The sequence below is a fragment of the Amphibalanus amphitrite genome, unplaced genomic scaffold (assembly GCF_019059575.1).
Source record: "Amphibalanus amphitrite isolate SeventyFive unplaced genomic scaffold, NRLGWU_Aamphi_draft 000676F_arrow, whole genome shotgun sequence".
Classification (NCBI taxonomy): Eukaryota; Metazoa; Arthropoda; class Thecostraca; order Balanomorpha; family Balanidae; genus Amphibalanus; species Amphibalanus amphitrite.
In genome coordinates this window covers 256,252-328,340 of record NW_024882170.1, presented here as the reverse complement: position 1 = coordinate 328,340, position 72,089 = coordinate 256,252, and the positions used below count along the sequence as shown (strand labels likewise).

Genomic DNA, 72,089 nt, shown 5'->3' with positions numbered 1-72,089 from the left:
ATTGGTTGGTGATGATGTGAGATGTGTGTCTGCGAGCTGTGGATGTGCCAGGAGGGGGATTGTGAGTTTAGTTGGCTGGAAGATGTAGAGGAGAGCAGAATAGATCTTCTTCTTGTGCTGGACGGTGACTTTTAAGTCAGTACGACAGAGGTGCAGGTGGGGATAGAATGAGACGTGTCACCTGTTTGAGGCATGCGATGGATGAACATAGCCTGATTTTAGGTCAACTGGAGATAGACTTCTTGTAACACAACACCTTGAAGGCGTCGCCATTGTCACTTTGATGTGAACATATTTTGCTTTTATGCTATTTGTACGAGTATTATTGGTTTACACGGATAATAAGCATATAATTGGAAGGGTAGATGTACAATTTGTATCCATCCCACCTGCTCATATGACACAACTTATCGGATCGATATCTTTGTGAAATGTGCATTGTGCAATATGCATACCTATAACCACAGCTTTTTTTTCTTGTGCACAGATAAAGGTTTTTCCTATTCTCTTGGCGATGCGCTGTCATATTTACCACACCAAAGAACATGTTATGACAGATCCAGCTCGGAACGGGTCAACTGGCAGCCCCGTCCCGTCTCCACTGCTCCCTCTCTCCTCCAGTGTTACATCTGTTTGATCAGTGACGTCCAACCACACCCCAGGCGAGCTGAGATAATGCGAGCGAGCGTGGAGATGAAAGCGGTTTGACACGGCACAGACAGGTGACAGCTAACTGGCAGCGGGGCGAGGCGCTCTGGCGCCTGAGGCGGCGAGAGATGGCACTGCTATGGTTTGGAGACATTGTGGAGCACGTCATGGTTGAAAGAGTGTCTATCAAAATGAAGCAGCAAAGTTTTGGCCAGCTAATGGCAGTAAGCACGTCTACTGGGTTTGAGTAACTCGTAATGAGCAAATGTATTCAGCTCTAATTAGCGAACTTTCGAGCACATTTTCGTCAAATTTTACAATTACCTGCGCCATTTCCGTTCCAACATTCATCCACACTGATCTGTTCGTTCTACGTCCGATCACAATGTTTATTAACACGACGCAGGTGATAAATCCCCGCTGCTGGATTTCTCAGAAGGCGCGGACCTGGAACCGGTGAGTCTCCGTTTCCCGGCAGTCTGGCGGACACATCTGGCCACCGGGGTGGTCTCCTCACCGCGCCGGGGTCCGGTCAGCTGCCGTGACCAGAGGCGCAGCCTGCCGTAAATGTTTGCCCCCAGGGCGTATACAGCGGCCGCCCGGCGGCGGCGGCGGTCCCTGTGAACCCCCCTGTGAGCCGCCCGTCCCGTTCCGTAACGCCCCCGATCCGATCCCACCCCCGCCAGGACGTTGACAGGTCAGTGGGATCCATACGGATGTTCTCGTGGAAATGAGTTATGAGAGTGACTGAAAATAAGCCAGACAGACATTTCAGCCAGAGCGGATCTATATTAAACTAAACTTTTCCGAAAAAAAATAATTATTTTATTCATCACTAGATTGCTTATATTTTTACAGGTCTGCACAATCGGTGCCAGGCTCTGTCTTCCTCTTTCTTTTTCTTTTCTTTTTTGCTTGTTCAATCGTTAAAAGACGGGAAAATGGAATTAGCGAACCGCTTTTGATGACGTAGGTACTCCATTATCGCATGCCAGTTTCCGTCAGTGATATGACGTCACCGTGACGGCTGGACGTCATCTGCGACCCTGGTGCGGCCGTGACCACACATCTGACCTGGCGTCACAGCGGTCACGTGATCGTGATGATCGTGACGGGACGCTTCCGTCGGCGGCGAACAGGCGTCACGAACTCTCTCAGGCCAATCAGGGCTTGTTTGGATAGGCGCTACTGGAGCTGGCCTGCAGCAGCTGATTGGCTTGGATGAAGCAAGAGACGTCAGCATTTAACGTTAGAAGAGCTGGAAATGAAGCAGCAGAGCTGAGCTCAAGTGACGGTGTAAAGTATGGAATAAGATGTAAAATAAAAATAGTGCTTTGTTGACAAGCGTTTTTAACGATAACGCGAGCTCGAGACCATCCTCACACGACACTGGTCATATTTGTGGGTGATTCCACCTTCACGAACCGAAAATTTTCCATATCTCCATCCCCTCCTTTTTCACTCCGGCACGGCGGGTCGGAGGGGGAGGGGGTGAAGGGGTTGTGGGGAGAGGTAGCACCGTCAGCACCGCTGGCAGCGTCCGTTAAACGTCACTCAAACATCACCGGACGTCAGCGGACGTCATCGGCGCTCTGCTCCCCACCTGCACTCCTCCTTCCCTCTCTCCCCTCTGCCATCGCCGGCGCTCTGCACCCCCAACCGCTCCACCCTCCCTCCCCCTCTGCCTCTGATCCCGCGGCATATCTGAGGGTGGGCTCGAAAAGCGATGGTTGGGCTTGCGAGTATGGATTTGCTTGTCTAAATATTTGATAAGCATTGTGCAATTGCCGCTAGTGATAAAATACTTTGCACTTCTTTGCTAATTGCTGATGTTATTTACAAATCAGTGCCTTTTGATTTGATTAGTTATATTTCAATCTCGTCATTTGTCTTCTGCGTCACCCTGTTGCCAGCCTGTTCCTCTATTCCTCTCTTTTCTCTTTCCGCCTCCTCTGCCCCTCCCCCTCAATCTTTCCGACTGTCATATACCACTGAAAGCATGCGCGAATCTACCCTTTCGAACGGAACACGGTGAATGTCAAGAGTACCGTTACATTGTAGGATATCATATGTTATGTGCATATATAATTGGTCGGAAGGTGCCTAGCCAGTTCTCTACACTCTACAGGTAGCGCGTTTAAAAAGGACGTTGAACAAAAAAAAAAATGAAGCATCAAGTTTTAATCTTGGGTCACTAGAATAAACCAAGTGACGTGTGGAATTTTTTTCCTTATCCATTTCCTTATCGAGAGGATTTACGTCTCGACTCCAAGAAAATGCATTTTGATGTCGTATGAATGTTCGAAACAATTTTGTCATTTCCACAAAACGGTACAATTATAAGAGATAAAACGAGCGCTGTGGTTTTTAGCCACCTTTTTATCTATATGAGCCATTTAAACTAGATTATGCATTACATCTTATAACTTGGACACATCCAAAACGTAAAACCTATACACAAAGACAATTCCTCAGACCTCATTGCACCCAGGTTACTGGTTGTAAATCAAACATCCCTAGCAAGAAACATGGGAGCATCGTCTCTCCGTCCAGGTCGTTGGGACATTTCGAGAGTGCGTCGCTTCCCCGCCTCCCAGGTCGCGGACAGGCCCCCAGCGGGACGCCGCAAAGACGTACAGCCGGACACTGCCACAACCATGGGCGCCGCCACCGGGGGGGACGGGGGGGACGCGTCCCCCCCACTCCCAGAATGGAAGGGGGACGTCCCCCCCAAACTCATTACGGAGCGAGCGAAGCGAGCGTAGTCTTTCGTAGGTTAACGGAAATTTCTGAGTATGCCGTGGTCACGCTTTTGCTAGGCTTATATCTCAGCAACCACTTGACCGACTTACATGCGGTAATTTTTGTAGGGTAGCTAACGAGCATCGGACTATCCCCGATGCGTGAGTGACCCCATATGCACGTGCCACGTGAAAAACGAAGAGGTGTCAGTGTTGTAACAATTTCAATATCTCGGCAACTATTCAATATCTCGGCAACAACTCGGCAATCGCACGCCATTGCGCTGAAAGTTGGCATGTAGGTAGGTATACCCACTAGGCAATGCATATCCATGTGCCACAGTTGGGGTGCTGCTGCACGTGCGCACATGCAGATGCAGGGGTCGATTCCAGATCTCGAGAACGGCTGAACCGATTGTACTGAAATCTGATGCATGGTTAGGGACCGGTTAGTAGGGTGCCGTGCAAAAGTCAGTTGGGACCCATTTTGCACGTGCGCACGTGCCACGTGCAGGGTGCCGCTTCCAGATCTCGAGAACGGCTAGGCCGATTGCGCTCAAATTTGGCGCATAGTTAGGGACCGGTTAGCAGAGTGCAGTGCACAAGTTAGTTGGAGGTATCCCCTCGCAATTTCGCACGTGCAAGGCCCACCCCACCCTCTCGCTCGCTCCGTTGGTCGCCCCAAAAGGCGTTTTACTGGTTGTTATCCTACTCGAAATTTGATTAGGCCCTTCGGTCCAATGAGACCATTTCAGAGCCGTAAGTATGAAAGAATTAGTGGTAGACATTGGTCGGGGCAGCCACCCCAGTGAGCCACTTGGGATGAACCCGACCAATTGAACAGGCAGCCCAGCCCACTGGCACTCACTGCACCCAGCAAAGGACTATAGCTCCAGTGGAGCCATTCCCGCATGGGATAGAGTTGCCCGTCCAGCCCGGAGCAGGGGGTTGCGGCGTGGAGGAGAAGGATTTGACTGTCCTGAGGATGGAAGAGATGGAACGGCCGGTGCCGAATCTTAGAGGGTCCAGGAGGTTTAGATACTCAGTATATGGGGTGTGGGCCTACATGCATTGGTCTGACCCCTGCCACCTCGGCCAACAAAATCTCCAGCACTTATCCGACCCATGTCATCGCGGAACTGCCGATTTTTGATATCGTGATCAACGTGTGTCGTATAACACGACTGGCCGAACACGGGCCTAATATATTTCGTCTAACCAGCCAAGAACATGACTTTACACCAATCCGACCTCGAAGTCAAAATCCGAACATTTTCGAAGACTTCAACTCCGACTCTGGCCAAAACTGGCCAAAACAGTCAACTCCGACTGATTCCGGCTCCGACCCCACACTTATGCAGTCACGCTACACTAAATTTCCAGCTTCTAAGAAATAAGCTATACGGTTGACACTTGACAGGACCACAAAACTTTAAGGCGACTTGACTACTTGATTTGGTTTTCCTGACCTAAGGTTTTCTGGTATCAAGCTTGTTACACGGGCTGCAAAATTCGTATTTTGGAGCAGTTTTGCCTAATGTTTTTTTTTTGCCAATTTTCGCGGCGCTTCGCGCCGATTCGTGCACAACCCAAAAAGAGAGATGTGTGACTATACAACGCCCCCTCCCCCACGCGGGTATGCAATATGCATTAGGTACCTATGCAATATGCATTATCGATCATATTAGTGGCATACATCAGCAATTATACCGTGATAGAACACGAGGCTTTGCCGTGTCAAGTCAAACTGAATCGGACATCAGATGTGTATATAGGTAGGTACTCGGTGGGAATGCGGTCTATAGCCATTACTTTAAGGAAATACCTAGCCTAAACTACTTTCCTCAAACCAGTTGTTTTGCCACAGTTTTAAGAGTTTTTAAACTTAAAATGGTCAGGAAATAATGAATATTTGCAAATGGATGTTATATTTATTTTTACATCACTATTTTCCATCTTTCGTAGAGGCTACTTACCTATATTGCAGCGGAAGCTGATTACGCGTTGACCAAGCATAGTACGTAACTCAAACCAGCTGAATGCTGATTGGCTAGCATTTTTCCGTAAGGGAATGGATTCCTCGGTAAGAGAATGACAAAGTGTAATCTATGGGAATGACGTCAGAAACCTAAAATCGATACCGATATGTTTGGCTAGGGCGATCGTTGGGCCATAAAAGCTACTGATTTGTTCTCGTCTCAGCTCAAGCTACAAAACTGCTACTTCAGTTCAAAACCCTATGTTAAAAGTGGCATATTTGCTTTAAACGTTGAATCCATCCGACCGAAAAAGCCACGGTAAGAATGTCTACTTTTGGGTTTTCAGTCGGTCAGTCCGTCCCCCCCAATCAAAAATCCGTGGCGGCGCCCCTGGCCACAACTAACACCGTGCGCGACAAAAACTGACGCCGCCATCCGATCACGGCGCACAGGGAGACGTATGTGGCGCGGCGGCGACACACGCGGCGCGGCGGGTCGAACGCGGCGCGGCGGGTCGAACGAGCCGCGGCTCGCCGACCGATTTCAGTGGAATTGTTGGCGGCGGAGGGCTGCAGTATGAATGAGTAGTGTGTGAGAGGGAAGTCGAAGAGCAGGCACGGTCAGCGGGTGGGCATTCTTGGAGGGCCAGAGCAGCAGTTGGTGGGAGGAAGAGGGGCTTGGAGGAGAGATTATGAAATGTTTTTAGGTAGAAGAACCTACCATGATTGTGCATCAGAACCCCTAATGTTTCCAATCCGTACCTATCCCATACTTGATCCATTCTCCAAGATCATCATATCCTATTGCGCTCATTTTCACCGCATGAAAAACACGAGACAAGCCAATGCACCAACACGTATCTCTTACATCACTCTTCCCCTCCCGCAATGAATCCCACTGTGGCCACCGTCCGATGCGATCATCAGCGGTCAGTCGCAGTTCTGCGTGATTCACCTGACCCCCCAGAGGTCTTCCCGAACAATCACTGCCGGCAGAGAAGGTGACGCACTGTTAGGTAATTCACCTCGCGACAGGGGCGGATCCAGAAAATCTCCAAGGGAGGGGCCATTAGAAACCAGGAGGCCCCCCCCCATAATCCCACCTGTTGGAGGCCCCATCTTCCCACTTGTTGGGCCCCCCCCCCAAAAAAAAAACTGCGTCTATTGAGCTTATCTAGCTGTTCAGGCAACATCTTAACATCTGTGCAGGCTTGGAGGCCCTCTGTGCAGGTTAGGAGGCCCTGTAAAAGTGGTCATCTCTGTGAGTATAAGAGACCTCCAAAAGATAAGCAAGTAATAGCCTTTGGCTCATTGTATAATAGACAAAAGAAATGGAAAAGAATATATGTGCGATATTTCGTGTTCGACACTTTTTCATGCACTGATGTTTAAAAAATATTTTTGTTGACAAGCAAACACACAAAACGAGCACAGTTGAATATCCCTCCTCTGATAACGAAACATTGGATTACATAATAATTTCAGAAATGTCGACAAAATCATTCAAAGTCCAACAAGTACAGAGTTATACGGGCATAAATGATACCTCATGCCCAGCATGCCCACCACAAAACACACATATCCCCTAAAACATTCCCTAAACACATTGCATGAGTGAGGCAGGCCAAAATATTTTCTACACACATTGCGCGAGTGAGAGAGGCAGAAAGAAAAGTAAGGCAGGCAGGAAGGAGGCGGCGTTGGAGAATTGTCTATTATACAATGAGCCAAAGGCTATTACTTGCTTATCTTTTAATAATAATGGGGCTCATTTTCAAAGAAACCCTCAACATCATTCAACAAGAGACCTCCAAGTTATGAAAAGTTTTACCAATCTTCTAACAAAGAAGTCTTCTCAGCTAGTCTTCTAAGAAATAACTAAGTGGGTAGGTTAAAAAAAAAACTCATCGGATTTCGGCCACTTTATTTTCAGGAGGCCCCCTTTTCAGCTTTTTAACTTTTTAACTTTTTATTTTATTTTTGAAAAAAATCGGCCAAGGGGGGGGGGGGGCATGGCCCCCATGGCCCCCCCCTTGTATCCGCGCCTGCCTCGCGAGCCGCGCTGTTAGACAGAGGGGCACGGATATACGCGTGTAGGTGCGTGTCGGCCGCACGCGATGCCGCCCAGCTTGATCCGCCGCTTCCGGCGGTGATAGCAGAGGCAGGGTTCGAAGTGTGGGCCTCTGCGCGAGAGAAATGTTTTTCGGCGGAAGGCTTGAAAGAATCAATCATGCCCGCGTCTGCAATTTATCCGTTGTTAATCATTCTATTACATTCAGAAACTGGGCAACGTTTATATATTCACATTATAAGGTATTATAAAATGAATATAATATACCATATTATATGTTTTTTTTTTCCAGGAACGCTTTTTTCAATTGAAATTTGAGATACGTGCATTTTTTAGGATCCTGACATATTAAATCAAGGAGCAGCCATCATTCCAGCTAATCGCCGCACATAAAAGTCACCGACAGAACACTACAATAGCTACCGCTCACTTTATTCCAGCTTGTCTTTAAAAGTACCGCATTGTCTGCAATGTTCACATGTTTTATGGCATGACCCGTGTGCCCACTGGGCGCGCCCATTTCCTGTTCTGCGCCCGTCTGACCGCCGATTTACACCTGTCTTATGGCCGGGCACCGTTGACGGTTTCCTTGCAATTAGCGCGCGCCGAGCGGACAGGCGCGCCACCGCCAATTTTCTGCCGTCTTTCCTCTGACCCGAGTTTCACGCCAGTGCACGCGCGCTGTCCGGTCGGCGGCGGGGCGGTGGCGGGGGCGGGGGCGGGGGCGGCCGTCTGACGAGCACTCCGCGGCCAGCTGATTTCGTGATGGCACGTTACGCTGCTCTCGTGACGGCCCCAGTAGCCAGAGCGTGCCCAAACTCAGCCGCCGTCACGTGCTGAGGCGTCGAGACACGGCGCGCGCCGGTCGTCCGCGGAAGATGACCGCGCTGGAAAGTTGCCGCCGACGCGACCCGGCGCGAGTCGCGCGAAAACCGCCCGCCAAAACCTGCCATTACTGCGGTGGGCCGCGCGCAATGAATGCGCCCAGGAAATAATTTGATTCGGCAAGCGTGACGCAGATGCGCGCTCGTGCACGGGTGGGGGTCGGACGAATGCGGACGCGCGCGGCGCAACGGTGCACGTGTGGTTACGGCGGCCACCAGAGTCGGTGACCTAGCACACATACTGCAGACGGCGCTCTGGCGCGAGCAGTCACCGATGCTAAATGGCACTTTCTGGGCTCTTCGTGACAGGGGGTACCGTTCTAATGGACTATTGCACCAGAGGCTAGGCTTAGGTCGTGATCGCGAATTAATCTGTGCATGGAATGGCCTGGCTCACGGAAAGGAATGCAGTGAGTGAAACATGCAAATAATGCTATCATTAGATATAGTTTTCATATGTTATAAAACGGTTGCTAAGGTTTGCCAAACATGCAATCTGCCCATTACATTTTTACTAAAAGGAAAAAATGTAAAAAACCAACAACACCACCAACAACAAAATCAACAGCATGGAAACTTTACGACGCCATGTTACGACACAATCTATATTTTTTTCTAAATAATAAATCATATCTATGCTCCCGGTTCCCATATGGCTCACCCAGGGCCGCTGGTGGGGGCACCCTGCGGCCAACACCTCACCCCTCAGCGCCCGGTGGTGGAGATGGTTTTCCGGCCCCTCCGTGGCAGATGCGTCACTAGACCAAACCGTCCTCAGATTTGCTGCGTCACTGGCCGATGGCTCGTGACCGAACGTCCGTTGGGGGGGGGGGGGGAGAAGAATGAAGGATGGCAGATGTGGCTGCGGGTTGGTGACGTCATCAGTGATTGGTGATTGGTGATTGGTGATTATCGGTTTAAAATTTTCGATTGTTCAGAGCTCGCTTGAGTGATTGCCTTTGTACCTACAACAGCATATTTATTTACCTTCATATAACAACACCTTGTAAACTCAGAGTCGTAGCTTTCACCGACAGCGAATAACACATGTGTGAATAAGTGTAACTGGCTGTCAGAAATATGTAATTATTGCACTCAATGAAACTCGGCCAAGTCCAGCGCAGGTTGAAGGGGCCCTGACCCGATAACCAGAGCATGCGAGGCATAGTGTGCATTCTGTGGCACGGCACCCGCCCTCTGCGGTTGTCCCTGTGCAGGGTCAGCGGAACCCATGGAGGTGGCCTCAGCCCTGTCAGGCAGAGTTAATCCGGCGGACATGAGCCAGGGAGGGGCGGGGTGCGAGGCGTCTCTCGGGAGGCGAGGGTCGGGACCCGGCCGTGAAAGATCGTGATCTGCACTGAAAACAGTTTAACCCAGGGCCGGCGAGTTAACCGGTGTTTCGCGGGTACCCCTATCCGCAACCATTTTAACCACCCTCCCAGGAGTACAGTAAGGTCCCATTGCACTGTAGCCGTATCTGCCTCAGCGGTTATATCCGCTCAGAGCAGGTATGACTAAAAGGGGGTACCCTCTACGCCTACCTTCGCCGACCAAGTCACGAGGGCCAAAATAACTCCCACGTTTGGCCATATTTGAGGGAAATCATCTATATTATGACAATCTCGCACCTAGAAAACATCGGTGAGAAAGTTTCACGTCGGTGGGAAGGGTCAAATTGAGTTCCCATAGAAAATTCGACATAACTCAGTCACCGGTAGTCGTGCAGACCGCCCGATATCAAGAAAATGTCTCGCGACTGCTTTCGTGACCTATATAAGAATCAAAATGGTCTCACTTGGTAGTTTCGGAAGAAAAGGCGTTGCCAATCGTCCCGTGCTGAATATTGCAGAGGTTTTAAAGATGCACCCTAACAAATGTACTTTCGCCCCCACTTGAAACCGCCAAACAATGGGCCAATATATCATTGGTGCAAAAAAAGTTAAAAAATTGCTGTAATTCAAAACTGTATGAGACAACGCCATCTAGATGTGCCAGTAGTTCCAACTCCTTCAGGGCAGGTTATGTAAAGGTTCGCCATCCACGGATACGCGTTTACGATATTTTGAGTAGTTCCAACTCTTTCAGTGAGGGCTATGCCAATGACTCGACACCCGCGGGGACAATATCCGGTGCTGAGTAGCTACGTTACTGCAGACTGTGGGTACGGTGCATATTTACGAGTAATAAGGCAGGCAAGTCTGCTTACCCTCTAGCTAGAATCTGGACATGGCGAGTTAATACACATATACCACCCGCAGAGCAACGCTTAATTCGCCAGCTTCGGGTAAAATTGTTTTCAGTGTGTCTGGTTCCGGTGTGCTCGAGATAGTGATGGTCAAGTTAAGTGGGGCTGAAAAGTCAGCGAGAGTTAATCCGCGCGGGGCTGGGGTCTCCAGCCGAACGCGCGGGGCTGGGGGGGGGGGGTAAATTTTACCCCCCCCCCCCTGTTATCTCCCGAACTAATGGTCCGATTTGGAAAATTCAAACGCCAATCGAAAGCTCTCATCACGAACTACTAAAAACATGTACTTAATTTAAAGTTTGAGGTCAAGGTCAAGGTCAGGTCAAGGGTACAAATTGCAAGTTTCTACAGTATCGGCCTTGCACCGTAGTTACCGAAGAATGGAGTCATGGACTGAGACTGATCGCCCAAAACGTGTTCTTAGGCTACCAAGACAATATTCGTTGCATACAATATCATTCAGAGGTCAAGGTCAAGGTCAGGTCAGGTCAGGTCAGGTCACCAAAAAACAAAATATAGAAAAGGGCATGTGCGACACATGTTTTATGGGTCATTTTACTCATAGAATTCAATAGGCACACTCAATAAGTGATATGGACCACCTCTGGATGAATTTCAGGTCGAGGTCAGGTCAAGGTCAGGTCAAGTGAGGTCAAATTTTGAAGTTGGTTGTTAAGGCCTAAAAAGGTGACTATCTGATGCAGTTTTTCACGGCGAATCGAATGGTGCTATTTTTGTTTCCGTACGAGGGCTAGAACTTCCAAAAAAGTCATTTTTCAAAAAAATTGTGTGTCGTGACGTCATAAAATTTTGAATAACTCCCACATTTTTGAACCGATTCTTCTAAAATTTGGTATGTAGGTGCACATAGACCACTTCTCTGACATATATTCCGGTTTTTTTCGATAGACTCAAAGTTTTGGATTTTATAATGATTTTCCCAAAAAAGTTAGTTTTTTGAAAAAAAAATTAGGCCAAAATCCAAAATTTTCAAAAAACCGAGATAGCCATTTGATAGACAAAGTAAAATTACGTATAACCTTTTTTGTTACGTCTTGATTCCTTTAAAAATGAAGACGTTAGCGGCGTTTGAACTTTTGCCGTTTTTGAGGCGAAAATGGCGAACATGACGTCACTAAAACGTCAATTTCTCAAAAATTTTCCGACGGATTTCGCTCACATTTTCAGGGAACGTGTCAAATTGATGTAAGAAAAGGTACTGAAAGTTTGGCGGCGCTGCGCGCCGCCGTTTTTGAAATATCGCAAAAATTCGCGAGGGGGGGTAAAATTTACCCCCCCAGCCCCGCGCGGGTTAATAAATGTTATGTTTTTGCTCTTAATTACGGTAAATAAGGAATGCTTTTCAAAATGTACCACAGAAATAAAACGACAGAAAAGTCGCACATCATCACGCATGCTTGCAACTAAAAAACCCGACGGTTCTTCTTGATATTGCAGGTATTTACGATAGTCAATGGCGAACATATGCGTGCGTATGCATTCAGCCGGCACGACAAAAACAGACGGTTTTTGAGATAGCGCTGCCTGGTGAATACCATCGTTCCATCGCTGTGGCACAGCCGACCGGTAGCGCCCGTCAGCGCTTGGGACGTTCCACCTCGAGCACATCCGAGTGGGTCGGCGCCCCGACTCGAATGGCGAGGTTACAGCAGCCGCCGGACAACAAACGCGCCCTAATTGTCCGCCAGCAAACATCGTTTTCCCGTGACGGTGATTTTCGGTAATCAACGCAGCCGCAAAAAGACAGCGCGTCTAAATTAACTCAAGTGCGTTTCACACATCCTGTAATTAACAATCATCGATCAGCATTCGATTTCGTTTTTGCTTTCGTTTTTAGCCGTTAATACGCTTTTAATTCCCGCCATGGCATTTTTTACGAAGAGTTTGCAGAGTTTTTGCATGGTGACTGGCACAGTGGTGTCTGACACATCCGCCTTTTGGGCGAATTTGGAGACTGATAAAAACGCCAGGGCGTCGCCGGGCGACGGACGGTGCCCAATGTCAGGCTCTCCGTGACAAATGGCGTCGGCCGCCGGGGCCGGAGGTCACGGTCTGGCCTTCTGGACGGTCCGACCGGCCCGGCTCGAGCGAGGCCCGGCTCTCGTGACTGATGACTGCAGTCGCTGGCTGGGCAGCAGAACAAGATCAGGGGAATTCGAGAGAGATGTGAGATTTTTACATTGTCGGGCAACTAACAAATGTCTAACTATGCTACTCCTCTACTATTCAATAGCTTACATGACAATTGTCATAATAATAATTGAAAAGGTCTTGTCTAGCAGCTTGAAGTGATTTCGGGAACAAATTAGCGAGGGTCGCGGTGGATTCGTGGTCTCAGTATTAGTGAGCCAAGGCCACCCATATGCCCAACAATTGTCCTAGTCGACTGAGCTCTGGCGTCCTGTGTGGCGACCAAATGCGCCATTTTTAACACGTGGACGGTCACGGTAGCTTGTAAAGATATCAGCACACACACAAAAAAATATTAACACCGTTAGCGGTGTAATCGCACAGTACATATCTGAGCACGTGAGGAAAGTTAATTTAGTCCCTTCCCCGCTTAAATTACTCGCGCTTCTAAATGAACACCAGGAAGAAGGTAATAGAACACTGTTAGGAGGGTTGGGTGTTTTACTACATGTAGCAAAACACCCAACCCTCCTAACAGTGTTCTATTACCTTCTTCCTGGTGTTCATTTAGAAGCGCGAGTAATTTAAGCGGGGAAGGGACTAAATTAACTTTCCTCAAGTGCTCAGATATGTACTGTGCAATAACACCGCTAACGGTGTTAATATTTTTCTGTGTGCAGTGTTCCACGGTCAAAGAGGGGGCGTGAAATAACCCGAAGTGAGCAATTTGAAGAAATTGAAATATCTAAAAACTTAACGCATTTACAAGTTGCAGGTCTTCATAAGAAAGATATCCTGTTGCTTGAATTAACTGCGCATACTACATACTATTGATGACCAGGTTAATTGAGGCATTTAATTACCTCCAATACTTCCTCACCAGTAAACTTGTTCAGTGTTTAGCCCCGTTCCACTCCCACTCCCAAGTTTTCCATCAGATCAATCGGTAGCGTGCTCTCTTCACGGCTCCGAGCCGGAGTACACGCTTCACCGTCACCTAACCGTTTCGATCTCACCCCGTCAGTGTAATGGTCTTCACGTCATGATGTGCCCGTCTGACCAAAGTCAATTGGCCCAAATAATAAGCCAAAATGGTCGACTTGTCAGCGCTTTTTGGATGAGGTTTCAACGTGAGGTACAACTGACAAATGAATTATGCTTCTGTTTTGTTTTTACACCACCTGGAAATCATCAGCTGTTTTTCTGGGCAGTGTAATTTGAGTCGCTTCTGTGATGATTTGGCCTGGCAAGCTGCCACTGGGACTGGACAAGGAGGTAGGATAGCACTGCGATTTGAGTGATTTGTTTTGTAGCTTGGGATCATCCGGCCTCTAAGCTTGGCCAGCTTAGAAGGCTGGTCACTAGATCAGAATGCTCGGTGATCAGCGGATACACATTTTGTAAGGGTGGTACACTTCCCAGTTCCCGCAGCTTTTTTCGCAGGTGCTGGTCAATTCGGAAATCATCAACTTTGTGAATATTTAATCTAGGAAATGGATAATCAGACAACTTCAATCACGCATACAAAACAAATGAGAAGAACTGAGAACATACTCTGGAAGTAACTTCTTTATCCATAAAAAGCCATGAATTTTGTACGCACTGCAGTCTACTTCACCATGACCTTAGGAGTAAATCACAGCACACGATAAGAACATGAATATTTACCAACATGACAAAGTTGTCCGGTCTCCTATATCCCTTCTGTCGGTGTCCGCGTTGGCACCGCTGCTATTTGGACTCGAGGTGATGTCCACAGTCGCCGACTAATAATGTTTTCCTTGGCGCTCAGTTGTTTATTCAGGACGCATGGTCACTTACTGATGGACGCGTGAGACGAACAGGACGATGACGAAAGAATGAGTACATACACTACACATGTCGGAAGGATACTGTCTTTGATGATTTATCGAAAGTCCACTTCGATGGTTATTCAACAGCATGACACAGTACAGTATTTTATAAATGTTGTATTGGAAATTGCGACACGCACGTATGTTTACCTACATGTTTATGTAGATGACAAATGACATCTTCACATCAGGAAATGGGTATGCTAGTGCACAATTATTGTAGTATAGAATTTCCGGCGAAATCCGCTCATACCACTCCACCCTGCTTCAAGTAGTAAGTGCCCAATCTCATGGTCTGCTGAAGCGGAAGTCACCCGCACTCAGTGAACTGACCGTCGCCGCCCCCGCCGCCGCTCCGCCCCCGCCCCGGCGACCCTGCCGGCTGCCTGGGGCATCGGAGAGGAACATATCGCGGCACGGCTACTGGTGCCGTGACCGCCCATAACCGTCGTGTCACGGCCCCGTGACGCCGCATGACCGGTCACGCGCTGACGCCCCCGGCTGATGACCGACGGACGCCGCCGCCGTCAGTGGCCGGCGGCGCCACTGGTGGGTGATGGGGGGGGGGGGGGAGGGTCAACATCGCCGCCTCCGTCAGTGGCCGGCGGCGTCACTGGTGGGTGATGGGAGGGGGAGGAGAGTCAACACTGCCGGTGGGCAAGGAGAGGTCAGTGCCACAGGAGGGGAAGGTCAGGCCCAAAGGTAGGAGAGGACCAGAGCCGCTGCTAGGGTGGGGAACGACCAAAGCATAATTATGATGGCTGAAGCCAGTTATGATGGTTACTGACCAATCAACGCCCAATAGAGCCCAGCCTTGTCTTGACCGGTTCCCTAGATGCTAAGCGGGATTCTCGGGTCCATATTTTGTCACCTCTAGCGTAGATCTTTCCGAATGTCGCGCACAATGCGAGAGCTGAAGCATCCATAACAGTAATGCATTCATAATGTCCTCCTTTCCACCTATTGGACAACGGTGCTCGAGACCCGTGGGTGGCTGAAAGCTTCTTGGAAATCCGACCGTCGGCGAATGGTTTCAATATCAAACTCCGCGTCTCGGCATTGCGATGATGGAATGCAGCCATAGAGTGGCTAAAAGCCCGCATTAAATAACCAGGCGTTACCCAGAACTTCCTACCTGGTTTTCCAAGTGCTGCAAGGAGGTAATGGTAATGCAGATATCTGTTTCGACAAGAAAAAAAAAAACACTGTTTGGTGGGTTACCGTTGAATTTAATCATACCTCTTTTGCGTCTTTTTTTTCTATCGTGAAGGCTGGGAATCAATGACATACTGTGATACCCATCCTGATGCTTGGCCAGTGATTCCACGCCTCTTTTCCGAGCTGCCAATCACTTCCATGAGGAAATACTACATCCCACATTTAAACTTACTACAGGGTGTCCCAGAAGTCTTGAAGCTTTTTTATTTTTGTCGTGTGACCTTGCTATGCCACCGATTAAGGCAAATGATGCCTCAAACGAAAGAGAATGAACTGAAATTTTGTATTTTCATGCGTAGAGCACCACTTTAGTCGCGTGGCCCCCGTTGTAAGTCGCACAAGAACGAGCACGAGAGATCACGTTCTTCGCGGCCGCCAAGATCTCCCGATTTGCGAAACACAGGTGTCGCCATGCCCGTTGCTTGTCACCTTCAGAGTCTTATTCCATTAAGCGAGCCAGGAAACAGCGTATTGACCCCAGACCGCAACAAAACAGCAACATAATGATTTACTGATCAGTGATTAGGAAGTCTTCTGAGATGTTTTCACGCATCCATTACGAAAATGAGACTCAGCTGCTTGAGCGCACACAGCAACAGCCCATTTTAATCCTTTGATTCGTTGCATTATCATGGGGCTAAGACAAATTATCAACCTGTCGCAAATACATGTCGCAAATGTTATTTGTGACAGGTTGTTATTTGTTTTAGCCCCATAATAATGCGACGAATCAAATGTTGCTTAGCGCGCTCAAGCAGCTGAGCCTTATTTTCGTAGCCTGGATGCGTGAAAACATCTCAGAAGACTTTCTGATCAGTAAATCATTATGTTGCTAATGTTTTACTCGGGGATGCAACACGCTGTTTCCTGGCTCGCTTCATGGAAGGCTCTGAAGCTGACTAGCAACGGGCATGGCGACACCGGTGTTTCGCAAATCGGGAGATCTTGGCGGCAGCGAAGAACGTGATCTCTCGCGCTCGTTCTTGTGCGACTCACAACGGGGGCCACGTGACTAAAGTGGTGCTCTACGCATGAAAATACAAAAGTTCAGTTCATTCTCTTTCGTTTGAGGCATCATTTGCCTTAATCGGTGGCATAGCAGTCACACGACAAAAATGAAAAAGCTTCAAGACTTCTGGGACACCCGTATTTAAAACTTTGTATTTTTAAGGTAGGTATTTAAACTTTGTGTTACATGTCCGTCTCGGCTCTTTAGATTTATGGCTTAGTATATTGGACTGCTTCAACTTGTTCGAATGTTCCTGACACCCTGCGACAAATTTACTGTTTTTTTCATCGTAATGCTGTCATTTACCGCATGCATGCTACAACCAAAGCCAATTGACAAGAAATGAGGCACAGCGGTACGCGTCGCATGGCGCACGACTGCACTATAATTGGCTCGCTCTTTGTCTCGGTCTGCCTGTGACGACAGGAGCTCGCCGGAACCCGTGAGTTATCTGAGTTTGGTGAGTTATGACGAGTCCCGTGAGCGACTCACGCTCGGCAAGTTACGCGCCGTGAGTCGGGTAACGACGGGCCCGTTTTTACGGTGTCTGTCGGCTCGTCGCACGCCTCACGGCCGCCGCCGACGGACGAGTGGCCGGTCAGTGTTACGGCTAAGGCGGGGAGAAGAACGGTTTGATTGTGATTAGTGGAAGGCTGTGAGATCTCGCCAGTCCGGAACCATCCGCGTCGCGATGCCGGCCCATCGGGTGACATCATTTATTTGTTCTTCGATGAGCCGGGGCTGACTGGTTGAGATGGTTCTGATACCGAGTGAGAGTTGTGTCTCTTCCTTGAGTGGGCTGTCGAGTTTCCTTTTTCAGATAAATGAACCGGGCCGGCAAAGAAAGTGCGACGAGATGTCTCTGATCTTAGCGGTTTTCATCCACTGATCGTTGATCACGTCCAGCTTTTTGTTTTTTGTTTGATTACAAATGAAATTTAATCCGAAGTAAAGGCACCAGCGTGTGTGCCTGTATCTCCAAATAAGTAGAGTACATTTTCAAGCAAAGCTTGCGAGTGTAAAGGAGTGAATACAATGTATTGCAAGTCTCAGGGGTGCATTTCACCTTTTGGAACACGATACACGTACAATATATGCATAAATATGTGTTTTACTGGGGAGTTAGGGACACATCATTCTACCTACTCGTATCGAGTGATCAGTGATGTAGCGATCAAATAAACTAACCACATAAGCGGATTTTGTATGTGGCCAGGCAAAAGGTCCTTGTCGAAGAATAATCGTGAAATGCGTGCTGACACAGCACCTTTGCATTCCAACTAAGCGAATACGAGTAATAATTTTGCAATCGCTTGCAAGATGCTACCATCCAACTCTTTGAGCCACGGGCATCATCCCATTCGCATAACGAGAGGGCTTCAGTGGCGGCGGTGCGCCGTGCGCCGCGTCTGTTTTCCCCAGCGACGCGTTTCTTTCGTAATTTCCTGTCTGTTTCGTGACAAACAGGCACGCAGGGGAGGCGGCACAGTCGACCCCGCTGCAAGGTCAATGTAAGGGTCTGTGACGCTGGCCTGACCTGCGGCGGGTTTGTGGTAAGACTGGGAGCCGGGAGGCAATTGAAATGCACAGCTGTTACCTGTTGAGTGTTGATGCTTCATCGGAATATTAAATTTGTTTGGCGAACTCGTCGAGGATGAAGGAATTTTGTATCGAACTATGCACAGTAAAGTGGATCAGGATGGTAACATATTCGTAAATCTGTTGAACTGCGTCTCCTTGAATGCAAAAGGAATGTGAAATAGCGATTAGAACAAGCCTTCAGCACGACTGTAAGCAGGTTCAGCTAGCTGATGATACAAATTTACACTTCAACGGGCTAGCCAGCTTCCCATCTCACAGGCGGAGCATTGCAATACACCCAAACTGCCCACTCCTGTCTCAGAGCCATCCGCTGACCACTGCCCACCATCGGCGTGGCCCCGCCCCTTCTGGCTGCCGGCCAATGAACGCCGAGCGGCCAGCAGACTGACCACCGGATAGCCAATGGCCGGCGCCGGCTCGCCAAGTCGGCACCCCATTCGGCGCCGGTCACTCTCCGGCCACTTGGCCGCCATTGCTGCGGAATCTTCCCTTGATACCTTGGTAAATGTCTTGTTGGTTCTTAGTTGCAAGAGGATTGAGTTATTTTGCTGAACAACTTGAATCAGTCATTGTAGTGATTGTACCTCTTCTCACAAAAGGACCCTTCCCTTAGCTGGCTCGCAAGGCTTCCAAGTTGTGTAACCCCAACTGAACTCAATTTCCTCTTCGGGAATAGGTAACCATCTCTTTGTGTCCTGACATTGTGTAATCCCACTGTGAGAGCACTGCGCTGCTCCACTGTGCTGTCCATGTGCGCTGCTCCTCTAGCCGCACCAGCCGCCGCCAATAGATCATCTAGGGATAAGCCCAGCCGTGCCGGGCCGACAGTCTAGACGGGTCCGAGCTCTGGCCAGACGTGGAGGAGCTCTGGCCAGACAGGGAGGAGTTCTGGCCAGACCCGTGATTTGTTTCCGCGGCTGGCCTGCCGATCTGGTGTCACCGCCGGCGAGCTACGAGCCGGGATGGCCAGACCGAGCCGTCTGCCCAAGTCGCTCAGGTCATATCTATACCATCAGACCACAGGCGTCCGTCAACTAGCCAGAGCTATAATTAAGACGAACCCGTAACCGTTCGACTGGTGCGTTTGATCAGAATGTCCGGTCGACGTATCGAGTGCTGTTTGTGTAACCTATGCGGGTGACCTGTCTGGTCATACTTGCCTACCCTGAGTGGACTTTGACTAAAATGTCTGGCTTCTTCTGTGAGATTGATTACCTTGGGCCCGGTGGTCGCCTGCGTGCCACTACCACCCCTGAGGATTACAACAAACCTCTGCATCGTATCTGCATCGAACAGCCTGCATCGCACCACCGACTCACTCCCTGCATCATATCACAGGCTGCAGCACTTCGACACGGCTGCAACATGCACCCCACACGTGTTGCGAGACATTTGTGCCGCTCATGAGTCAAACGTGACACGTGCGCCATCGGGAACGGACGGGCACCAGCCGTCGGTGCCTGTCGCCGGGTTAGTTACGACGGCACAACAGCTGCACGATGCTCAGAGTCGCCGGTCACGGCACGGGCCGTTTGAAGTTTATGGGTGGTGGTGGCGGCTGTATGGGGAGGGATGGGGTGGGGAATGTTGGAATGGTGGATGTTTGTGCGACGGAAGGTAAAAAGCTAATGGTCGTTCTACACAAAAAGTTTTCAGGAAGATTATTAGAATGTTTTAGGAATAAAGTGCACAAAGAGTACGTGCTTCGTTCATTAGTCATGAGCTAAATTGTTGGCATAAAATGTAGTTATAAATTGTAAGCATTAACTATTAAATGATTCATAATTCTTTTCAAATAAAATTCATCAATAAAATTCCAATTTCATGATATATATCTTGAAATGCTCAACATTCAAAATGCAAACTCCCCACCTGCCCCGGTCAGTCAACCACCTGCAACCCCCTCCCCTCCCCTCCCCCAGCCCACCGGACCTGTGACCGGGCCCGGTCGCCACGGGTATCGAATACCGCCGCCACCGGGGCTGCCTGTCCAGAGGAAACGGCGCCGGCATTGTTGTCCCGTGCGCTTCCGCTCCCGCGGTAATCCGAGAAGCACTGACCGGTCCGCCACCGCCGCCGCCGCCACAGCGTGCCAGGACATCGCCGCGGGGCATTATCAGGGTGGTGGTGGCAGTGACCGGTCAGGATGTGGGAAGGGGAGGGGAGAGGGGTGTGAGGTGGGTGGCCAATGGAATCGAGGTGGGATGCAGTAAAATGTGAATGTGTTATATGATGGTGACGTTTGACGAGGTAAAAGGGATTAAAGGCACGAATATTGAGAAAATGGGAATGTCAGGAAGAGAGAGGGAGAGAGAAAAAACAGAGATAGAAAGAGAGAGAGCGAGAGAGAGAGAAAGAGAGAGAGAGAGAGAGAAAGAGAGAGAGAGAGAGAGAAAGAGAGAGAGAGAGAGAGAGAGAGAGAGAGAGAGAGAGAGAGAGAGAGAGAGAGAGAGAGAGAGAGAGAGAGAGAGAGAGAGAGAGAGAGAGAGAGAGAGAGAGAGAGAGAGAGAGAGAGAGAGAGAGAGAGAGAGAGAGATCATTCACACAGTTCCGTTCAAGGCACGGCTGCATCAGGACTAGAGACAACAGGGGCTTGTAGCCCTTGGGCTGGCCACTGAGCCGCCTCGGGCAGGCTCTCATCGGCAGCGGTGCCTCATCCCGTCATCCCGTCATCGCTGACGTGGCTGCCGATCCGTCATCGCCGACCGACGGCGTCCATCTCGGCCATTAACGTTAGCATCCGGGCCACTCGTGGCCACAGGGAGCGGCGCCACTGAACAAAGCCGGCTGGGAACACAGACGGACGGAGGATGAGATCGGCATCCCATGGAGTTTCTTTCAGAATAAGAATCTTACTTTCTTCTGCCTGCAATTGCTGGAAGGCGTTGGTTCATATTCATCAGTAAAATATTATGCAAGTAAGTTAATTGGTGAGGTGAAAATAAGCAATCAAGCTACGCCTGTCTCAAGCAGCATATAACAGTCAGCTACTAACATTCTCCGTTTTTTTTTTTCTCTGGAAGATGGCGTCAGCAGAAAATGACGTCGTCCAGACCCCAGGGTCACCATCGGTCACTCTACGCCGACCGTCTTTTGAGCTAAAATTCCACCGATGATAAAATCAACACCCAAAGCTGACCCGGGCTTTATAAAAGGCAACTTTTCCAACGACACCAGTGGAATTTCCTCTGTCAATAGGTGACGCGGAATGTGCGGCACTTTTCGTCTCGGTTCGCCCGGCTGAAGACACAAAGGTGACGCTATATGGCCTGGGAGCGTCCTGTGGGGGGGGGGGGAGAGGGGAGGGGAGCTGCCCTCCCCTGTCCGCCGCGGGCTGCACTGGTCTCATCCATCAGAAGGCGCGTCTGACCTCTTCCATAGCTGGGATAGAAGCGGCACTCTCCCAAGCGGGGGACGAACACATGCCTTTCCAGCGTTAGGCTCGGAGCATCCCACGGCCATTTTGCATAATTTGCAGAGCTGGGCGCGTTCCTCGATTTTCGGTAGTGCGTTAGCGTTCCTGCGTTCCTCCGGCCGCGGTTAGTGCGTTCCTGGAATAGCGTTCCTCATTTTTTTTTCGCTCGGTGCGTTAGCGTTCCTGCGTTCCTGCGTCCCAAACTGTTAACCCGTATTGTATTCTGGCTCTACCAAGCAGCAAATCATACCAAAATCAGTGCAACGCAACACTGTAGCGGACAAAGTAGGCAAATCGCGCCAGTCCAACACTACAGGCGTGTTCTTCACAACCGAAGTCGTGGACAAAGAAATACCGCCGAACCACGCGGCGCGGGCCCAACCAAACACGGGGCGAATCGATCACAGAATACCCAGAATGGCGACGCGGGGCCGAAAAGCAACTCGACATCTCTTTTCCGAATCGAATATCTGAAATACGTTTTACCAATATCATCCGTAGGGTTCCGGTTTTCAACAAAAATACGACCTGCTTAAAAACAATAGTTAAGTTGAAAGATGTATCTAAGTAAAAGTTATCATATTTACTTTACACATTTGATGCCTGAAACCGAATCGAATAGTGAACATCACCACTAAATCTAAACAAGCCTTCCTCGATTCGACCGACAAGTGGCACCTCTACCGGCAAACACACGTACTCGAGATTCAAACATTTGACACAGAGGTCATTGGCAGCAATATGATGTTTCGGGTGGTTCCGCAAGAACGCAGGAACGCTTCAAAATTTCGGGTGGTGCGTTCCTCTTACTTGCGTTCCTTTGAAAAACTTTGCGTTCCTGCGTTCTTGCGTTCCTAAAAAGGGCGGTGCGTACGTACGGAAGAACGCAGGAACGCACTAAAGGAACGCACTTGCCCAGCTCTGATAATTTGTCACCATGAAATAACGCATCAAGGGCTTTTTGTTATGGAAATGTGCGTGCAAATTTATGTTATACAGACACTTTTGATTCAAATAAAATTGTTTGAGATTAGCACCGGGTTATCATCGTTCGATTTTTTTTTATCTCTGCAGACTAACCATTATAGGTATAGGTGAGAACTTCGACTTATCTGAAAAGGTCTTTATAGTATTGAATGTAGATAATTAACCCTCGCCCGCACATGCCATTTTCCCATCCTAGAACGCACATGGGGGGGGGGGGGGTTGCCACCCCCCGCGCCATTTCGTTCCTGTTGGAGATAGAGCTTAGCGGTAAAGACCAAAAAGATTCTCTGGGAAGAGACGAATCCAATAATACCCAGTTTTACCTTCTCAGGTCAGTCATTGACCTTCCAGGTCAGGTCAAACTAAAAAATGTTGCTGTTTTGGGTCACCGTTGGATATCAAGTGCGCTGCTTATCAAATACCGATGACGATGCTGTTTTCTGGTGCCAAGCCAGCTAGAACCTCTTTGTCACACTACCCGACCAGAATTTTGCTGCTGAGGTCATTTCAGGTCAAGTTAGGTCAAGGTCAATAATATGTGTTTGTATGTCTGTGTGTGTCTGTGTGTATACTGATGTGTGCACCGATTGTTTTTGGGTCCATGTTACATGAAATCATGATCTGAAAAGCTTTTACCAAAAAATGCAGTCAAAAAACTTCACAAAAAGTAAATTCGGCTTGCCTAAAACGCAGTTATCTTAGATGACCTAGGTTGACCTTGGCCCTGACCTTGACCCCTGTACATCGTCGAACAACATGTTCCATGATAGGTGGGAGGTAAGACTGGCAAAAAAGGCCGAAATCAGGGTGTCAAAAGCTCACAAGGCCCATGGCAAACGCAAGATGTTGAGAATTGGCCATTTGGGTCATGACATGACCTGAAAAACAAGGTCATATCTCCGAAACCAAAAATCACAGAAACTTCAAATTTTCAGTGGACATCAAGAAAGGATAGAGGAGCACTCAGAGCAGCTATACGAAAAATCAGCCCTCTAGCTCTAAAAATGTTGGGTGCAGAGCAGAAAGACTACCTGGGGGGGGGGGGGTGGCAACCCCCCCCCCCATGTGCGGGCGAGGGTTAATGGCGCGGAAGATCTTAAAACTCCCATGCACCAGCACTGCCACAAATATTTCATACGTTTGACTTATTCGAACCCGCCTACTGCGCCTGCACTGTCTGCCCGCGCTCCCCTCTCCCCCCGTCCCATTCCCACGATCCCATGTCCGGCTCAGCTTATCCATTGCTCCTCGTGGACCGTCCTGTCTGGACCATCGCGGTGGAGTCCCGCTCCCGTGCTGTGGTTCCACGACACCGGTATGCACCCGGGGCCGGAGCCATGGCTCATCCTCCAGACACCGGCGGTGGTACTGGCAGTTGGGGACATCACCAGACGGGAATTACCTATCAGCCAATGATCAGGAAGGAAAATCGTCGTTTCTGACAACGTCTCTGGTCAGTTGTAGTAGTAGCCACCGGCAATGGTCAATGGTCATACAGCAGAATGGACGTGACAGTTGGGACGGTTGTCATAAACGAAAAACACTGTCACAGTTGCGATGCATATTTCACGCATTTCTTTCGTTAGGCGGCACGGGCGGACATCGATAGCAGCGCCTCTATCGGTCACTAGAGAAAGCTGGGCTGTAGGCGATGAAATACCGGCTGAGTTGTCACAAGTTAAATAGGTTTATAGACATCCGTCTTGTGAAAAAGTTGAACTTTTGCCTTCAATATTTCTACAGGCAATTTTAGAAGTGCCTTCACATAGATTACAAAACCGTTTAAATCATTTTTTTCACTTCAAGCCTTCCCTATTGTTCTTGATGATACGGGAACTATTTCTAATTAGTGTTTCTAGCTTAGTAAAAGAACATATTGTGCTAACGATGAAAAAAGCATAAATGGAAGATTTTAAATGCAATTTTCTGTAACAAATAATGGTAAAATCTCTACACATCAAGGAAAAGGTGCATGCTAACTGATAATTTAAAGTTCTTGGGGCCAGTTGGTTTCTTCTTTTCTTACGTCGCCCCAATGGCCGCGAATACACTTGTGATAACGCCTATCGTTTTTATAATATTTTATGTTAACCCTCGCCCATGTAGGGGGGGGTTGGTGCAACCCCCCCCTGAGGTTTTTCGGAAATAGTGCAAAAACGGCGGCGCGCAGCGCCGCCAAATTTTTGGTACCTTATGGGGCAAGCCTTGCGCATCTTTTGATAAAAAAAATTTGACCGGGTCATGTCAGGTCACAGAGTTATGACGTCACAAAGGGAGCAGCCTCCGGCCGGATTTTCACAAACTGAGTGCCAACGCCCGAGGTTTCCTGCCGGTGGTACGGACATCGGTTGATGGATCGTGATGAAACTTCCCATGCATGTTGGGGCAAGTATTGGCTATCATATGGTATAAGAAACTTGACCGGGTCAGGTCAGGTCACGGAGCTATGACGTCACAAGAGGAACAGCGTCCGGTACTATTTTTGAAAAGCGCCCGAACCACTATTTTGCTAATTCTTGTCACCTCAATAGGAATATGCAGCAATATTAGCTTCTATAGGAAGCAAATGGACATCCAGTGGCGGCGGAATAGGGGGTGCAGGGGATGCAGCTGCACCCCCATCGAAAAACATGGGGGTGCAAACATATCTTTTTGCACCCCCAAAATCCGTACAAGGGGCCCGTCGCACCATCCAATACATTTTCTCCTGAAAGCCAGTGATCGGGAAACGAACACTGATGTAGAATCATCCGGGATGTCCAATTATGGTCAGGAGCGCCCCCTGCTAGTCTTTGGGGCCCCCACACTGGCTAGAAGTGTCCCGAGCCGCGTTTGGTGCTCCATGCGGCATCTGAGGGCCCCCACGACGGCCTCAGAGGGCTCTTTTATGACGATCTCTGAGGGCTCCCACGACGACCTCTGTCCCCTGGGGCCCTACAACGGCCACTGAGGGCCCTCATGACGACCGCTGACGGTCCCACAGAAACTCCAGGGCCCTAAGGAGACTCCAGGAGCCACGCTGGCCTCTGAGGGCCCCTATGACGGCCTCTGAGGGCCCTTACGATGATCTCTGAGGGCTCTCACGACGACCTCTGTCCCCTGGGGCCCTATAGGCTATAACGACCACTAAGGGCCCTCATGACGACCGCTGAGGGTCCCACAGGACTCCAGGGACCCCGCTGGCCTCTGAGGGCCTCTACAACGGTCTCTGAGGGCCCTCGTGACAGCCCTAGACCCAACTCAAGTCTGAGGGCCCATTTGGCTTCAGACGGCCCAGCGACGGCCTCTGAGGGCCCCAACACAACCAGGCTGCAGGGGCTATGCTGGCATCTGAGGGCCCTGCAACGGTTTATTGAGGGCCCTAACGATGGCCTCTAGCGGTCTTACCAAGGCCTCTGAGAGCCCTGAAAAGGTATCTAAGGGCCCATGAAGACCCTCACTATGGCCAAGGACCCTCATGATGACCTCTGATGATCCTCTCGAAAGCTTCTAAGGGCCCTCACAACAACTTCTGACGACCCCAGGACGGTCCCTGACAGTGTGGGAAATAAGTCCCTTTTCTCATCCCAATCAGGTCCAAAAGATTTTGTTCACCTTTGCAAATTTATGCTCCAGCACCTAGAATATTCTAAATTCCCTTGATGTTAATGACAGAAACTGCTATTATTGCATCTAAATCATGCAGAAATAGCTTTGGAAGCGACACATTCATCATTTCTCACATGTAGTAGGCCAAACATATGATTTTGATGTTGGTTGTCCTTAAAGCTGGACTGTTCTCCGGACAGATTTTATTTTCCGGGACCAGGATCGAAAACGAAAATTCCAACACTGCAGGGACGGGGCTGAGGGCCCTGACGACGACCTTTCTGGGCCCTCACGATGGTCTCTAAGATCCAACGCAAGCTTCAAAGGCCCACGCTGGCGTCTGAGGGCCCCACGACGGCCTCTAAGGGCCTCGACGCAGGCAGCCTCCAGGGGCCATGCTGACCTCTGAGGGCCCTCTTGACGGCTTCTAGGGCCTAACGAAAGCTTCAAGGGCCAATGCTGGCCTCTGAAGAACCCTACAACAGCCTCGGAGGGTCTCAACTCAACGCAGGCAGGTGCCAGGAGACATGCTAGCCTCTGAGGGCCCCGCAGAATTCAGACTCAGAGGACCCAACGACCTTTGTGGACCTTACGAAATACGAAGGTCTCCGAGAGCTCACGCAGGCTCCTGGAATTCTACACTGATTCTCAGGCCCCATGTCGACTTGTTGAGTGAGGCTTTTTATCTGCTATTGGTGCCCCGTCGCCGGCCTCTGAGAGTCTCAATGTCGGAACTTATGGGGCCATGGGCCTTACACCGGCTTTTATGGCCCCTACACGGGCTATATCGACTCTTGGGACTCATGACCCATGAAATGTGGGTCTAAGCGGCTTCTAAGAATCCCCATGCTGGTTCTAGTAGCCGCCAGCCGAATATTTGGGCTCACACGCGAGCTCCTGGGACCCCGTGCATACCCCAGGGGTCTCCCTGCCTCTAAGACCCCACACATACTTTTGGGACTCAAACGCTTGCCCCTGAAGGCCCCACTGAGACCCCTTTCCTCTATTCAGTCCTCCATACCGGCTATTTAGGCTAAGCCACGGCTCCTGTGGCCTCCATCCCGGCTTTGGAGGACCTCCATACAGGCTTTTTTGGGGTCCGATGCCGGTTTCTAAGAGCCCTCAAAAGACTTTCGAGTTTATACTGCCTTCTGAAACCTTTCAGCAACTTTCAAGGGACCGACCCTGATCGGAGGGCTCATTCAGTCTGGGGAGTCATGTAGGCCTCTGGAGGAGTCTCTATGTGGTCGGTTTCCAAGAGGCTTCTAAACACGGTCTTCTTGGAACGGTCTCGTAGGGCCCTCAATGGTCCACTGCAGATCCAGAAAAGTGGTTTGAGACGCTGCGGGTGATGGCTAGACTAAAAGATTACTAGCCGATAAAAAAACTAGCTGCATTTGCTTCTTTATGCTTTCATTATTTGAGATAGGTACCTACCTACTAGGTAGGTACACTGCAATTTCAAACCTACAGAACTTGTGTGTATGGGGATAGTTTTCCAAAATCTTCGTTTTTCATAATTCAATAATAGTCAGGCTCAAAAAATGAGGGGGGCCCAAAACCTCCAGAGGGGCCCCTTGAGAAAACTTTGCACCCCCATCCAAAATTACCTTCCGCCGCCACTGTGGACATCCCAAATCCAAAAATACAATCAGATTTCAAAAATTTAAATTTTGATTTTTCGAATTTCTGCCGCCGACTGTGACCTTGCCGACTTCCGGCGCTCCCAACGCGCCATTTTTAGAGCTAGGGAAACGAAATACATACCAAACGATAGAGAATTGATCAAGGAACACGATAGTGAAGGTTTCAAGTCGATATCTCCCACCGTTTTGCCGCAATCGCCGCGGAAAATTTGAAAAAGTATATTTTTCCGAAAATTTGACCTTTGACCGGTCAAAAGAAGGTCAAATGTTGACCTAGGACCAAAAAATATACCACCAATCGCGAGATCTCGCCGAGAGCAATCCGTTGGTCTTTTCCGCTAAGCTCTACGACGCTCCGTTTTCAAACGCCAAGGGGGGGGTCGCACCAACCCCCCCCCCCCCTGCATGGGCGAAGGTGGCAGATCGCCGTTTACGGGCGAGGGTTAATGTGTCTTTGACCATACCGGTCATTAGCAGGATCCATGATAAAGTTTCGGCTTCCTCAACATTCGGGCATTTCTCGGAAAGAAGTTAAAGGGACTATCCCACCTTCTAAAATGTTGTTAAAACCAGTTAAATTGTGCCCGACTTTATAGATTGGATGACCAGGAACACGGTTCTGGCATTTATTTTTCATTAAACATCTTAGGCTTCCCATATTCCAAACACAAACTTTCAAATATGTGACGTCACAGCCCAAAATTACCTCCTTCCCCAGGCCACATTACTGTCATAAAGCTGATTCTTTTTACTCTGTAGGCACCACAACAAAGTTCAGACCAAGTTTTAAGCGATTTTTCAACGAACAAACCCATTTAAATCAGAATGACTAAACGAGGTTCCATTCCATTTCATTCCAGAATGTTTATTGCGCATCGACAACCTATAAGTAAAACGATCGGAAAATGAACATGAATAACAGAGATAAGCAAGGTGACGTCACACTAACGGTCGCTCCATGTTGAAAATGAAGGGAACGAATTTCTTCAACACCAAGAGGCCGCGGGGGTTGCAACCTAGATAGATAGTGGTTTCTGAACCTCGCCGCAAACTTGGCTATCTCAACTCAAACCCCATGTTAAAGGTGGGATAGTCCCTTTAAACCATCACGGGACTAGACAGTAGACACTTCATTCTGACAAAAACATCCATGCATGCAACGTTCATACCATCTGATCTTTTACAACATTCCGCCGTCGTAAAAGTTCGTCAGAGACTACCTCGGCGTTGTTTTTCTTCTGACAGGTGCGCCCTCAGGTCTCCTGGGTCGGCTCACCGTGTCATTCGGGGGCGGGCGGGCACGCTTTGGTCTCCGCGGGCGTCAGACAAGTATCCGCCGGGCGGGGGCGGGGGCGGAGGCGGACTGCAGAGCCTGGCACGCCTGGACGATGTCTGGAGGTCTCTCTAGGTCGCTCACTGCGCCAAAATAGCCTTCGGGCTATCGTTGGGGACGATTGGAGACGGGGTGCGTACTGCGTGCAGTGGCGCGGGAACCGGGGGGGGGGGCTAGCGGGGGCTGAGCCCCCCCCAGCTTTTCGGCTGGGGGGACTCGTAATGTATTTGAGCCCCCCCCCCCCCCAGCTGGAGGAATCGAAATCGGAAATCTACCAACATAATTATCCCTCGCATGTGTAGGGGGGGGGGGTCGGATGGACCCCCCCCCCCATGGTTTTTCGCGAATAACTCGCGTAAAAAGCGGCCGATCGCGACGAAACTTTCAGTACCCTCGCATTGATCAATTTTACACCTACCCTGAAAATTTCATGACCCTGACCCAAATGACCTTTGACCTGTGACCTCTTTTCCGAGACCATGTTTGGCCGGAATCGCGATTTCGCGTATGTCGGCTCGCACTAGCCGCGTGTTTGCAAGCTTTTCGTGGTTTCAAACGTTCCAACATGTGATTTGATGTTACTCCCGTGTGTGTCAAGGTCACCTGAAGGTCAGGTCAGGTCATTGACCTTTGGTGACCTCGGGTGACCTCGGGTCACTTTTTCGAGTTTTACATGTTTCTAGGCTAGTTTTTGGAGCTGAATTCGAATTTAGCAACCATTTGAACATTTACGAAGTAGTTTTGGTGACTCCGTAACATGTTACGAAGCTGTCAGAGGCGGTTGACACGTACTACGAATACCCGTCACGACGCCTACTGGTTGACCTGACCTGACCTGACCCGACCTGGTCTAAATGCTTCAAGACATCATCTGTGATCAAAACTAACACGATATTCGTGATCAGCACCCCGAAAAACCCCTTAGCAGCCACACTTTACGACTTTCTAACAGGTCCCGATTTTCCCGACTTTGGGTCATTGACCTGACCTGGAAGGTCAACCAATGACCTAGGACCTTAAAATTGGGTATCATCGGCTTCCTCTCGTCACGGGCAACACGCTCGTTTTTTCCGCGAAGCTCTAGCTCGATCAGGGGCCAAACGGCAAGGGGGGGGGGTCCAACCGACCCCCCCCCCCTACACATTAGAAGCTGGCAAACGCCGCACACATGCGAGGGATAATTTCATAGATTCATACATAGGCGCGGGAACAGGGGGAGGGGGCAGTGGGGGAGGCTTGCCCCCACAACTCTGCGGCCGTGGGGGCGGTGCCCCACAACGTTTCATGAGGCCAGGAACCGTTGGGCAGCTTGTCCTCCCCAAATTAGGGGTTGTGGGTCGCAAAGGAAGATAGCATGTAAGTGAAAAATCCACCTATTTCACTGGCTCGGCAACTCATTTGGCAGACTAAAACCTTTGCTCCAGGTTGCCAAAGCGGTAGTTTCTTCACTCAGCTGAGACGGAGTACCTCACTTTTTGAAAATATTTTCGTGTTTTTTTTTGTTGTTGTTGAAAAGGCCAAGGTCTGAAAAATAAGTGGCCTAAAACCGGTGAGAAAACTAGATTTGGGGGTACCCTAGGTTGATTTCTATTATGGTTCAGCCCCCCCCCCCCCAGTCTGGAAGAAGTTCCCGCGCCACTGACTGCGTGCGAAGGTGGGCCGTGGGCTCACTGAGAATCCATTGTTAAAATACCGGTTGGTGTTCCGTGCAACAGCCGAGACGTCCATATTTCTACAGACGGATACAGTAAAAACGCAGTGGCGGCGGAAGGTATTCTAGGATAGGGGTGCAAACGATATTGAAGCGCCCCTTCCCGCTGGGCGCCCCTTACCATGCCGATGGCCGTCCCTGCACTGGAAAATCAGTTTCGCCCCTATACAGGCGCCCATAGAAGTTTGCAGAGTGCTATTCCTGGTCATAATCATCTCCCCAGTAAAAAAAAAAAACGCAAAATACGCCCTAGCACTAGCCCGCGCCGGGCCGGGGGGGGGGGTGTTTGAACACCCCCCCCCCCTGTGGTTTTTCGCAGATATCTCAAAAACGGCGGCGCGGAGCGCCGCCGTTTTTGGCACACCTGTTCGTGCATCTTTTCCACACATGTTGTAAAAATTTCAGACCCAGGTCGCCTTAGGTCAGGTCACCAGGTCACGCCAAGTGACCTCACCTCAGAAAAAATAAGAATGCTCGTCATAGCTACACCGATTGATCGATTGCCTTGAAAATTCCAGCGATTGATAAGAGCAACATTATCTATAAAATGTATATCTCGGAATTTTGATATCGGTGACCTAAGGTCAGGTCAATTTTGCGACCTCTCCATTTTAAGTCAATGGGAGAAAATTGAAAAGCGTCTGTTTTGCACGAACGCTATTCTAGACACTCTCAAACATCGAGATATAGATAAAATGGACACAATAAACCGGAAAATGGCAACTGTGACCCCTCGTTATGTCCCCGAGGTCATCTCAGGTCACGAACAGAATCTAACAGTTTTTCGCTAATAACTTCTGATAGAGACGTGCTAGAGCGCTGAAAACGCCTTAGATGTGTTCGGCTCGACGTTGCGGATCGACTGATATGCAACATGACCTTTTCCGGTCAGGTCATGACCTTGACCTGAGGTCAAATTTTCAAGTTGACCTTTCAAGGTCAAATTATAGTTCATTCGACGCGTCTCGACGAGAGGAACACGATGGTGGCAAAAGTAATGTCATGGCTCTCTTGAGTCAAAAGTTATTGCCGAAGAAACGTTTTTCGTAAAAACGGCTATTTTTTTAGTTTTTGCCCTCTGGAGGCTAAACCGTTGACCTGAGGTCAAATCTGAGAACATTACTCAGAAAAGTCTGTAAAAGGGCTATCGAATGCGCTTTTCCGCGGCGCTGTAGCTCTATTGGTTCCCGAGATAGCCGTTGGCAGTTTCCAAAATGTTGAAATAGTGAACATTTTACCTTTGGTGACCTCTGGTGACCTGACCTTTGACCTGACCCAAAAAATGACCGAAGTGTTTTCGTCCTTATTTTGGACGTTCTTTCGATTGCCGCTTACCGCGTGTCGCTACGTGGCCCAGGAGCCGAGTTAGAAGGGGGGGGTGTTCAGACACCCCCCCCCCCCCGGCCCGGCGCGGAATCTCAGAGCACCGGCCCGGCGCGGGCTAGGGGTGTAACCGCCCATACGGACAGTGCAATTTTACAGGCCCCAATCTCGGACCTCCCTTAACATTCATATGTTGTAAACGGCAAACCGCCCCCGATAAATGTTACACAAACTAATTTCCTCTCGCATATCGGCCATCAGGCGCCCCTTTTTGTCGCATGGAGCCTGCAACGCTATAAGCCCTCATATGTTCGTGTTGGCGTTCGGAGGCTATCGCCTTCAAAGACGTCTCCATAAATGTTTCTTTTTCGTCCCACACACAGGCGCCCCTCTTTCGCATGCAGGCGCCCCTCTTCCGCATGGCGCGCTTCTCGAGTAGCTGCGCCCTCCTAGCCTTTATCGCCTGGCAAGATTATATTCGACAGGGTCGGCAGCATCTGCCTTTGTTTCAGATAAGGATGCCCTCCACTCTTCAGCATATCAAGAGATACTTTCACGTCATTGCCACCCTCTTCGTGTCACAAGTGCCTTTATCAGTTGCGGTGTCGCCTCGCACTGCTCAGCTTTATGGCTGCCGCACCTCTTAACTTCCTGCCTCCTCTACAGATTTTCGAGGCGCCCCTTTCCATAGCTTTAGGGTGCAGCTGCCCCCCTTGCCCCCCTGCTTCCGCCGCCACTGTAAAAACGGAGCGCCTGCCGCCCTCTTATCACCATCGGGCCCGATTTCTCGATGGACACCGGCAGCGGGCCGATGCGTTGAACTCGGCGCACCGGCCGGCAGCTGCGCTACCCGCCACCGACGCGTCGCTACTCGCCACCGACTGTTGTGACGCTATCGCGCGTTTGTGTTGGCGACCCGTCGACGGTTTTTCTCCTGTGCTGAAAAATAGGACACTGAGCGAAAGTCAACACAACGTGCCACCAGCGCATCGATCCTAGTTGCGACGAGAGATGATGCGGATAAGGGGATGACAACGAGATTTCTGTGGTGGCGAAATGTGTAATTGTGTCTGGTTCAACGAGGTTTTTGACCTTATCATAAAAGTATGAACTATGAATGACGTCGTGAAACCTGATGAACAATGGTAGCCAATCAAGTACAATATGATTTATCATAGCCGCCAGTATTGACATTCATGGGTGGGCAGGAACTAGACACATACCTACACGGAAAAAATGCTGGAAAATGGGGACTTAAGAGAAAAAAAATTACATTATTCTCTCGTAATCCATAAGTTTCTATAACAAGGCCACAGACCAAAGTTGCTCTCAGAGTACCAATAGTGCATCTTCCAACTACCTTATTCCCTCCCCTGCCAAAAGGGTTACTGACCCCCGGGCCACCTCCACACACCCCTGCTCTCCCCGTCTGCCGAACGGGAGCCGTAGCGGGGTGACCCGTCTGTTTTTACGGCACCGCCGCCGCGCCAGTTGCTGTTTACGAGGGGATGTTACCGGAGGAAGAGGGGCGAGCGGGATGAGCGAGAGCAGAGGGGGACGCGGTCAGTGTCCGCTAGTCGCCGGTGGGGTGTAGCGTCGCCGTAAACAGACGACAAAAATACCGGTCGGCGAAACATTTTGTCGCGGTGTGGGCAAACGGCGCAGCAGACACAGTTGCACGGCATGGGCTGGCCCTGGGCAAGAGGCGGTTGCGAGTATGTATAGGCAATCTTTGATGGGCAATGAGCTACACGAAATCCGCTAAAAAACATAATGATTTCCATTTACGTTTCCCACCAAAGGAGTAGACTACAGAACCACCAAAAGAGTTAACTACAGAATGCAGTTGCTCTTTCACACAAACTATCCGGCGTCCCCCAAAATCTCACCCCCACTCCAGTTCCCCTTCCCTAGACGTCCAGACATGTTTGGTCTGCCCCGTCCAGACAGGATGCCCCGCGCCTGGATCTCTGTACAATCATGACAGCTGATGTCGAATCTCCCCAGCGGAAAGATAAAAAGGCTGAGATGGTTCCTTCACACAGCTAAGATTGACAGACAGCATGTGGGCCAGCGTGGCTCTCCAGTGAGGATTAATGTCGCCACGGTGATAAAAACGTGTCGGCGCGTGGGCAGAATGAACCAAGTGTCATGTTTGTCGGTCATTTCGGGCACGGCGGCGCCAGACACTGCGCTTTCCAGCTGTCAGCGGTGATGGGTGATGACTTCAGTTCCGCTGATACGGTGGGAATGTGTGGATCAGTGAGGGGGGGGGATGCCTAAAGATGACGAGATTGACGAGTAGTACACGCGTAGTCATAAGCGATTTGTTGAAAATACCGGATTGTTACGTTCGCAGACCATAATGAGAACATTGACAAACTTCCAGAACGTCAGGCCTCCAAAACCCCGTTTAGAAACACATAAAAAAGAAAGCACACTTGCGTCATCCTGCTTCGGCTTTCATTTCGTAACTCTAACGGATCCTTTGATAGTTCAGTTTCTCTGGGAGTTACGAACGCAACTGGATGCCTACGGACGGAGCGGAGATGACATTTGTCAACGACTCATTCATGCCCCTGCTCAGCCATGTCCGCTCAGTCGCACATCAACCCTCTGCGTCATTTTCAGTTGTTGGAAATAACTAGAAGCACTGATTGAGTGCAAAATTAATCACAAGAGGGATCACAACCACTAAAAAAACCGGCTACGTTAGTTGTAATGTGTGAACCAAAATAAAATAGACATACATTACCTACATATGCACGCAAAATATATTCAATACATTTTGCAAAACGGCACATTATAGCCGTGCCAAAATGATTTCACGTTCAAAAATATTAGCAGTAACTCACATAAAACGTTTCAGGTGCAAAATGGCTCTGCAAAAGTCATGCAACACACATTCCTAAACGGACGCAGTGGCGCAAAGCCGAAATAGTTTTTGGGACCACCTCAAGTCCACTCATGACTCAACATATGCATGGACGCCTCAATAGGCTAACAACACCAAACCCCTAAAATAAGGCACACACGTCAGCTATCCTCGATAAGGAAGTCTTGTATCTCTTTCCTCATATTCTCCCTGCGGGCCCGAGCGGCCACCTCCCCCGTCACAAAGGCCGGCATGTTATCCACCTCCTTCATGTCCTTCATCACCAGCTGGCAGCCGTAACACAGCCTCTCCAGCAACTCCTTCCGCGACGGCTTCCTAGAGACAGTCTGCGTCGTTCCGCACCCCTCCCCGCCGCCCCCGCAGCAGCCACCGCCCGACTCCACACAGCGGGGAGTATCCGTACTACAGCTTCCATTCTTCGCCGCAGGTGGCAGCCCAGTCGCCCTATCGTCCCCTGCTGCCGTGTCGGCCGAGTGCTGGTCATACTGAAACCGGTCCGGTCCCGAAGAGGACACCATCTGAGAGAAGCGCGTGGCCTGGAGGGCGGACGCTGCTCCTCCGCTGGTGTCCAGAGGAAGGCGGCAGAGGGCACAGTTCTCCGACATCGCGCCCACCGCTGAGAGCTTCGTACCCGTTCGGTAAACGGTGGAAACAGTAGCCGGAAAGCTCGCCTGCAGACCAAGCACAAACTCCTCAGTAGCACGGCCGATGCTGGCACTCGCCGGTGCCATTGTGTCCGGTCCAACCCCTGGCACGTACTGTACGCGGCAGTGGTGGGCGAAGAGAGCTACCTGTTTAGATGAGAGCTCTCGAAGTGGACGCAGCACCAGCAGTCGCTCGCCGTGCCGCCTGTCGGCCAGAGCTGTCTGCTGGTGCGCGTGCGCGCCTCGGCCACCGGCCAGCCCGGAGAGGAGTGAGACGGCCAGCCGGGTTTCTGTGTCGGCCAGCAGCAAGAGACGGATACCCAGCTGGAGGGCAGCCCGCGCCAGCAGCTCGGACCGCAGCCGCTCCAGCAGCTGTTCACGGGCCGTGCCTGAGCCAGCTGCTGACCACAGCTGCTGCAGCTGCACGCGGAGCTCCGCCAGACGAGTTTCGTCCGGCAACGCAGTAACTTCAGACGAAACAGAATCACAGCTAGCTGCCTCAGGAGGCGCCTGCAGAGACTCCGCGTCGCCACCGCCATCTGGTGACTCTCCCTTTAACTTACACTTCACCCGCTCCACCACAGGAGCGCCACTGTCGCCCATGACCGCCTCCAGCTTCGCTCGATACACCGGCACTCTGTATGTTCCGGCCAGCCTCTCCATCTCCTTCACATCCTGTTCAGGAACCACAGCACTCTCATCCACCATCAGCAGACCAGGCCGCAGCCTGAGTCGCTTGCTGTCCGTCTGACTGGCACCGTCACTAACCAGACGCGCTAGAACGCTAGAAGCTACTCCGCCTGAGAAAGCCACCAGGGCAGGCTCGTCAGGCCTCAACAGGCGCGACTTACCCAGCGTGGAGCGGAACTTGTGCGTGAAGGCGGCAACGAAGCAGTCGCGGCAGTAGATGTCGTTCACGCGGAGCAGGAGAACGGCCGGCGCCGAGCGACATTTCTGACAGAGCGTGGGGCCGGTGTCGGAGAGAGCCTGCGCCTTCAGATGTTGGGCCTCCTCACGGGCGCGAAGGTCGGCCAAGTCACCCTCCTCAATGCTGCACATTGTTTGAACTATAAGTACTCTGTGGAGAAGAGAGGAGATCTCAGTGAATTGGCTCATGTGTCCGGTCAAGTTCATTGCGTTAAAAAATCTGATATACATTATTAACAAGAACAAAGTGGGTAAGTGTTGGTAAGGTGATGTCAATAATGATATCTAATCAGATAGTGGGATGTTGATAGAGGTGGGCCTAAATGGTTCCATAGAATCTCCAAATGCAAAAAAGGCAAAGAAGTAGAGACTATAGCTTGGAGAAAAGAACAGATTCTTGAAATTTCAAGAACGCTCAAGTTTCTCTTCCTTATAAATAACTTTGCAATGGAAGCAAAATTTTACTAAAAATATTTCATGCTTCTATCTATGTGAATTGTGAAGTAAACAAAAATACCCAATTAGTTTTTGACATTGTAGGAGGAAAAATATAACAAATTCCCAGTACACTGATTACTGTCACATTCCACATGCCAACGCAACACAAACTTAAAGCTTTTGACTTTTGTGGTTTCCTTGAGAAAGGAAAATTGAATATTTTAAGCAATAAAAAAATTGATTTGAAGTTTGAACTACAGAGAAACATATAAGTAAAATCTAATCTTTATCTTTTTCATTGGAGAAGCATTTCAGGAAGGCCCAACCAGACTGCCCAGTGTGGCACCAGTCAGCAAGCCATACCAACCCACACAGTCACATTAGCCAGCCTGAATGTCCCACAAAGCCAAACCAAACAAGAAATAAGGTTTCTAAAAGAAAACGCAGATAGTTGTACCTTGAGTATTAAAATCTGCGGTATTATTACAGAATGAGTCCGATCAGGAAGGTATATAAGTCATGCCACATGATACATTTTAACCCCCTGAGCTCATATCTGATAATTATTCATGGTGTAACCAAGTGCAATACACAGGTCAAGGTGCAATATTTACCGTTTTTGAAGCCATTCTTGACCTCAGACTTCAGAGAACAAGTAATGTGTAAATTGTATAAATCGGGGCCAGTAGCATTGCATATGATATACCTACGTAGTTATCTATATTATAATTTATAATGTAGGTACATATTTTGAGATACCTAGGCAGGGGTAGTATTTCACCTGAATACCACCAGGATCATCATCATGGGTGGCCAATGTGACCTAAGATTTAGTAACATCTTAATTCTTACACCCCCACTTACACTGTTATCGTGTGTTACCTTACCCCCAAGATATATAAACTCACAAGCCTCACAAGCAAGGCTATTTATATACACTGTGAGCAAGGCCATATATCTCACAAGTGTCTATAAATTTATAAACTTACCCCTGTCCCCCTGTCGCAACGGGGGGCTATTAAAGCATCCAAGAGCGCAGCATCCAAAATACGCAACAACCAAAACCGCAGCATCCAGTGATCAAAACCTCCAAATAACATCCAAAATCGGCCCTTTTGGGAGCATTCAGAGCATCCAAGAGCGAAACATCCAAGGATGCAGAATCCAAAACCGTATCATCCAAAATGGCAGCACGAGAATATCTGAGAATCGTATCATCCAAAGACGGTTCATCCAAGAGCGAAACATACAAGCATGCAACATCCAGAATCGTATCATCCAAAACAATACAGAAAAGATGGATCCACTCAAGAGACTCAGAAGCGCCACCTGGCATATTTGTTATAAACTATTAGTTTTAGGCTCGCTTGACAGGTGGCGAATGCGTCGTGTTTAGCGGCACATCTTCACGATGTGACGTCACTAGGTAATATGACGCCACTAGGTATTATACAGTGGATCCCGCTTATATTTATTAACAACCAGAGCCGACTGCCGGTGGCTGCTCTGTGCTCCCGCCGCCGCCGCCGCCGCCGCCACTCTGTCTCCCGCCAAATAGCAAGAAAGCGCGGGAACCAAAAGCGCGCCAAATCGGCGCGCCGCGTGCTAGCTCTTCGCTCGCTAGGTGCAGCTGCACTCGGCGCCGGCTGCGCGCCGCGTGGCAACTCGTTGTTCGGCCGGTACAGATGCACTTAAAGGGACCCTCCCACCTTAACCCGCGCACCGACGGGGGTCTGCGCCAACTTAGTACCGACGGGGGGGGGGGGCGGATGAACGCCCACCCTGAGATCTCGAGAACGAAGCAAGATAGCGACAAGCGGTAAACGGCATCGGATACGCACGGACAAGGTCTACAATTTTTACAAAGGTCATTTTCAGGTCAGGTCAAAGATGACGTCACAGGGGTCGAAAAAGTCAAAATGGTGGCGCTAGATATGGAGAGGGTTTTTCTCGAATAACTTTCGAAGTAGTCAAGATAGGAACAAACTAAGGGCATCATCGTGATCCTCTCGTCAATCCGCATCGAATGATATGTATGTTGACCTCGAAAGGTCAAGGTCAAAGGTTGACCTCAGGTCACGTGACCTCGAGGTCATCATGTATATCGTTCGATGCGTCTTGACGAGCTGAACACAATGAGACCATCCGCGCGGCTGTATCTTGTTCCTGTAAGGAGTTATTGGCAAAAAACCTTTGGTGACCTTTGATGACGTCACATGACCTTACAGCTGCCCAACAGCAAAACAGACCTCAAGGTAGTGAAGGTTGATCGTATGTGAAGTCATGTATGGTATATGGGGCCATTCCGACCCGTTTTAGTGGTAAAAACAGGGAGTTGATTTTTCCCCCATTGACTTATAATGGGGAGGTCGCGAAATTGACCTGACCTTAGGTCACCGACATCAAAATTCCGAGATATACAAATTGTAGCTACTAATGACCTAATAACATCCTGCGACTTTCAAAGGCCTCCGACATCTACTGTAGCTCTGGCACGGTGACAAAGTTGCAAAAAAGTGACTTGAGGTTGGGTCATTCAAAGTGACCTGGTGACCTGACCTTAAAAGTTAGGAGGTTCAAACTTGCACACCATGTGTAAAATTGATGAGAGAATAGTCATACCAAATTTCGCGGCGCTACGCGCCGCGGTTTTCCCGCTATCCGCGAAAAACCTCAGGGGGGGGGGCGGATATCCGCCCCCCCCGTCGGTGCGCGGGTTAACATTAGTTTTGAGTTGAGATAGCCAAATTGGTGGCCATGGCCTGAAAATACCGGTTTGGGCATTCACAACATCGAAAAATGCTTTAATTCGGAGATATGGAATTTCAAACTTGCAGTTTTCGGATTCTAAGGGGCTAATGCATTGGTATGCCCCCTTAGAATTTGTGACGTCAGCGGAGATCTAACGATTTTTATATCTTTTACTAAAACGTTTGGCAGCACGCGGTGGTATATGCTGCTTTGCGCGCAACAAATGCCGCACTTTCAAATAAAGTCGCTAGGAACAGCGGAGATCCCAAAAAGTAAACAAAAGTAAAAGTCTAATATCTTGAAAACCGGTTAATATTTTTCGATGAAATTTGGTAGATATTCATTTTTGCTCTTTCTGAACCGAGCGACATCACTTCCATGCCAATTCATTAACTTTTTTGAAGGTGGGAGGGTCCCTTTAACAAAGCAATGAATTGCGGACAGAGCTGTTAGCTGTTGGCGCCTGGTGGCATTACCGAAAGGTTAGGAGGTCGATGGTATTTGGTTTGATGGATAACTTTACTAGAAGTTATTCGTTGAGGCTGCAGGCAGGGGCGTCGCCACGGATTTTTGACTGGGGGGGGGGACGATCGACAGAGGTGAAATCTAAAAAAAACATAAACAACACGGCCAGGCAACCGTGTTTGGGACAACACGGCCAGTTAACTTATCAAGCTAACAGGGTATCAACATTTTATGCATCACGCAAGGTATGTCATAAAAATAAAAAAGAGCTTATTATGCCGGGCTTCCCCCGGCTTCCTCCGCTGTAGGGTAAGCGTGTTTCTTTTTTCCAACCAAAGGAAGGCGCTATACCCGAAGATGCTTCTTGGTAAACAAACCAAACAAAACAAACATAACCTAACCTCACCTGACCTAACCTACAACCTACAAACCTACAACCTACAACCTAACCTACAACCTAACCTACAGACCTACCTACAACCTACAAACCTACAACCTACAAACCTACAACCTAACCTACAACGCGCCAAAAAGTTCGGCCGGCGGCGGGGATCGAACCCAGGGACGTAGCCAAGGGGGGGGGGCGGAGGGGGCGCCCGCCCCTCCCTTGGGGTTTTCAGGAGGCCCCCCGAAAGGATTCAGGCCAACGTGGGCCGAAGGCCCACGTTGGCCTGAATCCTTTCGGCCTGAATCCAACGTGGGCCGAAGGCCCACGTTGGCCAAAATCACGTCGGAGGCGAACGAAATTCACGCGGGAATCTAAAAAATGACGTCAGAACAATCAGGGCCCTCTGACCAGCCTGACAAGTGACAGCTAGGGCCCTTCTCATCTCCTGTGAATAACCACTAGTGTCTGTGTCTGACCGCTAGGGCCCCTCTGACTCCTCAGTAGACAGGAGGCCCTCTGTGGGTAGGAGGCCCTCTGTAGAGAGGAGGCCCCCTTAGAGAGGAGACCCCCTGTAGAGAGGAGGCCCTCTGCAAAAAGGAGGCCCTCTGTAAAAAAGAGGCCCTCTGTAAAAAGGAGGCCCTCTGTAAAAAAGGAGGCCCTCTGTAGAGAGCAGGCCCTCCGTAAAGAAGAAACCGTCTGAAATCAGAAGGCCCTTTGAAGAGAGGAGGCCCTCTGTAGAGAGGAGATCGTCTGAAGAGAGGAGGCCCTCTGTAGAGGAGGATTCCCTCAGTAGAAAGGAGGTCCTCTGTGGGAAGGAGGCCCTCTGTAGAGTGAAGGCCCTCTGAAGAGAGGAGGCCCTTTGCAGAGATGAGGTCCTCTGTATAGAGGAGGTCCTGTGTAGAGACGAGACTCTGAAGAGAGGAGGCCCTACATAGATAGGAAGCCCTCTGTAGAGAGGAGGTCCCTGTAGAGACTAGAGAGGAGGCCCTCTGTAGAGAGGATACCCTCTGTAAAGGAGGCCCTCTGGAGAGAGAGAGAGAGACACCCTCAGCAGAGAGGAGGCCCTCTGTAGATAAGAGGCAATCTGTAGAGAGGAAGCCCTCTGTAGATAAGAGGCCCTCTGTGGGCAGGAGGCCCCCGGTAGTCAAAGACAGCGTCGTATATTAAGTACATAGAGTGGAGGCCCACTGTGAGCAAATTACCTTCTGGCTTCTGGTCCCTGCTACTCTCTATAGAGAGTTATCAGTTCTCACTATAGTGAAAACTGAGAACTCAGGAAACTGTACAGAATAGACTCCCAACCGCGTCGCCGCCCACTGTAGGAAGGGACAGGGGAGGAGGTCCTCTGTAAACAGAAGGCCCTATTCTATGTAGACAAATTATTTGTATAAATGCGCTCAGAGAAATCATGCCGCGTGCCGTCAGCGGTTTTCCCGTCAACGGTTTTACCTGCAGTGGCCGCAAAAACTGCCAAAATGGCCGATATTTTCGGAAACCAGTTTTCGGCGATAACTTTCGTCTCAAAATTTGCACGAACTTCCCTTTACCAGCATCGTGTTCCTCTCGTCCAGACGTGTGGAATGAACTATGAATTGACCTTGAAAGGTCAACTTGAAAATTTGGCCTCAGGTCAAGGTCATGACCTGACCGATAAGGGCTAAGATCCATATCAGTCCATCCGTATCGTCGAGCCAAACACAACTAAGGTGTATTCATCGCTCTAGCATACCTCTATCAAAAGTTATTCGCGAAAAACAGTCAGATACCATTCGTGACCTGAGATGACCTCAGGGTTATAGAAAGGGTCACGGGTGCCATTTTCATGTTCAATGTGTCAAAGATACTAGTAATTCAGTGTTTTAGAGTGTTTATAATGACTTCCGTCTAAAAAGGCGACTTTCAATTTAAGGTCGCAAAATTGACCTGACCTTATGTCATCGATATCAAAATTCCAAGACATACATTTTTTGCATTTTGTCGCTCTTGTGCATTTGCATCTCTGAAAGTTTCAAAGCGTTTGGTCACTCCGTGTACCTTTGGCAGACATTAAAACTTTTTATGTAGTGAGGTCATTTGACCTGACCTGGTGACCTGACCTTAAGTGACCAGGGTCTGAAATTTTCACAACATGTGTAGAAATGATGTAGAATAAAGTGTGCCGCGTCGCCGTTTTTTAGATATTCACGGAAAACTGCAGGGGGGTGTTTAACACCCCCCGGCAGGGCGCGGGTTAATGCATGAACACAGCAGCCCATTTCTGTAATATATACCTGTGGCTGTGTTGGTATTTTTACGATGGATGCAATTACCCAAACCATTTAATAGACCGTGGTGATATTCCCATAGCCATGCTTCGCACAACTCATAATAATTTATTTGACCGGGAACTTAATATACCTATACCTATCCATCGATTGTTTGTTTCATCTACGGCGTAAATGAAGCAAACCACCTGGACCTAGGAAAATTTACTAACGAAACCATGTGTTACTTACAGCAAGTAAACGTGGCATAATTCACACAGAAAGAATTGATAACCGTATAGTTTCAATCTTGCAGACGTCAGTAAGGTCAGAATCGTGACAAGCCTATTGGAAAATATAGGTAATGAACTGTGTCCTGCTTCGAGAAAACGAGTCAAAACCACCCAATTCTTTCTGAATTACGTCAGATTATCTGATCTGTAAGCACCCAGGTGGCATTTACTGACAGGAGCACCGGGAAGGATCATCTGAGGTGAGGTGAGGTCATCAACAGTTTTTAGCCAATAAATCACGACATGATGGGGCTAAATAGTTGTTAGTGTACCAAACCGTTCGCCTGGTCATGACGCGTCGATTGGTACCCAGCGTGACTTTCCTAGGTTAGATTTTGAAGTTGACCTATCTATGTAGGTCGTTATAAACCATGTTATTTGTTATGACCTCTGGCGACCTCAATATTGACCTGACCCAAAAAAAAGTTGTTTACAAAAGTTGTAAGTCGTTCAACGAACTATCAAACGCCCTTGCCGTTTGTCGCTACGATTCGTGCTTTTCGAGTTCTGACGGGGGCCAGAAAAGGCCCCCGCCCGATTCAGAGTCTTTCAGAGCCCGCCCGGAATACGGTTAAGCGCTTGAACGATATATGATGATACACCAAGTGTTACTCTGACCGTCATCCAGTATCCTCCCATTCCTCGCAGATCCTCCCCCTCCTGCTGCGGTCCGGCCGCCGCCGGCGCCCGAGTTTTTTTTTTTTTGCCCGTTATCATGCCACTCGGAGACTTGTGATATGCGTATGTTTCTTACCGCTGCAGCCTGCAGCGGTAAGAATAAAGAAACATACCAGTGCGCTTGCCATATGAAAGCTGAACAAAAGTAAATGCATTATGTTGTATATGTAATTGTGTAGGCATGAGACCCTCTGTAGAAAGGAGGCCCCTTTAGGGAGGAGGCCCCCTGTAGAAAGGAGGCCCCCGGGATTCCTCCGCCCCTCCCTTGGCCAAATCCTAGCTACGTGCCTGATCGAACCCTAGTTATTAGAACACGAGGCGAGTGTGCTCACCACTATACCACGCAGCCAGCTGACCGGTGAGAGGTGTAAGTCACTTTTCAATGACGCAATGGGATATTCTCCGTATAGCGCCTTCCTTTGGGTGGAAAAAAGAATTACGCGTAGGGTAAGGTGCCTAATTAGCGACCCTTTCCTATTTGGCATTTGCGACATACCTCCCTACAGAAAGGCTGGGAAGATAAATCGGGGTAAAAACAATGTCAAAAGGTCTGCCATACTTTGGTTATCAAACTAAATTCTTTTCCGGTTGCTGGTGCTTCTGGTGGAACGTTTTAGGGGAGTTGCGATAAAAATGGCCAGTTTCTTATCCAAAACGTGTGCATTTGGACCCTATCTGATGAAAAGCGATGCACATTAAGATAATGCACCTTTTTTTATTCTAAATCGACAATCCTTTTCCAATTGATTGCCGTTTTCCCGTAGTGAATCTTGTTACTGTGCACTGCATGGTTGTCAAAAATGTGTCGCAGCCCATATTTCCTATTTGCGCCCAACACGGTCGCAAATAGCTCAAGAAGAGAAAGAAAGGAAACAGACAGAAATTAAAATGAGGTGTTGCTGAAGTTTGCGATGTGTGGCGGGTGATACCAACTGTCGTCACCGACTGCAGGGGTGCCGATGCCGAATCCAGGGCGGGCCTCGAATATCATGCGAGATAGCCCGCGATATATGGGTTTTCGCCTTATTTTTGCCTTTGGTGCATCACGTGATCAGTTTTCACCTTCATAAAGGTGTTGGACAAACGCTCCTGTTCCAATAATTGAGTGCTTTGCGTATAAGTTGCCTGTTTGGAACCATATTGCAAATTTGCAGGCGTCGCATTTTTTACCATTTTTATTATGGGGAAAACCCATAGACTTATTAGCGACCCTCACCGTGGTCGCTAATCGGGACGAGTTCCCTATTAACGTTTTTGCAATGGTTTGCCAAAATGCTCAGCGCAAATAAATTAGTGGATATTGGTGCAGAAAATGAATGGATTTTAATAGCAAAATGTACGATCTCTTCGAAGATCAAGCCAGTAATACAGTGGCACCCATAGAGCGTGAGCAATGACGGTTCAAATTAAGGGGGTCGCTAATTAGGCACCTTACCCTACAGATCCGTATGTATTCTGAGTTCTCCCATCTAAGAAAAATGATTTAGTTAAGAAACTAAGTGTAAAAACGTTGTTTTGACACCAGCTATATAGTTTTATTGGGAGCTTTCGAGAGCCACATTGACATTGACCGGACGTCAATGTCAGAGCCACAACGATTTGTCAGAGCCACAACAATGTCAGAGCCCAACGATCAGAGTCAATTTCGAGAGCCACAACGACAGCCACATTGACCGGACGTTGGGAGCGAACAATTACCCGAAACGGTTCGTAAACAAGACTCGCAGAAAGATGCTACTGCGGGGAGGGCTAGGACACAAGAGGACCAAGGGGAGGAGCGTAAGCCAGTGGTGGTTCTACCCTACGTACAAGGGGTCACTGAAAGGGTGACAAGGGCTTTGGCACCATATGCAAAGGTCGCAAACAAACCGGGGAGGAACCTACGGAGTATGTTAGTAAAGCCAAAGGACAAACGAGAAAAAATATCTAATGCGGGCGTAGTCTACCAATATGAATGCATGTGTGAAAAAGTTTACATAGGTGAGACAGGGAGAAGCATAAAGACGAGAGAAAGCGAACACAAGAGGGCGATCAGGAATGGGGATGACAACCACTCGGGTATCTCGAAACATGTTTTGGAGACGGGGCACAGTATTAAATGGGAGGAGGTCAAAATTCTGGCATATGAAACGAACTGGAGAAAACGAAAGATAAAAGAGGGCATATTTATAGCGAAAACGAACGAATCGACTCTTATGAACACGAGACCAGGGGTGCCAATGAATGATGTGTATCGTGTGATTTAAGTCTTAGCGGTGTGTGGAGGTGTGCTTTTAGGTGTTTCTTTGTAAAGAGGTTGCTGGTCGATTATGTGATGTGTGTATTTTCAAAAAATTAATGAAACTATGTGACAATTGTACTTAAAATGTGGCGCACTCATTTCTTGACCTATTCCTCCGATTTTGACCTCGAACCGAACGACATATTAATGTTTTGTATTACTGTATTTTAGTGTTTGTTTGACTTGGCTGAAGAAGGGAGCCGAAGTGCTCTCGAAAGCTCCCAATAAAAACTATATAGCTGGTGTCAAAACAACGTTTTTAAACATTAATTATGTCCCAGCTGAATAACAACATATACAACTTAAGAAACTAAGCTCTTGGGAGCGATTACCGTAGCTGAATGTTTTGCATCGAAATTGGCCGAACATGACGTCACTCTGACGTTATTTCCGGTTGACCTATGAGAAGCGAATAAATTTTCATTGGAACACGAGGTGTCAAAGTGATGGAGCCGAAGGTTCAAGGTAGTAGGTACTGCAAGTTTCGTGTGCATGGATACGCCCAGTCGTTTAGAAGATGTTGCAGAAAAGCGAGGGGAGTTCTCTGTAGTCCCCCCCTCCCCACCCCCCAGCGCGGGTTAATGGCAGCCGACCGATTACCTGTACCTACATTTGCAGCCCGATAATTCAACTTAGTACGGTTACAGGCAAAGCCTCTGGGCTTCAATCATTATCGTCGCCACGGGGATGGGGGGGGGGGGGCAGGCGGGGTAGCTTCCCCGCCCAAGCTCCGACCGTTTTAGCTTAATCGTTTTGAACTCGTTAGACATAAAATTTGTACCATCCTTTTTCCGTCGAGATGGTTCGAAATATATATTTGATAGACCTCGGTAGTCGGTAGGTCACTTTCACTATTCGACCCACGTCAAGGTCAGGTCTTGTCTTGACCCAAGCAGGCACCTGCGATCGACATGTCATGACAGTTTGGTACCACACTATTTACTAGTTTTAAGCACCATTATATCGTGGAAAAACTACTTTTTACCATATTTGACCTCAGATGACCTATCCATTTCAGTAAATGGTATCCGGGTCATCCTCACCACTCCAGAGCCGGTGAGGGCCCTTAGAAACTGGCGGGGCCAGCTGGGATAACTGGGCTTTTAGGTACCGGTGCGGGGCCCTCAGACTTCGGCCCCAAGAGACCTAAGGGGGCTGGGGCCCTTAAGAGCCGGCGAGAGCCTTTCGATACTGGCCCATGGGGCCCTGAGATAACCTGCAAGATTACACCCGCACGTACAGCCCACCGCTAAAGTACCTAATAGCCGTTTTCACGACGGAACTTTCGCAGAGGAACTTATTTGATACCTAAAAAGTACCTACTCTTTGAGGCCTTAACATCCCTCAAACTGAAATATTTTATGTTCAAAATAATTTTAGAAGTTTAAATCCGGGCATTCTTTGCCCTCAAATCACTTATTTATTTACAAACACAGCAATTTTCGGTTCTAGTAGCCCACCTTTCGACTATGAGGTATCAAATCAGCGTGGCAACTTGCTCCCTCTTTGCTCCCTCGGGTATCTAATTCCGGAATTCTTAAAAACAAGGAAAGTATATATCGAGTTCTCTTTCATACCTATTCAGTTATGTTTTAATGGTGATTAAAATATGGCAAATTTTTTAATTACATTTCATATAAGAAAACACGCAAAACAATGAAACAAAAATAACTACGGCAGATAATTACCTTCAGGTATCTAATTCCGACCAATCAGCACCTCAGTAGGATATGACGTCATACAAGAATGGTGGTGAAGGCCGTTTGCAGTCCCGGCCGGTAGGTCACGTGACCGCCGGGCGCCTCGGGTCACGCGGCGGTCGGGAGTCGGACGCGGGGCGTGGTCGCGGGCGGACGCGCGGGGCATCATGCTTTGCTTTGCTTGCTTTGTCAACTTCATATAACTTACTATCGCATTCGTGTGAAAGCCAAACACTGCTCAGTGCCCTTAGAAATTGAGTTTTGGAAAGCTCAAGTCCCTATAGCTCCTCAGGTCGGCAACAGTTGAAGCCTCATCTGAACCCATGTGAAAAAAACGAGGGTAAGGAACCTTGTGTTGCTTTTTCTTTTACCGTCATAATTATCTCAAACCATCACAATTTTGAGTTGCCACATTGTCTGCTTCACTACATTCGTGTAAAACATGGGTGAAGGCTGGTGGCTCAAAGAAAGGTGAAGATATTTCTTTAAGTGCCTAATCCGTGAAATATCCCGGCTTTACAAATCTACACTTTTCATTTTCTCCACGATACATTTTTTTAAAATTGTTTAAATTTAATCTACATTGGTTAAAATCGGGGCTTTGGTTTTGTGTAAACTAGATCATAAAATTTACTATAGTTTTGTGTAACCTGATGGCTGAAGAAAATAGTAATTTTGCTAAAATGATGTGCGGAAATTTGTTGCTTTCCAAATCAAATTACTCATACCTATATTTCATTCAAAATTAGGAGGCATTATTACTGTTTTTTCTTGTAACATGAACTGAGTTTGGGTACGGTGCTCCGGAAACGTTGTGGAACTTTAAAGGGACCCTCCCACCTTCAAAAAAGTTTATGAATTGGCATGAAAGTGATGTCGCTCGGTTCAGAAAGAGCGAAAACGAATATCTACCAAATTTCACCGAAAAATATTCACCGGTTTTCAAGATATTAAACTTTTACTTTTGTTTACTTTTTAGGGATCTCCGCTGTTTCTAGCGACTTTATTTTAGAAGTGCGGCGTTTGCGGCAGATGTTGCGCGCAAATAGCATATACCACCGCGTGCTACAAAACGTTTTAGTCAAACATTTAAAAATCGTTAGATATCTGCGCTGACGTCACACATTCAGAGGGGTATTCCTAAGCATTAGCCCCTCTGAATCAAAATGCTGCAATTTTGAAATTCAATATTTCCGATTTAAGGCATTTCTCGATGTTGTGAGTGCCGAAACCGGTAATTGTGAGCCAGGGACCCCATTTTGGCTATCTCAACTCAAATCTAATGTTAAGGTGGGAGGGTCTAGCTAGAGCAGTTTCCATAAAAATTGTTTAGATAGTTGGCATGGCTTGTTGACAACTCTTTTGCTGTTTCTAAAAAAGTGAAAAAAATATTTTCCTGCATTAAGCACACAAGGCATGTTATTCTCATAAGCTATCGAATGTGTGTGTGTGTTTTTTAAGCTGTTTTTTAAGCTTTTAAGCTGTAACTTCAGTTACTTCACTTTAGAACATATTGCCCAGAATGCGTCACTGATCATGAGCTGGTATATCATATCATATGTAGCAAATACATAAATGAGAATAGTGTGTCATGAATTTTTGTGCATGCTTCTGGATCATCTGTAATTACATCAAAGGCTCGGCTCAAGAGTGTCCTGCCGACCAGCTTATGCCCAACCCTTTCTGTCCGCAGAACGTCGCCTGCGACTCCCGCACGCCGTTTGCCCCGGCCGTCCGTACTGGTCTTCGCGCTGCGAGCCGCGCTGGAGTTCGCGGCGGCGTCGTGGAGCTCCCATCGGGACGGCGTGTGATGCCCGCGTCGAGCTTATAAGCCGTGAGCTTCGATTGGCGGCTCACGCGGTCACCACCTGTATGTACAGCCTCGGCCCCGACGACCCCGCTAATGGCCGAGACCGGCATACCCCCGGCATGGGTCCGCTGTCCGGCGCAGCGCTGGCCGCCCGCATGCTACTTTTGGCTGTATCGCTGCCCAGCGGGAGCGCGCTCCACACTGCGGAAGAGGTACACGTTGCGACCCGACTAAGGACCGCAACCGGATGGTGACACGTCGGCCTCTGCGCCCTGGCCGGGGCAGGCGTGACCGACGTCACAGTGGAGGAACGCCCAAACAAGACCAGCCCACCGTCGGAGCAGCATGGAAATATCATGTTCTGCCTGGACGTCGGACCCGGCGGCCGCAGTGCACCTGCACACGTGCGGAGAGGGGCGCTGGAGGCTACTCTGGAGCTTCTGCCATTCCGCGGCGCGACTGCTGGCAAAACGGCGGCGATTGAGGCGGTTGGGAACAGCTGCAGCAATGGTGATGGCGGTGATAGCGACATGGCGGTTTGGGACTTCATCTCAGCGCGGCCGCCGCCCAGGCGCCGCTGCGCCCGGCTGCTCAGCCACCTACCGGATGGCGGGTGGCCCTTACGGCCCTCACGCCCGTTCGGTCTGCGGCCACGTTGTGGGGTGGCGGTCGCGGGGTTAGCGGCGTTGGACTTCGTCCTTTATCCAGACTGCACCGTACCATCTGAACGGATGGATCTGCCAAGAAAGATGACATCCAAGGCGGCTATGAGGCGATCACAAAGCTTCACCAAGAGCTTCTCCTTCATGGAGCCGGCCGGCCGTTAAGTCGCAAAACCGGCTGCCGAGTGCCAACAGCTGCGTGCGCTGGCGCCGACGCGTTGTGGGCCGCGCTGCTGACGCCCAAGCTGCGATATCAACCATCTATGAATAAGTGGCAGCGGTGGCGGCTTGTCAGTTGTTAACGTGCCTTAACAGACGTTGCGAATAGCCCGCGTTGGAATCGCATGGTTGGCAACACAACGCAAGTAAAAATGGGCTTCCTTGATGAACCTACTTTTTAAGCATTGTAGCCTTTGTAATTTTGGATGTTTTGCTGTAGATATTATTTTCTGCATATATACTATATAGGCACTCACGTGCTTTAAATCGCGCAATGCAATTGAACCATGGTAAAGACAATGATAAATGAACTGAGAGCTGACATGCCCCATGCTTTGTGTGTGTATGTGTGTGTGTTTTTTTGTTTTTTTTTTTTTTTTGGCGAGTCGATTAAAGTGGTTTTGGACACTGGATGAGTTTTTAGGGGTGTGGTGAGGGGGGATGTAATTCCACAGACCTTCTGTCAGATTCACTAATGCAGTAGGTCTGTGCGGTGTTTAGTTATCGGAGCATTCTTTGAAAGTCGTGAATAGGGCCACCGAGTACCTAAAGCCGTGATATTCCCCCACAAAAACTTCTTTTAAATAACTGGGGATAGGTACATGAGCAGAGTAAATGCTATTACGAACGCCTATTACAATGCTGAGCGAATAGGAAAATCCATAGATGGAGAATTGTGCCGCGTTACGGGTGCTCGGGCGCAGCCAATCCACCGTTACCCCAGCGGTGACCTTGACCCGCATCGTCTGTCTCGGCTCCAAAGCCAAACCGGCGTGGAATTGGGAGCGTTCGAGCACTCATGGTCTAGCGCAATTCTCCACCTAAATCCATTCCTGATACACATTTGCTTGCTCATAGTCATGTAGCCCCGGTAAATTCACCCAACTTTCATATTGGTCGCTCCATAGACAGATGGCCACAGAGATCAACTTAAAAGGCCATTGTTGCATTCATTTAGTGGAGATCATTAAAGAGCCGTGACAGGCCACAAGTCGCGTGACATCATACGTGTAACGACCAATGACGTCGGCCTGCAAAACCCAATGGAAGCGGCTAGCAGCGTACAATAAAACAGGGCGCTGCTTTCTAAATGTCTGTCGTGCCCCATAAATGAATATATTCTTTGTAGCCTGGCAACTCAGTATCTTTTTTTAACTATTGTACTAGTATTTAATAATTTCATAATTTTATAATTGTGCTTACGCTTTATGTTGATATTAGTGATAAATCCTTAGATAAAGTAAATCGATGTGATATTTAATAGAAAAATAGCAAACTAACGCACCATTCATTCGAAAGCTGGGGAACCTACTAAAAAGAACTACTAAAATTCCTGAGGAACCAAAGGATCAAATGGGGATTAAATAGATGCCTGCTATTCCGTCGTGAAAACGGCCAATGTGTGGTTTTACCAATCTCAACGGATGGCTTTGACCGACGATTTTTAAATGCGGACTGATTGAAAAGAAGACGTCAATAGACAAAGTTGTAGCTGCAAGGGTGAAGATACATGTAAGCTACATTTAAAGTCTCGTTGCAGTCTGGCTAATCGTTCCTAGGCTTCAGAAGCAGAACATACCCATGACTGAAACCACACATTACTTCTGCTGTGGACTGTACCTGTTTAGGACTTAAAGTTCCGGTGCGGGGCCATCAGGCTCGGGCTGGGGCCCTCGAGCATCGGGCTGAGACAAGCAAGCGCCTGTGAGAGCCCTTATTAGCCCGCATGAGCCCGCAATGAAATGTGGATGTGCAAAAATTAGTGTTTGCAGTTTGCACACCTTGGGATTTTCAACGTCTGCAATTGCACATGCCCTGCCTCCCCCCCCCCCTCGCCGGAATCCGCAGCCCCATAATCCAAAGTGTTTTTAAAAATATAATTATTCTGTATAATAAAATATCAACATCAGCGCAAAAGATCTACACGCAAAAGCTCTACAGTCTTGCTTTTTGTAGAACACTAAACACTTGGTATGTTTAACGTTACGGTCCGTTTGAAAACTCGGCCCGTATTAATGCTGCCCGGCCCGTATCAATAATGACCGTAAGGCCGGCCTGTATAAATTCGGGCCGGTCAGTAGGTAATCGGCCGGTAGGGCAGTTCTAATACCGACCGGGCGGTATTAGAACCCAATGTTTTCCTCACGGCCATATCAAAACTCGGGCCATATCAAAACTAAGCAAATAGTCACTATTCGATGTACCTACCCATTAGCAACGTAGGCCTGCAGTGGACTTATTTTTTTAATGCTGTACAGTGGAATCTGCTTAATAAATCCTCGAATAATAAATCCAGCCGCTTATTGTGGCCGCTTGAGCCATAGGCGGCGGAACGGGGAGGGCACCGGGGCACCGTGTCCCCTTTTGATTTTGGCATTTTAACATGAGCCCTATAGGCGACGCATGGAAAGAATGGGACCTAAAGTCGGCAGTGCCCACCCCCCCCCCCTTAATTGAAGGTGTTCCGCCGCTACTGGCTTGAGCTGTTCCCGGATTTTCTCCATAGATATCCATAGTTTATCAATCCGCTTAATAAAGTCATTTTGGAGTTTCGAAGTCTGCAGTGACGTCTCCCGACTCGAAATGTGGCATGGCATCCAACCCGCTCCTTAACTAAGGTCCGCTCCTTAACACTTAACTAAGGTCTGGTCACAAAGTCAAATAGCCCTCTAAAAAAATGTGGTCCTTTAACCGTATAACTTATTTCCTAGAAGTTTGTAATTTTGTGTAGTGCAAGTGCAGGACTGCGGGATCGGAGCCGGAGCTTGACAGCTCGTCAGCTTGACTTGACAGCTCTGGCCAGAGTCGGAGCTGGAGTCACCGAAGTCGTTTGTACTTCGACTCCGAAGTCAGAGTCGACATTCTCTGGCTTGAAGTCATGCTCATTGCTCTTAACTGGTTAGTCGAAATTTATGAAGCCGTTTTAGCCGATCGTGGGCAGGTGGGATAAGAGCTGTAGGTTCTGTTGACCGTTGTGAGTGTGACTGGTGGACGGTGGTTGTATCAGTAAAGAGGTCAGACCAATATAGGCCCACACTGAGTATTCAAACCTCCTGGACCCTCTCATACCACACACCGTTCCGTCATTTCTATCCTCAGGACAGTCAAATCCCTCTCCTCCACGCCTCAACTCCTTGTTCCGGGCTGGACGGGCAACTTTATCCCATGCGGGAACCCCCGATAAGAGCACGACCGTAACCGGGTGCGCCGTGCGGTGACTGGTGTGTGCTTGGGGTGCTGGTCGGCCTGCCCCTCTGGACGGGCTCAGCCTCGTCGACTCATCAGGGTGCTCGCCCAGACCAAATGTCCCCCCTCGCCCTCCCCCTAATTCCCATCTCCTTCCGGCTCTGAAATGGTCTCGTCAGACCGAAAAGTCCTAAACCAATAAAAAAAAAATCCCAGACCGTGGCGAGGTCCTCTGACCTCTCACACCAGCATCAGGTACTCTAAGGTCATGGTGAACTGGTGAGCCCCTTCGGCTGTCGTTTTGCCTAGCACGGGAGGATGGCCGTTTAGAAGTGCTTGAGTATTGTGAATATTCGAATGTGTGGCTTATGCAGCTGTCACCCCACCCAGAGGACCGAACTTCAGCCTTTGGTGGGTGTACAGTCCACAGCAGAAGTAATGTGGGGTTTCAGTCATGAGTATGTTCTGCTTATGAAGCTTAGGAACGATTAGCCAGACTACAATGAAACTTTGAATGTAGCTTAGGTATATGTATCGTCACCCTTGCAGCTGCAACTTTAGCTATTGACATCTTCTTTTCGATCACTCCGCATTAAACAATCGCCAGTCAAAGCCAACCGTTGAGATTGGTAAAACCCTACATTACTTTAGCGGTGGGCTGTACCTGAGCCGCTGAAGTGTCTGAGTTCTCAGTTGTACCGTCGAACTGACCAGCATCAGTAGGTATTCTTTTAAAAATGGTTTATTTCTGTTTACATGACTCCATATTGAATGACCGTTGCAAATAGTCACTTTTGAAATCCTTTATGGCCGATTTTTTTTAGGGGACGTCCCCCCCGGATTCATCGACTGCCGGCGGGGGGGGGGGCGTCCCCCGTCCCCCCGCTTTCGACGCCCATGCTATCTATAAACACTCTCAAACATCGGTTTATTTGAAAACATGACACACCCGAATATTGCACCCGTTACCCCTTTGTGTGACCCTGAGGTTATCTCAGGTCATGAAGGGTCACCAGCAGTTTTTTTTAAACTATTTCTTTTGAATTGATACAGGGTGTCCAGAAAAAAAAGATACTACGGAAATTAAGTCGCATTCATTAACGCACGTGCCGATTTCGTTCCAACTTCATGTGCTTATAGAGCAAGATTTGGCAAAACTCATGAGCACTGTAATTCGTCGTTGGAAAGTTGTTTGCCTGCCCGCCGAGATGGTCAACATGACCAACAGTCACCTGCAGACCGTGCTAGTGCTGGAGCTGACCGCCGTAAGGCCGCTCTCATTGAGTATCTGCTTTGAGGAGCTGCCGTGACTAACCAAAGAGTTAACATGCCATGTGGCACCTGCTGTCTGTTTTGCCATATTTTTGCGAATGCAAGCATGTGCCATTTTAAAATGTAAGGTATTTATTTTCGAAAGTACAGCAAAAAATAATAGTATCCGTTTTTTGTGGACACCCTGTATAAGAGACGACAGACGTGCTAGAGCGGTAAAAACATGTCAGATGTGCTCAACTCGGCGATACGGATCAACTGATATGCAGCATGACCCTTTCCGGTCAGGCCATGCCCTGACCCGAGGTCAAATTTTCCAAATGACCTTAGAAGTCCGAATTTCATTCGACGCGACTCGACGAGGGGAACACGTTGCTGGTAAAAGTAATGTCGTGGCTCCCTTCAGTCAAAATCTGTTACCTAAAACTTTTTTCGTATAAACCAGGGATGCGGAGCCGTGGAAATTTCAGACGGTCCGGCTCCGGCTCCGGCTCCGAGTAAAATGGTCCGGCTCCGGCGGCTCCGGCTCCTTCTCAGTAGGTACCTACATCCCCTATGCGATTAATTAAATACCTACGGGTGGCAGAGAAAGGGCGATTGAAATTGGATTGGTACACGTTGCCTCTGTATTTGCATAACAGGGCTAATTTGAATAGTGAATACCACATGGCCTTGTACTGTCAAACCGAACTAGGTCAATAATTTTTTCTTCTTAAAAAAAGAGCCGGAGTCACCCCCTTTTTTGACGGCTCCGGCTCCGGTTCCGGCTCCGGGCTATATTGTTTTACGGCTCCGGCTCCGGTTCTGGGCAAAATATGCCGGCTCCGGCTGCTCCGGCTCCGGCTCCGCACCCCTGGTATAAACGGCTATTTTTATATTTTTTGCCCTCTGGAACATGGAATATATCACATAGGACAGGAAAAAGGTTAACTGTGAAGGAACGGGAGGAGCTGACGATGATAAGCGCGATCTGACGGTGAGAGAAGATCCTTGCGGAGGCTTGGTTACGGGGATAGTGGATACTTCACGACTTATTAGGCACTTCTGGTGTGAAAACAAAGGGCAATTAATAAACCCACTTTCGGTATCGGTCTCCATTATCGACACTTCAGCGGCTCAGCCTACCTACATACGTGCCGCGCTTGGATACGCTGCAATGCGTCTTCATGTCATATGTCAGGTTTGTAGTGGTATCGCAGCGATGTCGCTACCAGCAGCTACGCACCTCCGTCTTGAGGATGTAAGGTCATTATAGGGATGCCACTGTATAGAGACTCAGTGATGTCATACAATTCCGTCACTTATGAACCGTACGTGCCACCACCTATCGGACAGCCATTGAACTAATAGTTTACAGCTTGTACAACAGATGTCACTATTTTGGATGATACGGTCTTGGATGCTGCGGTGCCAAAAATGTTTTTTGGATGATACGGTTTTGGATGCTGCACCCTTGGATGTTTCACTCTTGGATGCTGCAATTCCTCGTCCTTGGTTGCTGCCAATTTGGATGATACGATTTTGGATGCTGTGGTCCTGGATGTTGCAGTTTTGGATGTTTCGCTCTTGGATGCTCTGAATCATCCCTAAGGGGTCGGTTTTGGATGTTATTTGGACGTTTTGATCGCTGGATGCTAAGGTTTTGGATGTTGCGTCCCTTGGATGCTGCGCTCTTGGATGCTTCAATACTCACCCGTCGCAACGAGGTGTGGAAACGTCTTCTCAAATTGTATATCAATATGCTGATGGCTTCTGACGAACTCAATCCGTCCTCTGATTCATCAATATTTACAAAATACAGTTCAAGCAGCTTGCAGCAGCAACAGCAGAACACTGAGCAACTTGATAATGAATGTCTTTTCTGCGCCAAAGACGAAACATTTTCAGGAGTAATATGAAGCGATTACCAATGACTATGCAATAACTAATCAGTTGACTATATTTCAATCAAAAGAAAAATAAAACCACAGTTGAATGAAATAAGGGTATACTTATGTATTTCATAGAAAACATTTGTCTTCATTTTTTTGTCGAGTTTTTTTTTGTACAAATATAACGCAGTTATTACAAAATAAAGGGCATAATGCGTTTTTGTAAAGGGTTTTGGTTTCTTTTCTAGTCTTCAGGGGCAGGGAGTTTAGATAGAAACAGAAATATACAAGAGAAAACGGCCGTGGTGAATGCAACCGTCACCCACCTGGGTGAATATACAATTAAGCCATGTACGCCTACGCATCCTGCAGTGCAAGTGGTCAATATGCCCGTGGTTGTGTTTTTGTTTTACCATTAGCATTTCAATATCTTTGAAATCAAAATGATGCTTGTAAAGAAAGTGCTCTTTGGTATTCAAGGATTTTGATTGCATTTTAGTTTTGATTATTTTTCATTCACAGCATTACTAGACTCTAGTATCTAAACTCAACTGATCATTTTATGCTGCTGACAATATCATAGTAAATAGTTGTTGTTGTATAGCTCAACTTTCTTGAAGTTGAATGAAGTCTGATGAATAGGCTGGCATTAGCTCAATATTGGTACCTATTCAGTGTCCATAGGTATTTCTCTCTCTCTCTCTCTCTCTCTCTCTCTCTCTCTCTCTCTCTCTCTCTCTCTCTCTCTCTCTCTCTCTCTCTCTCTCTCTCTCTCTCTCTCTCTCTCTCTCTCTCTCTCTCTCTCTCTCTCCTCTCTCTCTCTCTCTCTCTCTCTCTCTCTCTCTCTCTCTCTCTCTCTCTCTCTCTCTCTCTCTCTCTCTCTCTCTCTCTCTCTCTCTCTCTCTCTCTCTCTCTCTCTCTCTCTCTCTCTCTCTCTCTCTCTCTCTCTCTCTCTCTCTCTCTCTCTCTCTCTCTCTCTCTCTCTCTCTCTCTCTCTCTCTCTCTCTCTCTCTCTCTCTCTCTCTCTCTCTCTCTCTCTCTCTCTCTCTCTCTCTCTCTCTCTCTCTCTCTCTCTCTCTCTCTCTCTCTCTCTCTCTCTCTCTCTCTCTCTCTCTCTCTCTCTCTCTCTCTCTCTCTCTCTCTCTCTCTCTCTCTCTCTCTCTCTGTCTCTCTGTCTCTCTGTCTCTCTGTCTCTCTCTCTCTGTCTCTCTCTCTCTCTCTCTCTCTCTCTCTCTCTCTCTCTCTCTTTCTCTCTCTCTCTCTTCCCATTTTCATCTCTTTTCTCTTTTCCTGGCCTCTTAGGTGGGTCACTGATATTTCTTCCTCTTTCAGCCCCACCTCTGACAGCCGGCTCCTACCCACAGCTGCCATGGACGGTATCTGGAAAAGGAAGCGTCGCCACAGTGAACAGGAGCTCCGACCGGAGCTGTTTCGACCGTCTGCTGCCCCCAGCACTCCCCCTGCGCCGGTGGTTCTGCGGACCTCCACCCGGCGTATGATCGTGCTGCCGCGGACCGTGCTCTGGGGTCTGGTGGTGTCCCTTTCCTTCACGTGCTTCCTGCTGGGGGCGCTGCTGCTGCGGGAGCACTTGCTGTACGGCCGTCACCGCCGCTAGGTGGCCGGGAGCAGTGGCGGAAGACGATGATGAACATTGAACACGGTGATGTTAATTGGTTGGATTCTTAGGCACTGCAGCTAAAAACGACCTTGTGCTTTCAATTCATCGAGGAAAAGTGTGCTTGCTTGCACCGCATCAGAGAAGAGGGCCGATGTACAGCACGCCCGACACCTGGCGGTAAGACTGCGGGACACAGCTAATGCTGCTGACAGATGGCGCGGCCGTGCGATGCTCGTGGCCATCTGTCGGCGCGACTCGCAGTCACTGACTCACCGGACGCGCTGAGTGCAGCGTGCGGTCTGAAGGAAGTGACGTCATGCCGTAGTAATGACGTCACGGGTGGTTACACAGACTAAACGCTCGAACAGAGCCGTGACGTGAGTCGTGAGTGTGATCCGGCTCGGGGCATTGGGTACGCTAGTCAATCGGTCGTTTACCCGAGTGTAGTTCGTTTGGAATGGCCCAGTGTAGCTTCACTTGCGTCCGCCGATAGTCGTTTCCTGTTTGGATGTGCTGTGACTTCGGAATGTAGGTATGTGAAGCTTGAAACACCCTTGTGTGTATATGGCACAGGTGACGAATGTGACTATGTGCCTTTGCAAACGCGTGCATAAGCTATGATGAATTTACAAACGGCGTATTACGAATCTCAGGTCTGTGAAACTTCTGGGATGACATGTAACTTGGGACGTAGGTATTCAATTACCACCAGACCTCCAGGGCGGTCGTGGATTTTGATTCGATTGCGATGTATGTACTATGTGTCATCCACGATACAGTGCCTAGTTGTCCCGCTCTTTGTCATGGTAAATTGTGTGCCTTGCTGTTTCGCACGTGGCTGAAAGCCAACACCTCTAGGTGTAGACTGTAAATGCCTAGCGATCGCGATCCTCACGTCATCCCAATTTCTAGTATTTATCGTGCAATAAGCCTGGGGAATGTGAGTCATCGGTTGTGCAACTGTTGCCACTCTAGTCAAATACAATGATGTCACGCCAAAACAGGATTGAGCTTGAAAGCAAACTTGTGCATCTGCCCGTCATTCTGTCGAAAAAGTCGAAAAATATTGATAACGTAAAATTCAGCCTATGACGAGAGAAAGACGTCAAGGAATTTTATGGCAACGTTAGCAGATCGCAAGATATCAAGTGAATGGCCATGAAATTTACAGGACTTCTGCCATATTACCTATCAAAACCTTTCCTTTATTTAGCACTTGAATTTAAAAAAAAAAGTATTTGAAACGCTTTCTTCAGCGGTCTGATGAGTTGCCATTCACGACAGTTCTTTCCAAATATTCCGCGAGTCTGCCGAGTCCTAATTGGACAACAGCCTCCTTTTGTACTCGGTTTTCTATTTCGTCACGGGACTTGGGGAGCGGTGCCGGACCTGGGCCTTCCAGAGGGCTGGTCGCCTGCAGAGGTATCCGTCTACGAGCGGCGGGCACACGCCAGGGGTCACTGGCTCCGGTTCGGGTCAGAGCCAATTGAATGGTCGCACATCCGTGTACGAGTCCGTGCCGCGGGATAGCGGTGACCCGACACTGACACAGGCAGAGGCCGTCACAAAGGGAAGTCCGGCCGGCAGTCAGAAACGGACCGTTTCTAGTCCACCTAGGACTATGAACAGGGAAACTTGCGCTGCAGCGGGCCATGAATGGAGTCGGGCGGCACACGTGTCTCGTGCAATAACGCGGATATGGATTTGTAGAGCGACGACGGTGCGTGTATAACAATGATTGCATCTGAAGCTTCGCTAAATGCATAATTGGTATCTACCGAAAACCGCTCTTTCGTTGCTGATAGCAGACAATATATATGACTAACGAATCGACCAGATTTAATTCGACTTCTGAGGCTAAACCGTTGACCAGAGGTCAAACCTGAGGTCAGGACGCACGCCAGAAAGAGCGTTAAAAGGGCTATCGAATGCGCTTTTTTGCGGCGCTATGGCTCAAATGGTTCAGAGTTTTGCGACAGTTTTATTTCTCGAAAAATTCTGAAATAGGTAACATTTTACATTTAACCTTCCAGGCGGGGGGGGGGCATTTCCCCCTTAGTTTTTTCGATATATCTCGAGAACCGCTGAGCCGATCGTCACCAAACTTTCAGTACCCTCCCGTGAATAGCTATTGCACATTTTGACCAAAAAATTTCCAAAGGCTGTGATAGGTTGGACGCTAATGACGTCAGAGTTACGTCATTTCTGCCATTTTCGACCCAAAAAAGGTTTCGCGAGAAGAGCTGTCAGGCCTACAGCTTTAGAGATACAGAAAAATGTATAAGACATAAAAGGTGTAGAATTTAGACGGCCACAAAACTGCTTTCGCGGATTTTTGAAATTTTCGGATTTTGAGCCCCCAAAATCAAAAAATAGATTTTTTGAATATAATAGCCGAAAAATCCCAAAAGTTTTTGAATTTCGAAAAAAAAAACGGAAGATAGGTACCTATGTGATAGTCCCTACCGATTTCTATCTACATACTAAATTTGAGATCGATACCTCTTTTTTGGCCAAGTTATAGCGAAAAACTGTTCAAAATTGATGACGTCAAATTTTCAAACTCAATTTTTAGCAATTCTAGACCTCGTAGCGCAAAACAAAGACCACTATTAGATTCCCCGTGACGAGCTGCATCGAATCAATACCCATTTTATGCAAAACTATCAACTTTAAACTTTGACCTTTTTTGACCTGACCTTGACCTGACCTCCACCAGAAAGTGACCTAAACTGTACCTGATGGTCTCATAACCAACACCATTGAGTTGGAAATGAAAAATTGGCCATAAAACATGCATCGCACAACCTTAGTAAAGTTGGGTTCATGTGGTGACCCTTGGTGACCCTTGGTGACCTGACCTGTGACCTGACCTGATATGACCAGTGACCTCTAATAGCAACACATGTACTAGACAACTGACGCCCTATCGCTGATTTTCGACAAAATGCGTTTTCCTCGGTGTCATAGCGCTTTCCCTAGAAGACCCGTGAACGGTGAAACATTTTATCTTTGACCTGACCTCTGACGTCATCGGTGACCCCGAGGTTAATGAAATTTGTTTTCCTTCGACAAATTTGACAGACCTAATTCCGTGTCCCGCATATCCTTCACGTATCAGTCTGTTGTTTCTGTCCTCGGGACATCAATCTGTTGTTTCCACCTATCGTCGTCCTCACTACGCGACGTCGAACTTCTGGCTGGACGGTCACCGGTGTGCGGCGAGAGTAGCTCCTAATCGTAATGAAGCAGGCTCCCATTCTGAGTTATCGTAAGCTCAGCTTGGTGGTCTGTCTCTGGGCCAGGGAAAGACTAGTGTGGGCTACCAAAGGCCGACGTGGGTCTAGAGACTGACATTGGCCATCAAAGCTTGCATAGACGGCGGAACGGTGGGGGCACCGGGGCACTGTGCCCCACTTTGGTTTGGACATTTTTACATTAGCCCTATGGGCGTTGCATGAAAAAAAAATGGGACCAAAAGTTGGCAGTGCCCCTCCCCCCCCCCCTTAATTGAAGGTGTTCCGCCGCCCACTGAGAGCTCGTCACCTGACGCTGATAAGCCGGCGGGGCCCATTAGAAACCGATGTGGCTCGCAAAAAAATGCGTTCGTAATAAATTGCTAAGATAGGTAAGTTCAATGTTCAGGTCATTCGAGGGCATCAATTGTCCATTTCGCTCAAATATTCTAAGAAAATATTTGATTTCAACGTTTTAACTCTACCTTGCACGAACAGAGGAGCAGAAGCGCATAGAAATAAGTGATGGCTTCCTTTTAGCCATAACAGGAGCAAGATTCTTACAGATAAACGGAAATAAGTCGTTAAATTTGAACTACGATGAACAGCAAACTGAGCAAAGCATTCATGATAGGCTGAAATCGTAAAAAATGACCGACTTAAAGGGACTATCCCACCTTTAACATGGGGTTTGAGTTGAGATAGCCAAGTTTGCGGCGAGGTTCAGAAACCACTATCTATCTAGGTTTCAACCCCCGCAGCCTCTTGAGGTTGAAGAAATTCGTTCCTTTCATTTGAAAATGGGTCTTGTACAAGGCCCTATCTTCAACATGGAGCGACCGTTGGTGTGACGTCACCTCGTTTAGTCATTCTGATTTAAATGGGTTTGTTCGTTGAAAAATCGCTTAAAACTTGGTCTGAACTTTGTTGTGGTGCGTACAGAGTAAAAAGAATCTTTATGACAGTAATGTGGCCTGGGGAAGGAGGTAATTTTGGGCTGTGACGTCACATATTTGAAAGTTTGTGTTTGGAATATGGGAAGCCTAAGATGTTTAATGAAAAATAAATGCCAGAACCGTGTTCCTGGTCATCTAATCTATAAAGTCGGGCACAATTTAACTGGTTTTAACAACATTTTAGAAGGTGGGATAGTCCCTTTAAAAGAAAAGGTGTAGCGGGTCCAAAAACTACGGTTTTATTCTTTGTACTGTCTGGTGGGACAATGTGAGGGCGTTATAAACTAATGCAAGGGCATGGGTCGGATGGCCTACTATTTCAAATTTATTAACCCTCGCCCTGGCAGGGAGGGGGGGTCGATGCGACCCCCCCTAAGGTTTTTCGAAGATAGCGTAAAAACGGCGGCGCGCAGCGCCGCCAAATTTGGCACAGCCTATGGGGCAACCTTTTTACATATGATCTGAAAATTTCAGGTCCGGGTGACCTTGGGTCAGGTCACCAGGTCAGAAAAACCGGTACAAGGTCATGGTCAAATTTCAATTTTCTGTTTGCAGCTGTCCAACTCACAGTTTTGGACTGATTTCCTTCAAACTTTCAGGATGTGCTAAGTTCACCGAGTTGTATAACATATAGTTCGGGTTTTTTGAGGTCACTGACCTGAGGTCAGTTAGAGGTCATTACGTCGTAATGTTAAGCCTATGGGAAAATACTAAATTCGGAAAATACTGAGGATATCCGCTTCGTTCTATCACTTTTGTGCTTTCAAACCACAGTACTTAACAGCAGGTCACTTGGTACTTCTTTGTGTGGTGTACTTATCCATGGGTCAGGTCAAATGAGGTCAACTAAGGTCAAATGACGTTTTTGCCCATAACTTGGCACATAATGACGCTAGAGCTTAAAAAATGGTATCATTGTGTTCCTGGTGATCAGCCGAATCGAATGATATGCGATATGATGCAATTTGGTTAACTTGAACTTAAGTTATTAATTTAAGTTTACTTCAAATTTAAGAAAAACTTTAAGTACACTTAAGCAAGCTAAAAAAGTATACCATTCGACGCGCCTTGACGTGCTGAGTTCACCGGTGCTTTTCTTTTTGCTCTATCTTAATTAGATCAAAAGTTATAGGCGAAAAACTTTTGGCCTGTTTTTAGCGAAATTTTTACATTTATACCCCCCAAAACCCCCCTAAATATTGACCTAGAGCAACCAAATTTGCACAGGGGCGAGAACTCCAGGGGGTCCACCTACCTACCAAATTTGGTGTTTCTAGGTGCCATAGGAGCCAATCGCGAGGGGGGGGGGTCGCATCGACCCTCCCCCCCCCTGCCAGGCCGTGTTATGAAAAATGCCCTGCCAGGGCGAGGGTTAAGTTAAAAAAATAGCTCATCGGGTTTTAGGGCTGAGATGAAAAATGAGTGGCCTATATCCGGTGAGAAAACAGGATTTGGGGGGGTACCCTAGGTTTGGCTCCTTGAGTCTCTGCCCCCCCCCCCCCCAGTGAAAATCTCTTAGACGAGGCCCTTGCGGACGTTGCCTTCGATCTTTTTAGGCACCCCAACTTCGTACGTTTTGTCGCCCCTGGTAGGCAGACAACTTGCTGCCCCCATTCCATTGGCTCTTGGCCGGAGGAAATCCTGGACCCACCCTTGATTTTCAATCGTCACAGTCGATCATGTTTTGCTTTGTTGCACCACGTTGTGTTCCATGCAACAGAGCGGCATGCCAGCATGAGGTGACTTGCACGCTTGCAGGTTCCTCTGCTGATTCAATTCGTTTGCTTATCTTAGCGGATTCCGTCGGCCGAATGGCTGTGATGACGCTCTCTGAGCAGCTTACCGTTTTCTCAGTACGCGGGTGGGAAGCACGAGAAGCATGACTCAACAAGTAGGTACAGGCGCAAACGTGTTTAATTGTCGCTGTCATTCGCCCATGAAACAAGATGACAAGCATGACTATATATGACTATAAGCTGTTGCCATCGTCGGCACCTTTCAACTGCACTGAGAGCTATTTTGATTCCTTTTAAGCATATTAGGGGAATTGGTCTAAAACAACACCCTGATCATTTCTCCGAATATACCCCAAATACACTTTCTTTGAATATCACTCTGAAATTCTTCTAATATACCTTACACTGAGAACCTTTTTGATTCCTTTTGAGCATATTAGGGGTTTTGGTCTAAAACAACACCCTGATCATTTCTTCGAATATACCCAAACTATACCCTTGTTCTTTAAATAGCTCCCTTGAATTCTTCTAATATACCCTAGTAAGTACCGAAGAGGAAAGGAATATGATTCCTGTTCTATTCCCTGCGATACCCACAGTACACTCCTTTTAACCTACCAAAATACCCTTACATCGAAACCTCTAGTATTCCTTCTAAGCGTATAAGGGGAATATTTTGCAAACTATACTCGCATTATACCACGTAACACTCCCGTATTATTCTGTAATTTCCATCACTGATCTCAATGTATTCTTGCATTAGACCCCACATAAACCCAGAAGGGAAAATAATAATGCCATAGGTATATTCGTCGTAGAACTTGCTCAGAAACTGTCTCATTACTCTCAGCTCCCTCGTCCGATTTCCCTTTATATATCGTAACACATCCAAAACGAGGGTTAAGGTTCTATCCCCAGCAGGGCGCGTATGGCTGAATAGCCCAGCGGGGCGCGGGTTAGTGGTCAGCAACACGTCCAGGGAGCGACTGCCCGTCCTCCTCGCCCGCCCGGCCGGCCAGTCCCGGCCCGCCGACCGGTCACCGCCGGAGGCGCCGAGCGGCACAGGTACGGTATCTGACAGTAGCGGCAGAGACTGTACACTAGGGTATTTTAGAAGAATTCAAGGGAGGAATTTAAAGAATGAGGGTATAGTTTGGGTATGTTCGAAGAAAATGATCAGGGTGTTGTTTTAGACCAAAACCCCTGATATGCTTAAAAGGAATCATGTGAGGAATCATTTGAGTATCTTAAGGGCATTCCGCCAGGAAAACGGCAGAGTTATAGGAGCATGACACACCATGATCAAAGGGAATAGAGAATCGTTTTGGTTTTCAGTGTGAGCAAGCCTGTCTCGAGGACGAGACGAAGATGTCTCCGTTTGCCCTTCACGTCGTCCTACTGCAAACCCTACTGTAAACTTCAAATGACGATTGGAGGGTGCTAGAATTGACAGCTTTCGCATGATCAGCGAGACGCCTGCGTGGCCTAAAATCTGGCGACCTGCGTGCTTCCATACACTTGTGTGCACGTGAGTGCGTGCGAGGGAGCCTGTTTGGACTACTAGGATTTAGGAATGATGCGTGGTTTTGGAGTGTTTGTTTTATCTTCTTCATAGCGTGCTATATATGCTTTCAGAGATGTTTATATATCCCTCACCCGTATTGGTGTTTTGCCAGCCGCGAACGTATAAGGGGTGGGGGAGGGGAGGGTTACGCCCCTGATCGGTAAAGAATTTCGTGGAAAAAAACGAGCGTGCTGCCCGTGACGAGAGGAAGCCGCTGATACCCAATTTTAAGGTCCTAGGCCATCGGTTGACCTTCCAGGTTAGGTCAATAACCCAAAAGTCGGGAAAATCAGGACCTGTTAGAACGTCAGTAAAGTGTGGCTGCTATGTATTTTTTCGGGGGTGCTGATCACGAATATCATGTCAGGTTTTAACACAGATGATGTGATCAAAACTTCATGAATTTAGGCCAGGTCGGGTCAGGTCAGCTCAGGTCAGCCAGTAGGGGTCCTGCCGGGTATTAATCGTAGTAGGTGTCAACCGCCTTGACAGCTTCGTAGCATGTTACGAAGGCACCAAATCTAGGTAAGTACTTCGCAAATGTTCAAGTGGTTGCTAAATTCGAATTCAGCTCCAAAAGCTAGCCTGCAGGCTAGCTTTTGGCCTGCTTGTCTCCATGGAAACACGTAAAACTTGAAAAAGTGAACCGAGATCATCAAGATCATGATGGCCTGACCTGACCTTCAGGTGACCTGAACACTCACCCTAATACATGAGAGCAACATCATTTTTGCCATGCTTGAACACTTGAAACCACGAAAAGACTGCTAGCGCGCGGCTAATGCGAGCTGACATACGCCGAATTGCGATTCCGGTCAAACATGGTCTCGAAAAGCAGATCACAGGTCAAAGGTCATTTGGGTCAGGGTCATGACATTTTTAGGGTGTTTATTTTTTCTAATTTTTAGGATGTTGAGCCTTTTAGGTTGAGCCTCTAGTCTCAGCCACACTTCACGACTTTCTAACAGGTCCCGATTTTACCGACTTTGGGTCATTGATCTGACCTGGAAGGTCAACCGATGATCTAGGACCTTAAAATTGGGTGTCATCGGCTTCCTCTTGTGACGGGCAACACGTTGCCTTTTTCTCCGAAGCTCTAGCTCGATCAGGTGCTAAATGCGAGGGGATCGTACCACCACCTGCCGTTGAAGGACGCAAAATGGTCTGTGCCGGCAGGGGTTAGTAAGGGTCTTTGCGGCAAATCCGAGAGCACATATACGAGTACAACCAAAGCTTTTGCTATGTGTTCTCGGACTAGCTCATAAACGGCCTGACCTACAATTATCGTTGGACTGATTTAAATTATTTGATCTTTGTCCTTACTAAAACATAAACAAGGAGTTATGTTAACCCGTGCCGTGCTGGTGGCCTGAGCTTTCCACCGAGTGCTGGGGGCGGGGAGTTTTTACGCCTCCGGTCTAACTCGGCTCCTGGGCCACGTAGCGCCACGCGGTAAGCGGCAATCGAAGGAGCGTCAAAAATGAGGAAGAAAGCACTTCGTTCATTTTTAAGGTCAGGTCAAAGGTCAGGTCACCAGAGGTCATCAAAGTTCAAATTAGGTCCATATAAATAATTTTAGAAACTGCCAACGGCTTACTCGGGAACCAATAGAGCAGCGCCACGGAAAAACGCATTCGATAGCCATTTTACAGATTTTTCTTAAAATGATCTCAGATTTGACGTCAGGTCCACGGTTTAGCCTCCAGAGGGCAAACACTGCAAAAATAGCCGTTTTCACGAAAAATGTTTTTCGGCAATATTTTTTGACTCAAGAGAGCCACGACATAACTTATGGCAGCATCGTGATCCTCTCGTCGAGGCGCGTCGAATAAACTATACGCAAAAAGACCTGAGGTCCTTTTAAAAATTTGATCTCCGGTCAAGGTCATGACCTGACCGGAAAGGGATATGTTGCATATCAGTTGATCCGTATCGTCGAGCTGAACACATCTGACGAATTTTCACCGCTCTAGCTGCACGTTTCTATCAAGAGTTATAGCCAAAAAAACTGAGCTGGTGACCGTTCAAGACCTGAGATGACCTAAGGGACATACGTAGTGGTCACAGGTGCATGTTTCCGATTCATTGTGTCATGTTTACCTATGGACCGATGTTTGAGAGCGCTTTGAACGACATTCGTCCAAGAGAGGTGCATTTCAATTATCTTCATTGACTTACCTATACCTAAAATGGAGAGGCCGCCAAATTGACCTGACCTTAGGTCACAGATATAAAAATCTGAGATGCATATTTTATACATACTGTTACTCGTATCAATCGCTGAAAATTTCAAAGTGATCGTCCACACGATGTAGCTATAGCGAACCTTTGAACTTTTTCTGGGGTAAGGTCACTTGACGTGACCTGGTAACCTGACCTTGAACGACGCGGGTCTTAAATGTTCCCAATACGTGCGGAAATGCTTTATGAACAGGAGTAGGGGAGAGCGGGGAGAGTTGTATCATGTCCAAGTTGTATCAGGGCGAATTGTGCCAAACTTATCCGATGGATGGCGCTCGCGACACGACCAGCCGACGAGGTTTTCCGGGCGCCATCTTTCCCTGTTCTGTCTTGTGGCTGAGTGGACGCGTCTCGAGGTGAGAGCCGATTTTATGTTTTTTAAATGTCATTCTAAACAAATATGTTGCAAGAAAATGTGTGTTCTGGGCATTTAGATGTGCACGAATTTGAAAGATCTCCGTAGCGGTGGTGAGGGTAGGTTCTAAGGCTGCGTGAGTGAAAACGGATTTCTCCAGCTGTCCACTGTTTTTTTTTTAGCACGAGGATGTTTTTTTCCAAGATGGCGGCTAGGTACTTACATGTTGTTTCAGAGCCGGGTGGGGTATGTTGTAACATGTATGTATGTATGTATGGGTATGTTGCTTTTGATCGCGAAAGCTAAGCCGTGGCTCGCGTTTGTAGGTAGCTAGTCAAGGCTCGTTCCATTTTGGCACAATGTGTTGAGTTCTTTGCTCTTAACGGGCCACTTTTGCGTCTAGTCTGTTGATGTTTCGTTCGGATTGCATTGACCTAAGTTTGGTCTAATAAAGTGAAGCCTTTGAGCATACCTATACATTGTATTAACCCCATTTAATGTTGTTGGTATGTTCAAAACTAGTAGCAAGCACACTCCCTGAAACGTGAAATAGTGATACAAATTACCCCACCATGTGATACAACTCACCCAAGCCATGGGGCAAGTTGTATCAAAAACATTGTTCTATTCGGGAGACCGTAGAAGAAAAACTGGTAGAGGTAGCGGAAAAGTTACTTTGCACAAAAAAGCAGAAGAATCAAGGAAGGGGATAGTATTAAGTTGAGTGCAGAGCAGAAAGACTACCTGGGGGGGGGGGGGGGTGGCAACCCCCCATGTGCGGGCGAGGGTTAAAAATCTATAGTGTTGATACCAAAGCTGTTGGATGACTAAATAATCCTGCATGTTTTTTCGATAACGAGTTGCAGTCCCTCGCTTCCAGAATGTTGGGTGGTAGTTTCTTGTTCTGATGCTGCAGTTCCGTCACGTATGTTGCTCATCTTGAATTAGGTATTAGGTAAGTAGCCATCGCGTCGGCAAATCAGTTCAAGATCAGCCGGTGGCTAACATAATTAGATTGATAATCTGGTTAGTGGTTACTGGTTACAAGTAAAACCTTTGATTATCAAACCATTGCTATTTTGTTCCGGAGTTTCAATCATAATCTGCATCGTCTTACGTTGGTTTCACAAACCGCTTTGTGGCATTCCTGCTCTTATTTACAGCTTCCTAATTACATGATGTAGATATGTTCATGCAATGTACACATAGTTCCAAACTTGGTCTATCTTTTTTTCTGATCGAAACAACGATACGGGTAGCTTCATGTGGCTTTGATGCCGAAACCAGTTTCTGACTTTCTTCGTATCAGGTATTGCACTGGATTCCTACTCGTGCAGCGGTTTCACCACATTCCACTTGCCATGATTCCCAGACAGTTATTTCAGCCATGTGCAAGATGAACCACTTCCAGCAGTCCTTTTACTTGCCGGAGATACGGCTTACCTGGGCCGAAATCTGCAAGTCATGGCTGTACCGCGGAACAGTATCTGCCCCTGATGCCTACGTCACCGGCTGCGTCATCACTGACGTAACAGCTGGAGCTGCTGGGTGGGCCGCGCTGGCCGGCCGGCCAGGTACCGAAGCACGCGCTCCCCAGCGACCGAGAGGCTGACCGCTGATTCAACCGCGCGTCTCTCTCGGTGCTGCATAATAAGAAGCACCCCAGGCGACGGTGGCGGTTGGCGACACGGCTGCACCGCCCAGTGACCAGTGTGGTGAGGTAGGGAGTGGCAGAGGTGTGTGTCTGTATCGGCTGCGTCCCTAGCAATCGATCGGCGGTGGCCGGCGCGGCGATGCCCCTCAGACCGCGCCGATTGGGCTGGGGGCCCGTGGATCCCTGGTTGGACGACAGACGCACCCCGCGCTCACAGTGAACAGGATCAGCACGAGTGTTCACCACCACCAGAGCAGCCTGACAGCGGAGCTCGCAGACGCCAGCCCTGGAGCCCGCGCTGGGCCCGCAGTCAGTTCGGGCAGGGGCCTGCGCAGGACGACAATACGAACAGGTGGCAGCCGCCGAGCGGTCAGCGGCGCAATCCCCAGGACGGAAGCTCCAGCACCCAGCGAGGCGGCCACGCACAGAATTTCGGAGATAAGGAAGACGGCGCGTCGTGGCCGGGCGCTCGACCAAAGCATTCTAACTGGTGGTCATACGAGAACCGTGAGCGGGTGTTCGGCCCTCCGGACGGAGCCGAGGCGGAGGCTGAGCCTCAGCGTCCTCAGCAGCAGCGCTCTCATCATTTCCCTCAGCAGCCCCCTCCAAGTTTCCCTCAGCAGTTCCCTCATCATTTTCCTCAATCATCCCCTCAAGAGCCCCCTCAGAGGCCACCAGATCCATGTATTCCCTCAGAAGCCGGGGACGGCTCGCAGCAGCCTGAAGAACATCGAAGCAGAATGGGACGGCACTGGGCGGGCGCGCTGGTGGGCGCGGGCATCTATGGATTCTATCAGATCGTGGAGAGCATCACCCCACCCGGCTGGATGTAGATCTGGGCAATGTAGCGTGATCGTTAAGTTATATGTTAACTGTTGAGCAATGGTGTCAATGGTACACCGACTTTTTGGTGTGCATAACAATACCAAACTTATACCAACTTAGCATTGGTATTTCAAATCTGACATTTTTGGTATTCTGTTGGCTTTTATGAAGCCTCGCTAGTGTATTAGGTATATGCTCAAACTTGACAAAAAGTTGCATTTATCTCAGTGTCTTATGTTAGCTGTTTTTTCTTTGCATTTCACCATTGTTTTGATCGATATTTGGTTTGGTATCGGTTTTCAAATTATCTGCGATTGACATCACTACTCGTAATGTTGAGGTGATGAATTATAGGCAGTAAACCTGCATCAAAGCCTCCGACATGCATAAGATATTGCTAATTAGCGGTTCCCAGCATTGGAAGTGCTTAGCTTCCGCCGGAACGCCAAGGCGATATACCTCCTGTAAAATAAATCCATAGTGTTCGCTTACGAATCGTGCTAATGGCCCATGTGTGATAAGGTTTTGGCTATTTCGTAGTAATCAGATTGTCAGTACAATTGAATTTTGCTCTAATCAGTGACGAGCATTCTTTTTTTTGTGTTTATACTATCGATGCTTTTTTGTCGTTAGCGATTACCGCCATTGTTTATAATAATCCGTCAATAAAATGATGAGGAAAGTGTGTTTGTTTTGGCAGCTGCGCTCAATAGATTGCCTATCAGCCATTGCTCCGCGCCCTAGGTCACCACTTGTTCCATCATTCACGCCCTTGATCAG

General features: G+C 48.4%; 1 protein-coding gene and 1 long non-coding RNA gene across 5 annotated transcripts; one reads left to right on the top strand and one right to left on the bottom strand.

The window, feature by feature from the left end:
• Nucleotides 1–34,798: 34,798 nt before the first annotated feature.
• Nucleotides 34,799–57,076, bottom strand: LOC122364433 (cytoplasmic tRNA 2-thiolation protein 2-B-like). Of its 4 annotated transcripts, none has more exons than XM_043334795.1 (2): nucleotides 56,947–57,076; nucleotides 34,799–37,018 (listed from the first exon to the last, which is right to left on the bottom strand). In XM_043334795.1, the coding sequence occupies exon 2, from the start codon at nucleotides 36,997–36,999 to the stop codon at nucleotides 35,437–35,439; it is 1,563 nt and encodes a 520-aa protein (XP_043190730.1). In that variant the 5' UTR covers nucleotides 37,000–37,018; nucleotides 56,947–57,076; the 3' UTR covers nucleotides 34,799–35,436. The 4 variants fall into 4 exon arrangements, with proteins under 4 accessions (XP_043190730.1, XP_043190728.1, XP_043190729.1 ...); XM_043334793.1 differs by lacking the exon at nucleotides 56,947–57,076 and adding an exon at nucleotides 38,295–38,551; XM_043334794.1 differs by lacking the exon at nucleotides 56,947–57,076 and adding an exon at nucleotides 38,193–38,296.
• A 234-nt stretch (nucleotides 57,077–57,310) lies between these two features.
• LOC122364435 lies at nucleotides 57,311–59,743 on the top strand. The gene is made up of 2 exons (XR_006253549.1): nucleotides 57,311–57,475; nucleotides 58,489–59,743. It is a non-coding gene; the product is annotated as an uncharacterized LOC122364435 (long non-coding RNA).
• Nucleotides 59,744–72,089: the final 12,346 nt, after the last annotated feature.

Excerpts from the sequence above, each read along its gene's own strand:
- LOC122364433 (XM_043334795.1), bottom strand. The coding sequence starts at position 36,999 with ATGTGCAGCATTGAGGAGGGTGACTTGGCCGACCTTCGCGCCCGTGAG.